Source organism: Cyprinus carpio, chromosome B6 (assembly GCF_018340385.1).
Source record: "Cyprinus carpio isolate SPL01 chromosome B6, ASM1834038v1, whole genome shotgun sequence".
In the NCBI taxonomy this organism is placed as follows: Eukaryota; Metazoa; Chordata; class Actinopteri; order Cypriniformes; family Cyprinidae; genus Cyprinus; species Cyprinus carpio.
Genome location: NC_056602.1, coordinates 3,043,810 through 3,115,898, shown reverse-complemented (window position 1 = coordinate 3,115,898; position 72,089 = coordinate 3,043,810). Strand labels below are relative to the sequence as shown.

The 72,089-nt window shown below is 35.8% G+C and overlaps 1 protein-coding gene and 1 pseudogene across 1 annotated transcript; both read right to left on the bottom strand.

Moving 5' to 3' along the window:
- Positions 1-2,950: 2,950 nt before the first annotated feature.
- LOC122137572 lies at positions 2,951-17,542 on the bottom strand (annotated as a pseudogene).
- A 1,571-nt stretch (positions 17,543-19,113) lies between these two features.
- LOC109053419 lies at positions 19,114-53,072 on the bottom strand. The gene is given in 26 exon segments (XM_042725209.1): positions 19,114-19,302; positions 19,469-19,674; positions 20,016-20,153; positions 20,156-20,221; positions 20,296-20,412; positions 22,153-22,330; positions 22,408-22,578; positions 25,546-25,776; positions 26,701-26,799; positions 26,802-26,834; positions 27,678-27,927; positions 29,017-30,071; positions 31,175-31,369; positions 31,465-31,487; positions 31,634-31,755; positions 33,816-33,956; positions 34,326-34,474; positions 35,047-35,142; positions 36,042-36,158; positions 36,923-37,009; positions 37,198-37,291; positions 38,054-38,177; positions 39,219-39,389; positions 40,220-42,107; positions 42,998-43,195; positions 52,651-53,072. Coding segments are annotated over 26 exon segments (5,994 nt in total). The 5' UTR covers positions 52,654-53,072; the 3' UTR covers positions 19,114-19,260.
- Between the last annotated feature and the right edge of the window lie 19,017 nt (positions 53,073-72,089).

The following is a 72,089-nucleotide window of genomic DNA, read 5'->3' as shown; positions in this document are numbered from 1 at the left end:
AGTGTGTGTGATGATAATAGAGTGATAGTGAATTACTTCTGAGGCAAAGATTTTTTGATGCACATCTATAAATTTATGTGTTACATGGGTTTTGAATTACAGTTTAACCTCATTTACTCATACTCATTTAATGGGTTTTATGGATTATTGAATGGATATAAGCCTAAAATAAATTTTTACAAATGCTAATAATTCTGTACAGTGCTGTTCTACATGTACATACACTGTACAACGCTACATTATTTTTGAAAACAATTGGAGTGTTTTAGGCAAGAAGTAAATCACATTTAATTAAATGCGTTATTTGCCGCTTGTAATTATTTGTTTTGAGAAAACTGATAAGTTGAAAATTGTTTTTCTAAACCTTTTTAGTGTACATACAATTATTATTGCAATAACTAGATAATTAGTAGTATTAACCCTAATCCTAACCTCAACCTTATCCTTAATGTAGTTACTTTATATTACTGTGTATCATTATCAGTATGTTTCACGTTGTTTTAAAATTAGTTTAAAATAGTTTATATCACCATAAGTATAATATAATGCAAGTTATTATATATTAAAAAAATATATAAGTAATACATACTGTAATGTTATATAAATATAGGTATTAACTCTGGACCTAAACCCTAATAACCTTAAGCCATGTAGTTAACTTATATGTGACCCTGGAGCACAAAACCAGTAATAAGGCTCAGTTTTTTCTAAATTGAGATGTGGTATACCATTATCTGAAAGCTGAATAAATAAGCTTTCCATTGATGTATGGTTTGTTATGATAGGACAATATTTGTTCGAGATACAACTATTTGAAAATCATGGAAACTGGGGTGCGAAAAAATCGAAATATTGAGAAAATCGCCTTTAAAGTTGTCCAAATGAATTCTTAGCAATGCATATTACTGAATGATGATACAGTTTTGATATATTTCAGGTAGGAAATTCTACAAAATATCTTCATGGGAACATGATCTTTACTTAATATCCTAATGATTTTTGGCATAAAAGAAAAATCTATAATTTTGACCCATACAGTGTATTGTTGTCTATTGCTACAAATATACCTGTGCTACTTATGACTGCTCTTGTGCTCCAGGGTCATATATTACTCAGTATTTCCTTGGGTTAGTACACTGTAAGCACACATAATGTACTGCAGAATCAAGTGCAAACCAGTTATAGTGTGCATTTTGTGAACTGTATTTGCATCTTGGTGTTTCGAGATATAGCATTTTTTCATGGTGATATCTCAGAAAGTGCACGCAGCATGTTTGTACTTGTCTCGTTCTAACAGTTGTTGAGTTCTTACTTCTCGGTGATGCTGCTGCCGCCGGCCTGGGTTGGCGCCCCTCGATGGTGAAGCAGCAGCCTTGTCAGGGTTCTGGCAGCGGGTTCTGTAGAGTGAGCTCCGCCGCCAGCGTACGCTTCTCTTTGGGTTCTCCAGGATCGGAATGACACACATAACATCAGCATGCCTCCTGTGACAGTGCGTATGTGATAGGGTTGTGATGTCCACGTGTGATCACTAGTGAAAGTGGTTATGTGGTCGTACCCTGATTTTGATCTCTCAGTGGGGTCGCCCAGCACGATGTCAACGCAATGGCCATGACGCATCAGGCTTCCGACTTGGTGCTCACATGGAGTTCAGATCAATAGCAGAGCACAACAAAAGACGGATTAGATGTGTCAACCTCCATTAGATTATTACAGTATTTTACTGTAGTTCAGCCCCTCAGAGGAACCTTCCTCTCTAAAACAAACACCAATGCCTATGAGGGCTCACGCATTGTAGTATAACATAACACAAAGCACTCTACACAATCTTATAAATCATCATAATAAAATTAAATGTAAAATGCAGTATTGAGGATTTTCTATGGTCTTAGTAGATGATTAAAATATATAAAAAGGTAATTATTAATAATACTAATAATAAAATAATAAATGAAAAGCAATACCACCTTATTATTATTTAATACTACTAATGATGAATAACATATATAGATTCTATAATGATCTTATATATATATCCTATCTATATCATCATATATATATCTCTATATATATATACTTTTGGGTCTAATAATATAATACATATAATATCACTGTAAGGAAAAGGATTAGTTATTGTTATGCCAAAATCATATTACAAGCATGTAAACATTTATATCTGAGACTTCAGATGCAAAAACCATCCGTCCCCGTCTGAGATTATTTTCTTTTTAAATTTTTTACATTACATTTAAATTTGATGCATTTAGCAGATGCTTTCATTCAAAAGCGGGGGGACTTACGGTGACATTTAGGCTACTAACAGGTCTTTTTTTTTGTTACAGTCAAAAATAGTAATACACGATATAAATGAGCACATTAAAAAAAATCCCAGATGGACTGGAGTTTTTTTTTTTTTGTTTTTGCATTGCTGAAGTTCTTTCATATATAACTTGTGTACATGCTTTGACTACAACATTATATATTCGTAATATATCTAACCACTACTGGGTACATAATAAATCTATTTGCTAATTTTCCTTTGTAAAAATAACCTTTATTAAAAATAGGCAGTGCCACTCTAGGTCCATGCATTACAGTGCTTCTGTCTAACAAGACTACAAAACATACTCCATTGCCCCATGAGTGCAAAATACATTCGTATATGTGCATGCTTGGCCAAAAAGCATTGCTCCGCATGCAGTCCATTGTTTTTTATCATAACATTAGTTTGAAGTAACTGAAGTAATGCAACCAAGCCATGTACTTCTGGATGCCGCTGAAAGAGTTTTTTCAAATATCGGTGCACAAAATGTAGTTCTGGCCGCTCACCTCCTCCAGGTGCCAGTTCCACATTCAGCAGGTCTTTAAAACCGTGCACTACCTCGTCGGCCCGTACTGCTCTCCGGTATATGACCCTTCTACGGTGCACGTGAGCCAACACCACGCAGACCGATCATCCTTCCTTATTCCTCCTCTGTGTTGTTTGGCTGACTATTGCACAAGCACGGTCAGCACAGTGCTCACCCAGTGCCCTACATCCTGACGTCCCCATCGACAGCTTGAGTGTGATATGCAGCCCAGGGTTGCCTTTCTGCTGAAGCATCTTGTTCTGGTGGTTGCTTTCTCGAAAACCTGCCTCCGGTCTCCTCCGCAGAACCTGCAAGACGGTCATCGCAAACTCACCTTTTGGTCAACCTCGTCTTCACCACGTGCATGGCTATAGGAAGGGAAGTGCACTTTTTCGTTCGAGTGTTCCCGACCTTCAGGATAGTTGCCCTGCGTACAAGGTGTGTGAGTTGTCTTCCTCTCTCGCATCTCGAGGCCTACCGCTCTTGGTGCTGATCTTCTGCCCACACTTTTTGGTCATGTGACACAATTTTGCTTGTGGCTCCCATCGTTTATCTTTTCAGGGTGTAAACTAAGTCTGCGTTCACCTCCCGCGAAACACAAACGGAGCATCGTATTTAAGGGTGAGCTCGCCCTCTTTTATAAAAAAATCGTCGCACAGGAAACTGGCCCACAGCAGAACACGCCTGAGAGACAGAACCACACATCTCAGCTTATTTTAGCCTAAGTTATATCGTTCATATAAGCAATTTGTATCTTTTCACACAGACTTTAATCTAGAAGTTCATCTGATTTATATTTTGCCTTCATTGCAGATTATTTTTAGATCTTGTACGTATTGGTGTTTGTACCTGGAATTTCAATGGAGGGGACAGAAAAACCTCTAGGTTTTGTTCAAAAGATTAAACCACAAATTTGGGGTTTGACATTGAGGGTGATTAAATGATGACACACTTCTAAAAATGATTTTTTTTTTTTTTTTGCAGTATCTAAACATTCTTAACTCAAGATACATGTAACTTGATGAAGCAATAAATTACAGAATTTAACTTTTTGTTTTCTGAATCTTTTTTTAGATCAAATTAAAAGTGAGTTTTTGGTTCGAACAAGAGTATCTTGAAGAAAAAAATAACTGCCCAATAGTGTAAGAAGAAATTAAGTTTTCCCTTGTGGACTGATACGGTATATTGACTACTCATAGTTTTCTTGTTTCCGTAAGCAGTAAACTCACTTGAATTTTGATCGTTTCAGAACAAATGAGACGTAAATAAGATGCCTTGTAAGTCTTCGTCAGTCTCAGTACGTTTCAGAAAGTCATAGAGGTTTCAATAAAAAATAAAGTATATGTTGTACTCCCGGGAAAAACAAAAGAACAAAAACTACGTAATAAACAGTGAACTAAAAACGTGCAGAGAACACCTCCAAACACAAGAAAACCCATTGGAAGAATACGAAAAAAGGTAGTGTTTATTGACTTGAAATAAAACTAAAAAGGTAAACTGGAAATAAAATCCAAAAAAAAATGATATACCATTTTGATATTTGTACTCGAAAACAAGCCAAAAATACTGACAAAACAGTGAACTAAACTGTAACCTAAAACGACAAAGAAACCATGAAATATAATTATTGTATGACTTGAAATAAAATAAAAGGTAGGGAATGACATAAAATCCAAAAAAATATCTAACGCATTTTGATCTTTTGTACGGCGAACAACAAGACAAAAAATACTAATAAACAGTGAACTAAAACGACAAACTAAACACAAACCCATTCAAATTATTTTTCTGACTTGAAATAAAAAAGGGTAACTGAAATAAAATCCAAAAAAAAACATCTGCTATTATTTCTTAATTTTAATTGGGTTTTAACTTGCTGCACTAAAGCAATAAACCTAAAAATTAAATACAAGTTTAATAAAAGCTATATCGTATGCACAAAAAACTACTAAAATAACACACACGAAAAAAATTCTAAAAAGTTACAATGTAATCTGTAAATATACCGTACATCAACCATTTCTAAATAAATAACCATGATTTAAAATAGTAAATCTTCATACATACTTATATTAATGAAAACATATATATAATATATCTAATCTATTATATATAACTATATATAAACTATTTCAGTGAAACTAAAATATCACTGGTAAGAAAATTCATGAAAATTCATGAAAATTCATGAATTTTCTTTTTCAGGTGAACTATCCCTTTAAGTTTAGGATGTTTGATTTTCTGTATGTCAGAAAGAAAAGAGGGCTCTGCACACCTTCACTTTTCTCCTGCGGCGTCGGGTCACTCGCCTGCCAGCCATCAAAACCCGGAGGAGATCGGGTCGCGTCATCCAAGCTCTCGACCCGAGCAGTGGTAGTTCCTTACAGCAGAAACGCTGTTGAATGTCCCAATATAATGCCATTTCCAGACTTGTGAAGTGTCGAAATACGTGTGTTTTTTGTTTTTTTCCTGTAGTTTTATTTATATTGATTGACTGAACAAATTCTACGTTGTATGTATTTGTTTTTATAGAAGGGTTTTAAAACACGGTTTGGATGACAGATTGTGGTTTCTTCTAGACATATCATATCTCTGGTGCTGCTCTCTATTTCTCCTTTCTCGTTGAGATAGCGCTCCCCCGATAAACAAGGTTGCTGTTGGTATCATGGGCAGAATAGTAGATTTGTTACCACCCTGCATGGGCTTCCCAGAGCGCGAGACCACTGAGGACAACACAAGAACCTGCTTCATTCAATCTGTCTGCATTTAGACACAGCACAGAAACCCATAATTGTAACTAAGTTTCTAATCAATTACCTTACAACAATTTTAAAGAACAAATAACTGAAAAGGAGCAAAGGTACCCAGACACTATTTGAATAACTTCTTAGAGATTTTAACACAAATCAAATCTCTCATCCTCAATCTCTCCCGTGAACTGGCCAAAATACAGCAGCCCACATTACGTGTCCACCCGAGACAGCACTATCTTGGATCACTGTTCCCCAGCAATACAATGATGCCATATCACTCTGTCCCCCAGCAAGCTTTAGGGCTCTCTAATCACTGTTTGGTTCATCTAATACTGACCTACAGGCGGAGACAGCCACACTGACGGCCTGTTAAAAAGATGGGCTAATGATAGCCGAGAGTGATTTTACACTTGTTATTGACCTCACTGATGGAGTGTGTTTTGAAGGCAAGCCACAGATCTTGGACGCGCTCACAGAGACTGTACCTTCATATATCAGTGTCTGTGAGGATATGTTGCATTCCTACCCGGCACTTCTTATCATTTAATAATGATAAACCATGGTTTACTGGGAAACTCAACCAGCGTTGTCCACACCAAAGAGGATGCCGTACAGTCAGTGGGGATAAATTCTTGTATAACCAGGGGGCCAGAAACAGGACTAACAAAGGAGATCAGAGTGGCTAAAACACTTACCCATCTGAGAAAAGCGCTGTCAGCTACGATCCAGTGTCAGTTCTGGCCTGGTCGGCGGACACATCCCCATGTACAATACAAACCCCCCACAGTCTGTGGAGAATCAAAAACTTGTTGACCGATCTGAACGTGTGATTCTTGCAGATTTGCAAACGATAGTCTTCCACCCCCCTCCCGCTATGCTATGCACATCACACATTTCACCTTACCACGCCACTGCACAACCACCACCCCCCCCCCCCCCCCCACACACCATTCAGCTGTGCTTGAAACTCTAGAAAAGCTTCAGGCCCAGATGGTGTGTCACCTGCTGTTTAACCGTCTGTGCTGGGACCACACTGGCCCCCATCTTCACACACGCTCTTCCAAACGGATCATTGGAGCTTCTCACCCTCCACCATCATGTCGAGCCCTTAAAAAGCCCAAATCCACCTGGCATTCACACGCACTACAGATCTGTCCGTTTCTCGTCTGTGGCACAGAAGGGAAGACACTTGAGAGACTGGTCCTGGCCTCCCTGAAGGCCACATCACTGGCCCCTTGGCTGGCTCCTCTCTATTTTGCCCTCCAGAGCACCCCGGTCTGTGGATGATGCAGTCAACATGGTATTGCATTACATCCGTCCCAACACCTCGGCCAGACCTGGGAATTCCGAAGAGGCTCCTATTTGTGGCTTTCAGGTGTGGCCTTTCATCCCTTCTTGCCTGACCTATCTCTCCTAGAACCTCCCCCAGCTCTCCGCCGCCCCCCCATAAAACCCCTCCTCTGTCAGTGGATCGTCAGCTTCCTGCCAACAGGGCAGCGCTATTTGGCTGGGCAAACTCAGCATCAGCACTGGCGCCCCCCAAGGATGTGTTCTCTCCCCCATGGTTTTCCCTCTCTCTACACGTAATGACTGCACTTCAAGGACCCTCTGTCAGGCTCCTGAAGTTCGCAGACAACACTACATTCTCGGCCTCATTAGGCTGAGATGAGTCTGCTTTTACCAGACAGTAGGTTAAAGAGCGGGCTTTCTGGTGCGTCTTAACACCTTGAGCTGACCTCTCAAACGTGGAGATGATAGTGGACTTCGGAGAACCCCCCTGCACTCCCCCCACATCACTCATCATGAAACAGCACTATGGACTGCAGTGGAGTCATTCAGGTTCCTTGGACCATCTCTCAGGACCTGAAGTGGGACACTCACATAGACTCCATTGTGAAAAAGGCCCAGCAGAGGTTGTACTTCCTTCGCCAGCTGAGGAAATTCAATCTGCCACAGGAGCTGCTGAAACAGTTCTACTCTGCCATCATTGAGTCTGTGCTGTGTTCATTCATAACTATCTGATTTGGTTCAGCTACCAAATCAGACATCAAGAGACTGCAACGGACAGTCAGGACTGCTGAAAGGATCATTGGTGCCCCTCTGCCCAGCCTCCAAGATCCTTACATCCTCCAGACTGAGGAAAAGGGCTAAAAAGCAATCACCTTGAACCCCTCACACCCAGCCCACTCTCTCTTCGAACTGTTGGTCTTCTGGTCGGCGCTACAGAGCACTGACCACCAGAACAGCCAGGCACATTTTTTTTTTTCCCGCAGCCCTTATTCAACCTGAACAGTTAATCTTCATATTTATACAATGTCCATCACAACTAACATAGTTATCTGACATATTTATATTAAACTGCACACTTTGTAAATAACATATCTGCACACTAATAACATACCTGTACATTTATCTAAACAATTACATTTTTCCTATTTCTGTATATATATAATACATTATTTAATGTTTTGTTTTTCTTTTTTTATATTAGTGTTATATTACATCCCTTCTGTGTTATTCCTATGTATGTCTGCACTATGTTGTACTTTCTTCTACCCTGGAAGCTCCTGTCGTCAAGTCAATTCTTGTGTCGTCATACTTTGGTAATAAAGCTCTTCTGATTCTGATTCTGAAATGCACCAAACATAAAAAAAATATACTAAAAAAAAAAAAAAATAATAACTTATACCATGAAATACATAAAAACAAAAAAATAAAAATAAAAAAATCATACTCATTACAGAAATTCTCATGACCTTTAATGGTTTTAGCTTCTTTTAAAGCATGTTTTGTGTTTTTATAATACCTGTACAGGCGACGGCTGCAAACACCCAGCACTGGCCGTAGCGCACCGGCAGACAGGAAGTGCTGCTCCATGTCCTCAGGATCTGAACACTTCCTCTCCAGGACATGGGGCTCACGCCGCCTTCAAACGTGTCCTTCCAGCAGCCCTCCAGCACGCCGTAGTCCCCGGTCATTGCTGGTTGATCTGCGTAGGGAATGAGAAAACATCATCCTAATGTCTGCTAACTAACAAACATTTACTATCCTCAGTGCTGAAAACACCTGTGCTGCTTCATGTTTTTGTGGAAACTGGGATACATTTTATTTTTCATGTTTCAAATGAGCAGCATCTTTTGTGACATTATAAATGTCTTTACTGTCACTTTGGATCAAGTTAATGCATCCTTGTTAATTAATTAAGCAATGTTACTTATTTCTTTCCAGAATTAGAGTACAGACCATAGCACTCAGCACTCTTGTGACATAAATGACGTTTCTGCGTCCAGAACAGTCTTCCCAGGGTTCCTTCTGTGTTTAGGATTCATGTCCAGGATTCTAAAGCAAGTGTCCAGTATGCCCTCCTCGAACTACAAACATGACAGAGATACAGTCGACATGCAAATAATGCACATTACAATCACATCTGCACACACGTAATGCATATTTACAATCTGTAAAACCATTTTCAAAAGGTATTTTTCCTCAAAAATGCCTTTAGCAATGGAAAATCTGAGATCCAGCAAGCAATTAGATTAAATGGGGAGAACACATGATAACTTTCTGAAACTCCTGGCATCTAGGATGTTTTGCATCAGTAATCTCACATGTTTCTTCACTAAAGTTTCAGGAGAGATCTCAACAATGTCTCAAACTGTGCTGTAAAGTCTGCAATCAAAAACCAGAGATCACAACATGAACTCATATTTACAATGCCAAAAAATCTTAATGATACCAAAAACAGACTTTTCTTCAAGATTTTTGATGTGGTGGGTGATTTGATTCAGTGTGGTCATTGTTAACTAAAAACTAAAACATCAAAACATAAAAAAAAACATTTATGTTAATTGAAATGAAATAAATATCAAACAGAAACCAAATAAAATATAGAAAATAAATATGTATATAATTTTTAAATTATATTTAAAATAAATATTTAATATTTTAAAATATAATATAATGTATATTAAAAAATATTTTTTCTTATATGTCATTTAAATTTCAATTAAAAAAAAAAAAAAAAAAAAAAAATTCATTATATATTTTATAAAACATATATTATTCCAGTTAGTTGCCAAGGCAATTTTTTTTTCATTTTTATTTCATATAATAAAACATATAAATAAATTCAGACATATTAAAAAAAAATGCAAAACAGAATTTTTAAGACAAAAATTACTTAAATTAAAATTAATGCAATATAAGCAGAAAAAAAAAAAAAAAAAAATAAAAAAAAAAACAAAAACAAAAAATATAAAAAAAAAAACTAAAAAAAAAACTAATAATAAATACTTTGATAGCAAGAAATAACACACTAAAATAACACTGATTTGGATGTTTTGAGATGTGAAATGTTCCTCACCAGCTTATTTACCTTCATTCGTGTCTCTGCTGTCTTACTCGTTTATGTTTTTTAGGAGATGAGCTCAGTGTATCGAGCACAGCTAGATCATGAACATGTGTAATTGTGTTTGTTGGTACCTGTCCAAAATACCAGGCCAAAGGGACTGGGTATTCAGCATCGCCCCTGAAGATGATCCCATCCTGGGCCAGAACGTACTCGGCCAGTTTCTCCTCGCTGTCCATGTAGACCACATCTCCTGTAAATCAGATCATGGGTTGAGTACGCAGAGATCTTACTCATCTGTCTTTGTCATCAGTTCATATAAAGAACAGGATATCCGTGTCTATAACCTTAAGGCGTGTGCGAGAGGAACACCCAAACGCATCTGTTCTCACTCACTTGGGCACCAGGGATTGAAGAGGAGTATGAAGTCGAACTGGATGCGCTCATCTAGAGTCAGGACGTACCGGCCGATGGGAGCGTCTGGAGCGGTGCAGACAGAAAAGACATACGGTGTCCTCCGGGCGGACTGCTCACAGCCGCACTCCAGCATGTGTCGTTGATCTCATTACTGAGACCAAACACGGCCCTGGTGCCATACTGCTCCTCCGGCTGAGGGCCTGTCAAACCATCAGAACTAAATCAGCAAAAAACAATCAAAACCAAACTGAGCTTCATTACTGAGCACTGAGCAATCCATGCTCTTTCCGGATGTAAGTTTATGGAAGATGTGTGTATGTGTGGTTTGCATAGTTTTTTAAATGCAATTTTATGGAAATTACCCAAAATATGATTAAATGTTGTGTATGGGTCACTTAGAAAGTGATCAGGAAAGTTCTATACATATTTTTAATTTTCCCAAATTTTTTCCAATTTTTAAATAACTGTTTTAGAAGAGTAAAGCTGTGTATAAGCTTTATATTGGAAATGAATGCTGTTTCTTTTGAACTTTTTATTTTATCATAGCATCAAGAAAAAAAAAAAAACACACTGATAATAAGCAAGCAATCAGTATATTAGAATGATTTTTGAAGAATCATTTGACACTAGAGACTGGAGTAATGATGCTGAAAATTTTGCTTTGCATCACGGGAATTATATTACACTTTACTATATGTTTACATAGAAAACCCTTATTTTAAATTGTAAAAATGTATTTTTGATCAAATAAATGAAGCCTTGGTAAAAGCTCTCATTTTTATTCACAAAAGAACATCAGTAAGAACAACTACATTTGCTTTAAAGTAAATGTTTTTCATACATGTTAATTTAGTCAGCATTACATGTAATATATAAGGAATAATTGACGACTGGCCGTTCAATTATTAGGAAAATAATGCACACCCGAGGTGGTGATGCACCTCGGGTGTGCATTATTTTTCTAATAATTCAACGGCCCGGAGTCAATTATTCCGCTTATACTACGGTTACCACACCTCAAGACATCGATCAGATGATATATTTAAGGGATTTGTCTGGTTTTTGTACTTAAATCGCTATCTTGTGAGTAGGGATTATTTTCTCTGATCTCTTTCCAACGCCTCTTTTGCTGGTTCCAAATGTCATTTTAAAGCTGGTAATGGAGGCTTGAGCCATTGAACACTCAACAGTGTTCTGCGGCAGCGTGTCTAAACAGCGCTGTTAGTACCTTGCTAGTGAGAAATGTCATGTGTATTTATTTTGTTTCCATGTTGTTGTTTTTGTTAGTCCTGTAATTTCCGTTATTACAGTTAAATAGGCAAAGTGATTATGGAACGGTATGTTTGTCAAGAGAGCTGCCTGGAACTACGTTCGCTGTGCGTTTTTCCCGAAAATAATTGCACACCTTAGAAAGTTTATCAGCTAATCAGATTCAGCATTCATGGCCCTGTTAGTATAATCATGGATATGCAACCCAGAATGCATTGACTCACAAGCTCAGTAGAAAACATAAATAATTCAGCCCAGTTTATGCTGAATCTTTAGAAAAACAGCCACGATAATGTTGCTGTTTTAAAAAAAAATGCTTTGGTTGCAGGACAGATCTTCTGCTTTGGGTATGAAGGGTTTCTTTAGGGCATGCCTTGTTTCGTCTGAGGCTTATGTAATTTGGCCCCTCATGTGTCACCAAGTTCACATTGTTTCTGGACTTAAAGACCTTCACAGATACATCAGCAGTTTGAACGAGAATATTTCTCCATAATGCACACTAAAATCCCCTCTCCCTTTAGTCCGAAACGACGGCCATGGAATGTTCTCCAGCTGTGTCTCTGGAAATGTTATCTCGTCACTGGGACCCTCGGGTTTACAGGGCCCACGTACACATACACATGCTTGCGATTCCATGTGCTCAGACGTTGACATTTTCCAGAAAAAGCACTCCTTTGAACTCCGATCCAGATAGCACTCGGTGTGAACTATCCCGTCAGTACTATAAAAATCAACAAAACTTCTGATCTGGGTGAGTTTTAGTTTGTCTTGGTCTAAGAAAATACAAGTTAATGACTTTTCTAGATGTTTTCCTAACCATGACACTTGTTTCTGAAGTGTCATGATGAGTGGCCACGCCCACTACAAAATCACCCATTATAAAATACAAAAAAGCACAGTCCACCCAAAAAAAAGAAATAAAATTCAGTCATAATTTACTCACCCTTGTGTCATTCCAAATCTTCTTCTGCCATATTCTGCTTTATAATGGGTGTCACTGTCTTCCGTTTCCTTTGAGAACCAAAATAAAAAAAATAAATATATATGTATATATATATATATATATGTGTGTGTGTGTGTGTGTGTGTGTGTGTGTGTGTGTATATGTGTCTAATCTTCTTTTGGTTCAGCAGAGAACACAAACCTGTTTTCAGTTTTGAAACAACATTGAAGTGGAGTAAATGATGACAGTTTTTTTTTTCATTTTTGATGATCCCACTTAAACATCAGTTATCTTTTGACTGATGAGTTTTTTATGTGCATTTTAATATGTTATGCTCCTCTTAAAGTTTTGCATCTAGTTTTTTTTTTTTTTTTTTTTATGTAGACATCCCAAAAATGTGGATGGAAAAAGTGCATCAGTTTCTATTTCAGTGAGATAAATTGCTTGTCACTGACGTTCATGGAAGGTTTGGAGGTCTGCATGCTTCTGACTTTCTGCAAAACAGTTTGGTGCTTATTATTAAACTTAAACTTAGTATTTCCTAAATATCTTATTTCTAGTAGTCGTATTATTCTCTTTCTAAAGAAGTTTGTGTGGTTTCTTGGCTCATGCCACTACGAAAGACAAAAGGCACTTTTTAAACATGCACCCAAACCAATAGTTTTTGTACTTGACTCTTTGATAACTTCTAAAGGAGTTGTGTGATATCTCAATCACAGATTCCGGTTAAACACGCCAGATCGTCTTGTTTTCTTGACATTAAGAGTTATCTGAGTCTGAGCCAGAGTCTTTCCTGTCTGAACGCCAGCGTTTACACACTGCTGCCTCCCTTTGTGTTCACTAATCTCTTTCATGTTATCTCTTGCTCCAGCTCCAAAACATGACAGAATCTGTAATACCAGAAAGTCCAACAGAGCCCTGACATTCCCTCTGTAGTGTTAACCTTCTTCCTCAACTGCTCGTGTTGACTATTTATGTTTCATTTCTTTATAGTACTTATAAAGAATGAACTTGATCCCTTTTGAAATGCAGGAACTATAGATAGCTTCTTCTGGAATTGTTTGCATAGATATCTGTAAGGGGAATTCCCTGCCATTTGAGTGTTTCCAAAACAGAACTGATCATTCTGATTATTAACAAACAGTTTTATATTGCTGTCACAGCTATTTTTAAAATCAAGTGTTTTTTAGACTTCTTCTGAACGATGAATATGCTGTAGAATGTTTTGATAACATTCCTGTTTTAGTAGTGATGCATAATTTCTGAATGTTGCCATAACCTTCAAAATATCCAGTTTTTAAAATGTAAAAACGTTTTTGCCTCCTTGGTTGTGTGAACGTTTAGGGAACATTCTATTTTTTGCACACATTATGGTACTGTTCCATTTGAAATGTTCTCTGAACATCCTGAACAAGTTGTAACATAAAAAAAAAAAAATTAACAGTTGAACTTCCAAACTAAAAACATTCCAGGAGAAACATTCCATCATAACTTTGAATGAATGTTTCTATAAATGAAAGAATATTTGTTCATAATTTTGAAAGAAACATTTTAAAAAAAATGTTCCCTGTTAGCTGGGGTATTAAAATAATAGGTTATAATCTCTGGGCATACCTGTCTCTGCAGTGATGTGCAGCTGGCTGTATCCGGGCTGGTAAGAGCCGGAGTTCAGGTACAGGTTGATGGTGAAGGCCTGTCCCTCATCCGTACGATCAGCCGGTCAGTGCCGTTCGCTCTGTGTGGTGATCCGTGTTATTGAACTGAACACGCCAGATCCCAGGGCCAATGTCCAGAGCTGAGTGAGAACAGGATAAATGATCTTTACTGCTCTGTCTGCATAAACATCACCTGAAGCTTAACAAAAACCATGACTTTTGATCTGACTGGTCAAACTGCTGTTTGTATCATTGCACTTGTGTTACAAACTGTGTGCGTGGTGAGGATTTTTAAGTAATTATTTCTGTAGGTTACTTTGGTGTTTACAGTAGGTGGCGACAAGTGACTGTCTTAATAAGTCTCTCATTGAATTATTTATTTAACAAAGTTCATTCATAAACACTGATTCATTCAGGAATTAAACAAATGACTTTATGAATGAGTACATGTTTACATGTTTACAATGTTTACAATGTTTGTTGTTGTTGTTGTTAACAACTGTTTTATTGAATTTTCTTCTGGAAATAGGTAATATAATACAAATAGCAACTGTGCAAATTTAGAACGCACCTCAACCCAATGTTTTAGGCTTTGTAACTATATATGACACACATCACCATCTAATCAATGAATTAAAGTAAGACTCGTCCTACATACATATACATGTACATATATATATATATATATATATATATATATATATATATATACTGTATATATGTCACTGCAATTATGCAACTGCACTTGGTTCTTCTAAAAGGTTTCTTCTAAAATTTAGACAAAGTGTGACCTCCCTGTTGACCATCATTTATGAGCATGCCTTTCATAGCATAAGAGCATTCCCCATATGCTCTGTTTACTTTCAGGATATTTCCTTGAGGTGAGGTTTGAATACATTCACTCTTAATGCTTTAAGTAGACATCGCCCTGGAAGAAAGGAATTTCACTTATATTCCCTGCTGTGTTTTGAATAAAAGTCACAATAAGTGTTTGGTTACAGTGGGTTTATAAGTACACAATAATAATAAAAAACAACAACAAAAAGCCATGATTCAGTAAATCTGGAAAGCTAAGAAACCTGCAGTCTTAAAGCAATTTTAAGTTAACAATATACCGATCAAGGAACCCACTATTGTATTACAATGACACAAAGTGTGTTTCAGGTCTGTTGATATTGAGATGCTTTGAATGTTTCTAGGAGAGTCTGGAAGGAGATACAATTGTAAAGAATGCATTGCACATGGAAGCATGTGGTTTATGTTTAACAGATGCCATCTTCAAGGACACTTCATTGAGACATGTCTGTGATTGACCGCCGACACTCAGTAATTCAGTTCTAAATCATCTCAACATATAAAGTTTCTCTTATTTAATCCTTCCCATATGCTTTTTAAGTTGTTTTAAATTGGTATTGTCCTTTTATTATTAATAAAATAAATACATATTTATGAAATTAATAACACTATAAAAAATGAAAATGAAATAATATTTTATTATTATGTGAGACTTACATAAAAAATTCAGAGTGTCTCATTGTCTGTCCTTCTCAAGATTTCAATAATCTCTTGATAATACCCTAAAAATGTGGGTCTTGTTTAAATAAACTAACACTTTAGTAAAATTAGCAAAAGATTATAGGCTGTCATTAAATAGTGTTTCATTTATGTCCTGAATTGTTTTGGAGGGCAAAATGTTGTAATGAGATGGAATATCTTAGCAAAAATTCTGAAATGACAGCATTTTATACAATATTGTGATGGTCTTTGTCAAACATCTGGACTATGTGATATTAATGGAAAGTTTGGGGATTCTTAGTCAATCCATTTATCTTGAATAGAGAGAAAGGTAGAGAGATGGATGGACTTTCAAATTACTAGAGACTCATGGGAATGCAGGTGTGTGTGTGTGTGTGTTAGTGTGTCGTAAACTAACAACCCTGTGGTCAGAAAATTAGTTTCAGACCAAACAGAGAGTGTGTGTGTGTGTGTGTGTGTGTGTGTGTGTGTGTGTGTGTGTGTGTGTGTGTGTTTAATGAGGAATGTGCCCAGTGGGGTGTTCTCTGTTTTCTATCAGTAAACCCGTGTCGTAATCTTTACCAGCTTTATTTGTCTGGTCTAAAGAGAAGTCTGTGTCGGGGGGGTCTCATTGCTGGCTTACACACCTCTGTTTAGCTTTCAGACTGACTGATGCTGTTGATATGAATGCATATGTAGAGCAGACGCTCTGTCAGGATAAACCTGCACAGTATTCTCCAGCCACAAACAATCTGCTCACACATTTCAACGAGCAAAGCATGAATAAAACAATATCAAACCAGTGAGAGCAGCTTTTATAAGGAGGTGAGTGAAATAATGAGTCTTTGATTCTCCTCCCTCATGAAATTCCTTGCTGTAATTTTCCCTTTATGGTACGGTCACTATTTTTGGTGTACTATTTAAATCATTATGACCCTTGGTAAATATTTGCATGGTAAACAGCTGTCTGTAGCTCTATAGACATAATGTTTGCATGCCATATAAACTCATTCACTGAGACTCTTCAAAGAACGTTCACATGCAGCCGTGGAAAGTACAGTACATAGTGAGTTTATGACACACTACATAAACCTGACACACACCCAGCACTCATTACATGCCATATAATAACACCATACTGTATAACTGACCACAGTGTACTATTCATTTAAGCCAATCCAACAGAGATGCTTCAGTGAATGTAACAGTGTCTCAGGTGGAGATGAAGAACTGCAGTAAATAAAACTGCTGAATTTAATATTTTGTGCTCAATAAAGGCTGTAAATAATTACAGTAGTTGATGTTAAGAAATTAAAAGCAAGTGCATTTCATCGTAGATGATGCGTTTGACCCATCATGGACAAAACCAATGCACACACAATAAATGAATGAATAAAGTTTAGCATAATAAATGCATTTAAAATCTATCAATATCTAGGTGTAAAGTGTTGAAAAACAGGTAACCTAAAATATTCTTAATGTAGTAAAATCAATGGCCACCTGGCTTTATTCAAAACTGTATTATTTAATATGACGGATTTATTATGCATTACCTTTATGGTTACACATTCACAAGTTTTTTAAAAAGTCAGAACAAATAGAGAGAGCGAGAGAGAGGAGAGAGATGAGAGAGAGAGAGAGAGAGAGCAACTACAACACCATCAAACTTTTTGTAGCGTGATGCAAAAACAGACAATATGGATGGAGATACAAGTGATAAATAGTAAACAATCATAACTCTAGCATCTCCAGGTTGAAAACAATTGCAAATACAGTGTTGAAATGCACATACCCATGTTGATGCTGTGCTTTAGTGTTGCGGAGATCCAGTGACAGCCAAAGTGTGCGCGATCTCTCACATTCACGCGCTCTCCTTTATTGTCTGGAGCGGTGCGTTTCGGAGCGTTGCGTCAGAGCGTCACGCCCACGAGCGCGTACAGACCTCAGGGACACACAGTACATATTACTCACTCCTTCTTTGCATTTGCTTGATAGTGTAATATTGACTTATTACACTGAATAAGACCTCGCGTTTTTAATAATGTTATTTTGTATATATAATCACAAAATTTTATGCTAATTTGAGTGGATTTGTTTTGTCATGTCTCTGGGTGCTGCTAAAAGAAAAAAAAAATTATCTTTTAGGTGTGTCTTCAGTTTTTCCTGTCTGTAATTGGAATGTTTTCTTGAGAATGTTATTAATTGGTAATAATTTTATAGGCCTTTATATAATTTGTCCTCACTTTCCATCCTGTTATTTGTTGCTGTTAGCTAGATAAAATCCCTTTAACTAACAAAATCCAGTCCTGTAATGACATCATTCTGTAGAAAGTGACATCATTCTGGTAAGTCGAACACCACCACAAACATCAGTAAATATTAAGAACTATGAAATCTTGAGATGAATCCAATGTCTAGACAGACAGACAGACAGGAAAATACGAAACACGTCAGTCCTAAAGCATTTCTATTGTGGTTTTTACAGGATGTTTCGCAATGGAGTTATTCGGTTTTGCAATGTATAGCCCAACTTTACTAGCATCCCTTTTCCAAAAATGACCTTAATTTTTATCTACACTCTAAAAATGGTGCTAAATAGCTCTAAAGGTGGTTCATTGGCTCATACGCACAGGGAAAAACACTTTATGTGCTATAAAGCACCTTTGTCAAATGCTGCTATGTAGAACCATAAGAGGAAGCTCATTCTCCTCCTTAGATTTTTGATTTGTTATTCCACTCTCATATCTCATATGTCAAAAAGTCTTGTGTGGGGGCCCTGGAATATGTCCCTTATGGGGGCCCTTGGAGGCAAAAGGTGAGAACCACATTATCTTCAGGAAATACACTGTATTTTAAAGTTTTAAATTTTTAAATCCTTTCCTTAACTAAACCTAAGAGACTAAGAAAGAGTAACAGAACATTTAAAGAAATATACAGGGGCTTAATATATATATATATATATATATATATATATATTTTTTTTTTTGTATGGCAGTGGTGCTACAGCACCTAAAGAAGCGCTGAAGAGCCAAGTTTTGTGTGTGTGTGTGTGTGTGTGTGTGTGTGTGTGTGTGTGTGTGTGTGTGTGTGTAAATAACATTTCCACATTCATTCAAAGTTTACAGAATAAGTTTGATTCTTTTTATAAATCAGTGCATTGAAAATAATCCCACGGAGAATTAAATAATTTCTTGCAGACCAGAGACTTTATGACAACTCTTCAGTTGTTTATTTTATCAAAGCAATTTTATTAAAAGATTACACCACTGTTTGTGTTTCATCACCTGTGAAATAAGGCTAAGCAGAAACAGAAATAAAAAACAAACAAAAGTTTTTGAACGTTTTTAAACATTTAAAAGTTAGTCCACAGACTCACACTGAAAATAAATAAATAAAATAAACTTTATTTTAGAGTTTTCACAGGATCGATAGGTATAAAAGGTAAAAAGGTGAAAAGGATGGGCCTGATAACATAAAAGCATGATGTTATTACGGTATAAACATACACGATGGGCTATACTTCAGTTGAATTTCCAATGATGCTCGTCCCTTGAACCTGTAAAGAACAAAGAGAGTAAATGAAAAAATAAATATGCAGAATATTCCAAATCTCAACACAACTGAAAAATAGCTATAAAATAGCTTAAATGTCTCAGAAATGGTAATGCACAATGTAGAAATTCCATAAGCACTATCAAAACAGATAAATCTGTATGCCGTACTGTAGTGCACGAGTGGTCCCTGGTTTGACCTGGTGGGTTAGTGGGTTTCATGCTGCATTCGTGGTTGTGGGCACACACTTTTTTCACACCAATGACAGGCGCCTCAGATTGGGCGTGGTCACAGTCTCCACCAATCACAGACGAGCAGCTGTGACCAGAACTGCTAAAGCAACTAACACTTTCTCCTGAGGACACGGAACTCTCCACTGAAACACAGCACATTAAAACATCCTATTAGTAACATATATTGCATATACTGTATATATATATATACCTCAATATATGCACATGGGTGTTGAACTGCAGTGCATGTGGATAGGCTAAATAACAAGATGGTTTTAAAAAAGCAAATTATCAGAACTAATTATTAGATATAGAAAAACATGACCTGATGAAGCATTCAAAATAAGACCAGAAATATGTATTAAGAAATAAGGTACATTTTAAATGGCACTTTAATTGATCACAAATTTCCAATTAGTCATTGCATGTGTTATTTTGTGTAGACAACGTCCAAAATAGGATGTCATTGTGAAAAAGGACATACCCAGTGTACTCTGGTTTCCGCTCTCCTGGTCTAAATCATCTTCCTCCTCGATCCCTGATCCGTGGATGTACCGGACCACATCTCCTCCACTCAGATGACCCACAGGGGATGTGGATCCCCACCCAGAGGAGGAGGAGAATGGCTTCCAGAGGATGACGTACAGCTGGCCGAGCCGACAGAATTCAACCGGAGGACAGGAATCCCACCTACGATATCATATAGAGTTAAATAAGATCAATATCTCAGGCTACCCAACGTTTAACCATGACAGGTGCTTCACCTCGTCCTGTGGGAGAGCAGTTGATGGCTCGGTCATTGATGGCCATCTCACTGGGCTGGATATCCATGAAGGGTTTATGACCGATTCCCATGAACCACCTCTCCTGGATACGGATCTCTGCGTGGAGATCAGAGAAACAAACAAGCTGGGGCTATTAATAATATATGTGACCCTGGACCACAAAAACAGTGATAAGGTACATTTTTTGAAAAGCTGAATAAATAAGCTAGTTAGGATAGGACAACATTGGCTGAGATACAACTATTTGAAAATCTGGAATCTGAGGGTGCAAAAAAATCTAAATACTGAGAAAATCGCCTTTAAAGTTCTTCCAAATGAAGGTTCTTAGCAATCTGTTATTTACTAATCAAAAATTAAGTTTTTGATATATTTACTGTAGGAAATTTACAAAATATCTTCATGGAACATGATCTTTACATAATATCCTAATGATTTTTTCCATAAAAGAAAATCATTTTGACCCATACAATGTATTGTTGGCTATTGCTACAAATATACCTGTGCTACTTATGACTAATTTTGTACTCCAGGGTCACATATGCTCCTTAAAAACGAACAAGAAAGTGGCTAGCCGCACACTGAATCCAATACAGACCGAAAAAGTCTACTAAAAACATTTTTATTTTTATTTTATAAATTGCATCATGCAAAAAAGTGCAGCATGCATGTGAGTTAAAAGCAAATGGACACAAGCAATGTTTGATGCACATATCTACAACAGTGCGACCAATTCTAAGGAAAAGCAGAGCTGTTAAACATCTATGGAATGCATCGAATGGGAGGACTATTATCGGGAAATCTGATGAAAGTGAGAGTGATGAATAATGCATGCAGCTGCATATGGGAGGTGAGCTTCTGTCGTTCATATTTCAATCCTTATCACATTCCTCAACATACAAGATCACGTTTCACAAGTTCACCAGTGCTTCATTAACTTAAGCACATTCACATTCACATGAGATGCTGATGTTTCAAGGTTTTCATTTTATAATCAAACAAAGAACGAAAGATAAAGATTGGATTGCAGCAAGAACTGCATTAAATCACGGCTTTACAGTAAACCTACCGTAGATTAACTTCAAACCTTTTTTACGATTTAAATCTCAGTTAGGGATTTAATTTTAACTTGCACCTGAAGAGGATTGAATTTCCAAAAAGCCAGCAATTTTTCAATGGATTCCCAGAGAATGAGAGATCAAATCTAATCACAGGTTAGATTTTTAATCACTAATTTGCTTTTAAAATGTTTTTTTTTTTTTTTTTTTTTTTTTTTACATATTTTGAAGTATATTGGCAACCAAACAATGGCTGGTCCTCACTGACTTCCATAATATGGGGGGGGGGATGGGGGATGGGCTGGTCAATGGAGACTTCAAAAATGATTCTTCAAAATATTCACTATTAACTAAGCGTTTTCCCTAAATAAACTCCAAATTACTGCTTATTGATACCAAAGTAGTTGTTGTAGTTGTTAAAAATAATATAATACTAATAAAAATAGTTGTTGTCAAGTACAGTAGTTGTAGGTATAGGGTAGAGTTAAGGGATCTAAATTATGGTCATGCAGAATAAGGCATTAATATGTGCTTTATAAGTACTGATATGCTATTAAAATGCATGCAACATAGTGTTTCCATATTCTAAAGTGTTACAACTTGAGGGTGAGTACAGATTGACAGATTTTCATTTTTGGGTGAACTATCCCTTTAAGAAATACAATAACCTGAATCGAAATAAAACCTAGAGCAAGAAACTAGATTAGCTCTAAATGCTCCTGAATTTAATTCCCACCATAATCATAATTCGTGTTTATCAAGACAAAAGCGAACTGAATACCTCGGTTGAGGACGGCTTGTTCCCACAGGATCCTCTCCCGGTCTCTGGTCCAGTTCTCCTTCACTTCTCGACTTGGTGCTTGAACGACATACGTGTCCTGAGACTTCCTCCTTCGAAACCAGATCTCAAAACACAGCCCGCTGTCACCGGAATTATGGGTCATGCCGATGTCTGAAGTCTGCGAGAGCACAGAAAGCAAAAGTGAAAGCCGTCTCTATTTTGATCTGTTCACTGATGCATCATGTAGTGGTTTACCTTGAAGGATTGTTTGTAGATGTATGTATCATTCCCAATGTCTGTTCTGCGCGTCTTGCTGAAGAGTATGAGATCTTGGAAGAGAAAGATGTGACGGTAGCATTTCTTCTTCCTGAAGGTCAACAGGAACTCGTCCTGACGGATCAGCTGGCCCTGTTCCTTCAGATTCACCTGCACACACATGAACAAAATAACATGAATGCATTTGGCAGATGCTTTTATATTAATCAACTGCTTTTTGCATTCAAATTCTTTTTCCAGTGTCTTTTAACAACAATCAAAACGTTCATAAAGTTAGTAAAGAGAGACTTGCATTCACCTTAAAACCTTTTATATCTACTGTATACTACTGGTCAAAAGTTTCGAATAATTACTTTTTTTTTTTTTTACGTTTTTTAAGGAAAAGGCTGCATTTATTTGATCAAAACTATAATGAAAACAGTAATACTGTGAAATATTATAAAAGTTTAAAATAACTATTTTCTATGTGAATAAATATTAACATGTACTTTATTCCTTTGATCAAAGCTGGATTTTCAGCATCATTACTCAGAAATCATTCTAATATGCTGATTTGCTGCTTAAGAAACATTTCAGATTATTATCAATGTTGTTGTCAGTTGTGCTGTCGAATATTTTGTGGGAATTGGTGACACACTACAATTCATAAGTTTGGGGTATAAGTTAGAAAAAAAAATTCTTTATTAATTACTGAATCATTAAATTGATCAAAAGTGACAGTAAAAGACATTTATAATGAAGATTTTTATTTCAAACAAATGCTTTTCTTTTGAACTTTCTATTTATCAAAAAAAATGAAAAAATAAAACATGTCTCAATTTCTACAAAAATATTGTGCAACACAACTGTTTTCAACATTGATAATAATCAGAAATGTTTCTAGAGCAGCAAATCAGCATATTAGAATGATTTCTGAAGATCATGTGACACTGAAGACTGGAGTAAATTCACCTTTGATCACAGAAATAAACAAACAGTTTATTTTAAACTGTAATGATATTTTAAAACAATATTGCTTTCACTATTTTTTTTTTTTTTTTTTTTTTTTGTTCAAATAAATGCAGCCTTGTTGAGCAGAAGAGACTTCATTCAAGAACGTAAAAAAAAACTGAACTATTCCAGACTTTTGACTGGTAGAGTATAACATTTCTTAATATGCACAGTTCTTTTAAAGACACATCCATCATCAGCTCTCATGTTGGGTTTTCAGGCGGAGATTGATGTGCAGACAGACAGTGGGACGCGGAGGGAAGCTGAGACACAAATCATTTTCACCGAGAGGAGAGGACAGAACTAAGAGTGATCCTGAAGAACCGCAGTCAATGTGTCACAGATGATCAAGAGCAAGGTTTCAGAGTAACTGTTACATAACAGTACAGTAACTCGACTGTCTCAGCACACAGGTGGAGGGAGTGAGCGAGTTAGTTCACTGTTCTTTTTAAAAGCTTGCTGTCTCAAAATAAATGCATGAAATATGATGGTATTTATCTTTTTTAATTACAGATGGTGTGTGAAGTGGGCAAAGCTCACCTACATCTCACGCCTGACCATCCTGTTCTATAAAAATCTTTATTTCAGTCGCCATTTAGTTTGCAGATAACTATGTTTTGCCTTATTATGCAAAACAACACATATCATAGATTTATAAGCAAGCAGGTAAGCAGTACTGTTATGAACCCCTCTTTAGAACTGGTAGAGAAAAAGGTTGCATAACATAAAGAAGGACACGTGAGACCTAAATGAAATGCTAGAACATTTATTTAAATAAACAAAACTAGGAAACACGTATCATAACGGAATAAAAACAAAAATACTTCTACAATAATTACCAAACTATGATAGACATAAACGAACAACGAGACACTTCAAAATATAAAGGCAACGAAAATCAACCAAAAGTGTGAGTCCCCACCCACCCCACCCCCATCATGCTCTGCTTTAGCGTCCTTAATAGCGTCGTTCACCAATGCAAAACAAGTACAAACTTAAGTAAACACAACATTGTCTGAAGAAATAATGGTGATTCTCTTTAGTGGATTTTTACTGTTGCTATGCAGTTGCTAGGATGTTTTTGTTTTACTGCCAAAATAATTAACCCTTAAATCTGTGCTACTTTCTGTTTTCTAGATATGTATCTCATGATCATTCACCAGGTGAAAATCATGCTCCTCTTTGCAGCACTTTACATTCTGAAGTTAAATGCATCATCTCAAATCACTGACCCCTCAGTATGTGCAATAATGACGCTTGCCATGACACGCTTTTCTAAATAAACAGGGTTGAAGAAGAAATTTGCCTAGTTCTGTAAACTAAAATGGAATTGGGGTTTCTGAGATGTTGCAATCTCTCATCTCTATCACTCCAGTGTCATTTTAATATTATGAATATTCTGTTATAGTATTTTATTAATATTTGATTTAAATTTTAGCTTGTTTTAATAATCCTTTTTAACTATTATTTTTAATTATCTCTATTTAATAAAGCTCAGTTTATTTTATTAATAAATTAGTTAATTAATTAATATTTTATAATTGGTAATTTTAGTACTTCAACATATTTATTTTAGTTGGTTGCCAAGGCAACATTTCTAGTATTTGAGTTTAATTATTGTTTTATCCAATATTTATATTTTAATTTATTTCGGCTTAAATTTAACTACAGACAATTATGTAGTTTCATAGATTATATTACTAGAATTACCAAAAACAATAGTTGGATATACTAAAAATAGTCATTTAGATTATTTAACTAGAGTTATTAAACTCATTTAAAGGAAAAGCATCAGAAGTATTACACTCAAGAAAACTATAAACTGATTCTTCAGGAATGTAAAGAATAATAGTCTCATGTATAATAATCCAAAGAGAATATTTTATGTAAGATCTTGTTTGTTTCTTAAATGCATGAGTCAGATTAAAAAACAAATTGTTAAATGTTTTTTTTTTTTTTAAATTAGTTTAGTATTTTAAAAATTAGCAATTTTAGAACTTTTAAATTTTTTTAACTGCTTAGTTGCCAAAGAAATGTTTAAGAACTAATATTTATATTTTCCTTTATTTCAGATTTATTTTTAAGCACCCAAAAATGTTAATAGTTTCGTTTAGCGCTGACACTCACATCACAGTCCTGAATGTCGTCCATGGTGAGCAGGTCGTTGCCGTGGCGGAGCTGGAACTGGATGATGTTCAGCGCGGTCTGTATCTCGAGCCGCTCGTGTCCTGCATGCGCTCCAGTCTCACACTCACGCAGCATGTCCTGCAGCAGCAGCCCGTATTTACTGATGCGCTGCACGGGCTTCAGCAGATACGAGGACAGATCCATCTTATCACCCAGCAGCTGCTGCTTCTCCTGCAATCACGTGATAGAACTAAAATTAATAAACAAGCACAGCATCAGAAGTAAAACACTCTAAACTGATTCATTAGATGCTGAATGCAAAGACTGTCAACTCGTCAATAATTGTCTAAAGAGGAAATTTTATGTATCATCTTGTTTGTTTTGTTTATTAATAACATCTGTCCCGTCTGGAAAAGTGCTCTCGGTGTATGACAGAGCTGATTTATTCTGACAGGTATTTAGAGGCAAATCATCATGCCACTCATTTCAAGAAGAATCAAACTTCTGCCGAATAAAAGATTTATCCTGAGGGCACGGATTTCCAAGAGAATGACCTCAACATTTCCCAACGCGTCCTGTTCCAGTGTGTGTTTGCCCAATACTTTACTTTTTGTCAGATGTGTGAAATATTGCATTACCATATAACCTATTTCATAATCTCCTTTTCTGAGGAGAATTTTTTTGTTTCCCTATTATTTTGCAAGCTTTAAACAGAAAGGAGATCATTTATGTATGTAATACTTTCCATACAAATGTACAAATGCTTTTGTTGAGGATCAAAGAACATTGAATTCATAGATTGATTTCACTGTATTTGTAAAAAAATTAGATGTTATGAATGGGATTTCATACATTTGTCATTAAAAAAATGGCTTTCTCTCTCTGGCAAAGTTTTTGTAATTTTTGTTGATTTAAAAATATTTCTGTTTGGCTTTAATTTATGAAGCTAAATTAATTTTAGCTTAAGTGTGATTTTAGTACTTTAAGGCAACATTATTATTTTTTTGTTTATCTAATATTTATTTGTATATGTTTGCATATATAATTTTTAATTTAATTAGTTTACCCTTTATTTGTGTTGTTTTTATATATCTAAACTTGTGCATCGTACATCTGTTTATACATTCAAATTTTACTGAATATTAATGAAATTACCTTAAAATATGACATTTGGATGACTGATGGAGGAAGATCTCACCTTAAAGACTCTCTCCCGTGATCGATGAGCAGTCTTTCAGAGCGAGGCTTGTTTTTTTGCTGTATAATGCGTACAGGCAAAAGTTTTCTTTCTGAATTTAAGACACACAATGTTAGAATCACTGGTTCAGACAAGTGGGCCTTTTTTATTTATTTATTTATTTATTTTGCATATGCATTTGTATCTTTCTGTGAAGGTATTTAAAGTATATCTTACTACATGAGTGTGACACAGTCATCAAAACAAGATATATATATTTTCTCCTCACATTTTTACATTTATATGTTTGTTCGTAAGCAATATTCATTATTCCAAATGCTGGATGCAGTTTTTTTTTTTTTTTAGTATTACAAATATAAAAAAAATCTAAAATTATGTGTAAATACATAGCAATTTAAATTATATATATATATATATATATATATATATATATTCTCTCTCTAATACGCATTATATTAGATACTGTTGTTTTTTTATTCATAGCAGCACACATATAAAACACTACAATCTCATATAAGTACCTTGCAATTTAAATAATAAATATATATTTTTTGCATTACAGTTATGAGAATTAGATTTTTGGCATTCAATTCGCTTAAATGTCATGAAAATAATGCAAACAGTGCAGTACAAACAAATAACAATGTTTCTACAATTATGATATCCTAAAAATGACAAATATCTAGGCTTAATTTTCTTAATGCAAAATATAATCGTCTTATAATTGTGGGGTGAAATGCTGCTTTTGCTTTTGAGTTGCATGGCTCTTTCATTATAAGTGTATTAATCTTCTAAGTTCTGTAAAGCTGCATTAATGTGTTCCTATAAAATAAAATAAAATTGTGGCGCTTTAAGAGGTTCTCTGGTATCAGGCTGTAAAACGCTTCTCGGTTTTAACTGGAAACTGCGAGTGTGTCCTGCTCGGAGCGCTCACGTGTTTCAGGAAGCAGCGTCCGACGCAGAAGGGCTCCTTCAGACACAGCTCCAGCTCCTGAAGGAAGTGATGCTGGTGAAAGTCTCGCAGCTTCTCCAGGTTCCCAAAGATGCTTCCTCTCTGTCCCCGCAGGTCCTGAGGCACATCGGGACGCTCCAGCTCCGGCATGTAGTTCTCCACCACGTACCCCAGCGCTCTCACATACTCTCTCTCCGTCTGAAGCAGCTCCTCCATGATGCGCTGGAGTTTACTGTCAGGAGACCAACAGAGACATTGCTGCTGTCTGACATGATGCCTGTTCTCTTCTACAACACTGACATTATGAACAATTACTAAATTCTATGGTAAACATTTCAGTTATCTGAAAACACACACTGTATAATTCAGTTTAAGACCTTTCCTGCCCTGAAATATGACTTAACATGAAGGAATCATCTCATTTACTCAGAAGCATATGTCAAATATACTAAAATGTGGTTTCTAGTGAAAAACGTTACTGATGTAATAAAGCATGTAAATGTTTTTATGCAATAAACGAGGTGGGCAAGTATGATTTTGTCATTATGTATGTCATTACGGTAATGGTATACAGTACATCACATATATAGTTTTGTGATGGAAATAATATTATAATAAAACGATTTTAATAAATATTGTTTTATCGTAATATTTAAACTGAATTCATAATGGAAACTATATTTTAAATAATATCATATTAAAATGGCATTAAATATATATTTTATTATAATATTACAATTATAATGCAACATTACAATTATTTCATTTGATTAAATATCATGTAGTAATGATTATTTTATTTTGAATTTGCAATGGAAATATGTTACTGGATAATATATTATGAAAGCAATTTTATTAAAGATTGTTTTAATGTAACATTATATTTTTACATAACTACATTTTTGGATAATTTTTTAATTGCAAATATTTAATAAAATATTATTTTATCATAATTTATTGTAACAAATTTTAAACTACATTAAATAATCATGTGATAATGTTTTTTTTTTCATTTACAATGGAGAACAAATTATGGATAGGCTATTTAATATTTTATTATAATACATTTTTTTATTTTAATAATAGTAATACTACATAAAATAATTATTTGCTATTATTGCTATATTTTGAAATGGAAACCTACATTTTGGATAAAAATTAAAGGTGCTTCATCTGCTTTTCCTTTCATTTAGAACGTAATGTGTGCAAACCAAAAGATCAGATTATTAATAGTTGGACATGTCTCTGTACTGTATCTTCACTTCACGATTCTTCATCACTCTCACGAAAACCCTGTCACATGACACGTGCTTTGACTTACAGTACAGTGCTGCTGTGATCCAGCATGTGGTCAGGCGTGCAGACAGACTCGTCCTGTGTTTGGACTGGAAGATCTGGTGAAATCAAGCTCTGCTCGTCAGATTTGGTGTCACTGCTGAACTTCTCATTGACGTCGCTTTGGCTCAGTCCAGAAGTGCTAGAACAGAAGCTGTCCTGGTGAGACAGTTTAGAGCTCTGTCCATCCCATGATGCTCTGCTTGACTCGCTCTCTTGACCGGAAGCTGCACATATCTGGACTTTGTGCTTGACTGCAGTTTTGCAAACAGAAACATGATAGTTGGCGACTGGCAGACAAGAGCCTTCGCTTCGAGAGCGGACCAGGGCTGTATAATGTGGCGAGTGGTTGACCTCAGTGACCCGTCCTGACTTTCTCAGATCACTGTCGCTGTGAGAGTATATGCGAAGACACTTCCTTAATTGTGTCGTCGGTCCATTGTGTGATGTGGAAACTTTGCTTCTGCTTTGGTGGAAATGCTGACCTCCTCCTTCCTCTTTTGGTTTGAATGACTGTTGAAGATGCAGTTCTTTGTGCGTGCTTTGGGTCATTACTGGGTCAGAGTTTGAAGACAGTGATGTTTCTCTCGTCACAGGCTCACAGTGAAGGTGAAAATGCGTCACTGTCTCATTAACAAGACCATTTGGAGTCTCAGTACGACCGCCAGCAGGGTTTATTTGGGGGTCGCCTTCATTTTCTCCAAGGCTTGTTGTGATTCCGCTCAGGGTTGGCCCTTTCAAGCAGGCCACGCTGTCCTTTTTTGGTGATCCCAGAGGTGTTTGATTTCTATATGAGGCCTGCAGTATCTCGGTGAGCCGCTGTCTGATGTCTCGGCACTGAGCCCAGACCGCATTCCACATCCATATCCCATCCGGGTGCCTCTCCAGCAGCGCCGAGCTCTTGTCCTGAAAGTGCTGGGGCGAGAAGTCTTTGAAACGCTCCTCAAAAGCCTTCAGTGTGCTCAAGCTGACACACACGGGAGAGTTTGTGCTCTGGATGTGTTCTAAATACTCCATACACTCTTTGACAAGAGATGAGGCCTGGAAAACAGAGAAGATCATTTCAGGCCATTTAATAGTGTCTGTGTGTTATGCATTAAAAATAATATTATTATATTAGTTTCTTATGATTTTTTATGTTTTTAAAAGAAGCCTCTTTTGCTCATTAAAGCTGCATTTATTTGATTAAAAATACAGTAAAATCAGTAATATTGTGAAAAATTATTACAATGTTTAAAATAAGGGTTTTCTATTTGAATATATTAGAAAATTTTATTTATTCTTGTGATCAGAGCTGAATTTTCAGTTGCCATTAATTCCGCTTTGCATCACAGGAATTAATTACATTTATAATATATTCAAATAGAAAACAGTTATTTTAAATGGAAAGACTATTTAACAAATTTATTGTTATTGTTCCAAACTTTTTGCAATAGTGTATATTAACTTATTTGTAATGGAATTTATTTTGACTATATTCAATAATTATGTGGTAATGATTATTTTATTTAAACTTAAATATATAATAAATATTACATTTTTGATTTTGGGTTTGATTCTGTTTGTCTTAAATCTAGTGGATGCAAAACAAAGGATTAGATTATTGATAACAGATGAGAAGTTGGTATGATGTCATGTCAGCTCTGTATCTTCAGATTATGATTTTGTCATTCACAAATGTAAATAATGTAAGCTGTGATGGCATTGTTTTTTTTTTTTTTTTTGATTGATTAAAGTATTACTTTCACTATATAAAGTCAACATGAAAATAAAATTGATCCAATGTACTTTCTTAATACACTTTTTTTTTGTCCCAGGGTTCCCACATCATAATTGTTGACTAATAATTTGTAATGACCTTTCCAATTGGCTTTCCAGTTGTTTGTGATAATTACGTGATAATTATGACTGATTCATTGAAAATACTTAATATGCGAATCAAAAATCAGCAAGTTTTATTTTACCCAAGAGCAATATTATACCAACTACATATTATTGCTCTGCACATTTTAAAATGTGTTCATTAACTACAAATTCCATTAATTTTAAGATTTTTCATATTTTTAAAGGCCTAGAGAGAACGTAGCAAATGTTTCACGATGACTTGATTAGGGCAGTTAATTGTCCGTGGTTTGTTGACGAACCTCTTCACAGAAGCGATAGAGATCGACAGATGTCTCCAGCTCAGATTTACGCTCCTCAGCTTTCAAGAGAAACCCGGTCATGTTGGTTTTGAAAGTGGTGGCATTACAAGCAAAAGCGTCAGTTTCAGGGTAATGTGTTCCTTTGCTTTTCCTCTCCACTTCCTTTATCAACAACATTGCTTTTTCTTTTTTCTCCTAGACAAAAATGACATGCACACATTATGCAATACCTCAAAGACGTCTGAAATTTCATAAATCTTCAACACACAACAATATAAAACACCACACACTCTCACACCATTTTCATCATCTTCTGTTATTTTTAATTCATTCAAACACAACATCACACAAAAATATAATACACAAACTAACTATAACTATAATATTAAGACTCAGACATTCATCTTATGGCCCACTCATCTAGTCTGTATTTGAGTAAATGTCTGAAGGATTTGTTACCTTTGCTCCGTATAAGAACAGACTGAACATCTTTTAGTCCCTGCTCTATTTTCAGCAGAGTTTTCTCTGTGTCATCTTTGTCTTTCTGCCATGACTGCTCCTCTGCATCACACCACTTTTTGGATCTGTGAACAATATAAACAATAATCATTATACACAAGAATCAAAAGAGCTGTGATTTATGGTATATTTATGTTTCCAGAAGACTCCAATCTACTGCTGACTCCACCAGACCTCTTTTATAAAGACAGCTGTGCTTCAATGATGATAAGCACAGAAAACTGGTTTCACTCATCCCCTAGTTTACAAAAAATGATAACACTTTAAAGTAAAGCTCCATTTGTTAACATTATCGACAGTTCACAGTTCAATAATGCAGCGATTCCTCCAGTGAAAAGTTCAATCTCCTGTTGTCTCATATCTCAAAATCCACATATTTTTTAGAACTGTTTTTGGCTTGTAAACGGTGCTTGAAACTGTGCATATTTTCTCTCCTGATTCAGACCAGATGACTTTTCTACTGAATAGAGCAATATCCAATCAATTATTATGAATTATGGACTCATATTTTAGACAGAAGCAATGGTTTGGAGTTAAAATGGATTTGTTTCCTACAAACACACAGCTTTTCACTTCGCAGGATGTTAACTGATGAACTGGAGTGGTGTGGATTATTGTGATGTTTGTAAACAAACTCATCTACATCTCAGATGGCCTGAAGGTGAACATTTTCATTACTGTGTAAACTATTCCTTTAAACTTATCTTTTTGTGTTTGACAAAAATTATATGTGCTGAAAACATTCAAAAGTGTAGTAGCTAATCTTCAGGTGATCTATTCCTTTAAGGTATGAACTAATGTTAACAAATGAGACCCTATTATAAAGTATTACAAATAAATGACAAATTCATGGTTACTGAATGGGACTATGCACTTTGGGAGTTTAAAAGCACAAATGTGGAGCTAAAGCACTAACATGAATTAATCATCATTTTTGGATCTAGTTAATACACAGTATCTAGTTAAAGTGATAGGTCACCCAAAAATGAAAACTTGATGTTAATCTGCTTACCCCCAGGGCATCCAAGATGTAGGTGACTTTGTTTCTTCAGTAGAACACAAATTATGATTTTTAGCTTCAGGCATTGCAGTCTCTCAGCAGTACAGTGCTATTTCTCCTATCTCTCAGATGGACCATTAACACTCCATCTACAATCTCAATCAGGAGTGTTAATGGTCCACTTGAGAGATAGGTGGTGGTAATGCACTTATAAGTCTGCGATCCACCATAAAGCCACAAGAAGAAGATGATGGATGCTGCTGTGAAGCGCATTCACAAGAGTTTTAACAGTTCGGACATTGCGTGAATCAGAGGTAAAAAATCAATATAAATACTGTTCAGTTTCTTGCACAGACCAATCGTTTTGTGTCTTTACACATCAATGTATCGTCATGAGCCGCAGGGTTTAATTTGGATTTTTCTGTGCATGTTTTTTTTTTCTCTCATAGATTCTGTGACCATTGCCAAGCATTGTACGACTAGGAGACTGCAACGCCTGAAGCTAAAAATCATAATTTGTGTTCTACTGAAGAAACAAAGTCACCTACATCTTGGGTGCCCTGGGGGTAAGCAGATAAACATCAAATTTTCATTTTTGGGTGAACTATCCCTTTAAGCATAGTAGTCCATGCCACAGTTACCATATTTCCCATCTTTACATGGTCATGGTTGGATATACAACATAATTTTAAGTTCTACTGATACATGTTTAAATGGTGCAATTTAACATTTAGTGCCTATTTTCATTATATGTGCCTTACCACTAAGTTTTGTAACTTAGAGCCAAAGTTATTTTCTGTGGTAATTTGTGCTACAAATGCGGTCGCACCACAACATTTCTTCATAACCTGCTTACAACAGCATGTCTATCTAGCAGCCTGAATTTTTAGTGTTAGTCAAAGCCGGTCTTTTCTCAAAACATTCTCTTCCAACAGCTGAGAAATTACGATCACTTTATTTAGCGCAGTGATGTTATGTTTCACTATGAAGGTTGAGACTGTCTGCCCTTCTAACGCTGGATGATTATTCCCTGCGGCACAATGTTTGCCTTGTGTTATTTTCAGCTCTGAAGCACTTTCTGTGGGCTGCGCTTATTATCTGTCATGACGGGATGTAATGCATACTGTGCTGAGCGAGTCTTCTGCTTCTCTCAGCAGAAGAACATGTTCGAGATGTTGCAGTGACCGGTTGGATTTCATCACTAGCGTGTGAACGGCTTCTTCCACCTGGTTATACAGACACGTCACAGACTCCAGAGAGTCCCTGCAGGAGACAGAAAAGACACACAGAAGTGTTGTTTGCTCTCAGCACCTGCACAAAATATGCAAATATACCATAAATGTAATATGTTTTGTAGTTTTTAATTCATTTATTGTAAATATTGAGTACTACAGGCTAGTGAAATTCTAATATTTCTCTACATACTGGTCATACTTTTCCAGTTTGTGTTTCTTATTATATATGGGTTCTCCAGTGGAGCTCACTGTGTGTCTAAAGGCTCTTGCTGTTGGGAAAACAGGATTAACTGGGACCCAGCAGCTGTCCAAACATCATGGGCACAGCTGAGCTCTAATCATGATCAAATGTGAGTAAACCGAGCCTGCTGAGATTCAAACACACTGAGGGAAATACCTGCAGTCTTCAGACTGAGCAAATCGCGACTCTTCCTTCCTCATCCTGGCGAGAATAGACCCGCCTTCTCTTTGGAGGGCGACCAATCGTGTGTCTTCAAGCACCATCTTCATGGAACTCCTCTGCTGCTGGATGCAGGACTGGACATCCTGAACAATTGCCAATTGATTTTGTTAGTTTGGGAGCAGAATTGCTCGGCAGGACAAATTAAATAAATTAGCTTTTTTGTTATTTTGCATTTGTTTGTTTTCAATTTGTGCAATTTCTGAATAAATTAATAAATAATAATAATAAATATTATTATTATGAGCAGAAATGGAGTGAAAATGTGAGAAATCTACCTGCATTTATGTTCATTTTATGTAGATACAGTCACCTAACACTCACTTAAAGGTCATTTAAAAAAAAAACACTAATAACTTTACACTGTTAAACATAATATTACAATAAATGTTCCTTTTTCATGCTGTGCATTATTACATTTGCTTCTTATATTCATTTGTAGCAATTAAAATGATTGATTGCAGTGTTTGATTTAGACAAACTTGCATTGAATTTGAATATTTCTCAGTTTTCTGACATAATATGAGGATAATTACTGGCTTATTGTATTGGTTCAAATTTAAATATCAGTGCATCTCTAGCTGTTATTTAAAAAAATGTGATACAGATGTGTATTCCTGGAAATTTTCAGAAATTAGCATGCAGAATCCAAAGTTACTTTTGCGGTATCTGTTTTTTTAACATCAAGTCTCCTGATTGCTGTCTGCAGTAATGAAGATGCTGCTTGTAGGTCGAGTTGAAAGAGAGAAAGTTTCTGAAAGACACATATGCAAAACACACGTTAGATAATCATTTACATACTGTGAAAGAAGCGTCTGCTGATTATTCAGCTATTTGCTCAACAACACATTTACAAGCACAAACTTGACAGACAGCTGAAGGTAGCTGCTAGTCATCAAGATGAAATGTTGTTTATAATCAATTCACATAAGATTAGGAAAAGTCAGGTTGTTACATATGTAAGTTAAAGAGCCGTTGGGCTCTCAGACCTCAAATAGACAAAACACAGAAAAAATATATAGAGCCATTTGCTGTTGTCAGAAATGTTGTGATTCACTTCACTAGTTGGTGCAAGTTGACTTGCGTCCGTTCACAAGTGTTTTAAAAGTTGCTGACCGAACTGATTACACAATAACATGTTCATACTACAGAAACAAATAAAAATGTTAAGTGAGTAAGTGGTATGACATCATCACTGACTGCAAATGTGCTGTTATTTGTTGCATCATTTATATTGCGGGCCTTTGCCAATACTTACATTAGAGAGAGAGAGAGAGAGAGAGAGAGAGAGAGAGAGAGAGAGAGAGAGAGAGAGAGAGAGAGAGAGAGAGAGAGAGAGAGAGAGAGAGAGAGAGGACAGGAAACAATGAATGACGCAAGTTGGACTCAAAGCATCAGTGCATGCACATTAAACACAGCACTGATGCAAAAAAATTTATGTTAGTCATTGAAATGTCCAGCTACACTTCCACTGGAGCACCTCGAAGTTGCAAGAAGTGCAAATACTGATGAAACAAAACATGATGGCCAAAATTCTAAATTTTATATTTTATACAAATTTTACATTAAGACTGTCAGTATTCACTGAAAAGGTAAAGATATCAGTCAAAAGGCAGCATTACTGTGTGTTTTTGTGATTGCTCTTCTCCTAACCTGGTGAAATTGTAGCCAGTCTTCATGACTGTAAGGGAAGGATCCGCCAAGGTCAGAGGTCAACTGCTGTCCATCAACCGTCTTATGGAGAGCTTTTAGTGACGTCACTACATCTATCTGAAAGAAAAGATCATGTACTTTAGTTTAACATACTGTACTCAAGCATGAGTAAAACATTTTTCATGTTTTTGAGAAAAGTCTCTTCTGCTCAACAAGGCTGCATTCATTTGAACAAAAATACAGTGAAAACAGTAATATTGTGAAATATTATTACAATTTAAAATATTAGAATTATTAGAATATTAGAATTTTAAATTTGAATATATTTAAAAATGTAATGTATTCCCTGCTGAATTTTCAGCATCATTACTCCAGTCTTCAATGTCACATGTTCCTTCAGAAATCATTCTAATAGAACAGAGACATTTCTGATTATTATCAATATTGATAACAATCATGCTGATTAATATTTTTGTGGAAACCGTGATACATTTTATGTTTTAGGATTCTTTGATGAAAAGAACGAACAAAAGAACAGCATTTATTTGAAACAGAAACTGTTTGTAACATTTTAAATGTTTTTACTGTCAATTTTGATTAATTTAATGCATCCTTGCTGAATTAAAAAAAAAAAAAAAAACACTGCTTTAACAAAAAAAAAATATGAAAGCAGTTATAAAATGCCAAAGGAGTTCAAACATCTTCATAATAGTAACAGGTACTGTATATAAGCCTACAAACCCCAGATCAACACCCAGAGCTGAAGGCATGTATATCTGAACTCAGAAAGAGCAGACATTCTAGGTGTTAATTAAAGGTTGTAGGTTTCCTTGAAGGCGTAATTGCAGGGCACAACGAGTGTGTTTGGGGGTGTTAATTACCTGTAGACCAGGATGTTTTTCCAGTCGAGGATTTGTTTCTTTATCAACAAGCATCAAGATAGTGTGCACTGCATGAAGGGCCTGCTCCTGTGTAACACACACATTCATCAGACACATAGGCTGGTGTGTGAAACATGCAGAAAGAGTAACTGCAGTTGCACTCTTGACTGCCTCCTACTGGACAACTTCATTTCTAGATTGTGTGCATGAAGGATGTGTTCAGATGCTGATGCTGGAAGTTGGTGATGATGATTGTTTTCTAGACAGATCCTCACCTGAACCATGAGCAGTGATTTGTAGAACACAGAGGGCAGAGGGCACTTCCTGCTGTCAATCACTACGGTCAGTCCCAGCTCTCTGACCTCCATCCTGTCAAAACATACATCTTCTTTTACAACCGTAAGTAAAGCCATACTTGGTATAGCATATTAAATTTGTGCAGCTTCCAGGAGAATTAAAAAAACCATTAATATTGTCAAAATAACAGCCATCAAAACAAATTTTAATTACTGACAAACAGTAAATTCAAAGTGTGCAGCACTTTTTTTTCATGTATACATTATAATAATATAATAAAATAAACTGGCATCACCATTTGAATCTATTCTTAAAGCATGTGGATTTATCAGTGCTTGTAAATAGGAGAGCAATTCTAGATAGAATGTCAACTCAGTGACAGCGAGGAAACATAAATAGCTATATACAATGTAGCTTTATAAAATATAATGAATAATCGTCCCGAACAAACTTTTGGGGTTTATTTTGGGCTGATTGAAATCGCGAGAGAAAGTAGTGACGGTTTCTTTTACCTGGATGAGCGGACTAATATACAGCGTTGTTATGGACATCGGCGAAACTACTTAAACATTACATGATAATGTCATTTTATTTTTTCCCGTTAGCTCCGTCATCTTGGTTCAAGAATAAAATGTAATAAATATATAGCTTATGATATATATTTCTTAATTCAGATTCTACTCAGATTTTGAATTAAGAAATACATTTTTAGGCACAAACATGCCTGATAGGGTAATGAGGCCCTTTCACATGATCGCTCTGTATTTGGATTGCTTCTCCATGTCTTTTACTGCCCTCTTGTGTTGATTGAGCAGACTGGTCTCGGTTTGGTACCTGGGAATGGAGTGCAGGTACAGTAACAGTCTGCAGAACTCATGAGGAGAAAGTTGAGAGGACGCCCAGCCTTTCCTGCCCCCGTAGACCTCAACTACAGCCCGGCCAGCTCTGTCACGACTGCCTGGTATTGGTAAGAGAACATACAGTATTGAGTTAAAACAACACGATTTAACAGAATGACCATATTTTCTCAGCATGTGTGCCCGAGTGTGCAATAGCTTTGTCATTTTATCAATGAACATGACACCATTTAGGAGCAAAAGCAAATAAATCACCATTGTCTGAAGAACACACTAAGAAAAAGTTGTGTATTTTCTGAATTTGGATTGCACACGGCTGCATGCTAACCGCTTCATTATAGAGGCTTGTCAAAACTGTCAGGCTGGTCAGAACTTTTCTTGTTTACTGCCATCAGAATTTACATTTGATGCATTTAGCTTAATCTAGAGTGGAATGTGCAACATGTGCATGCAGAAAGTTAGAAGCAAGTAGTCATTTAGAGGGTAATTTTGGCAAAAGTAACTTAGATCTTAAACAATCTGGGTTTTACTCAAATTATAATGAAATATAATTATTTTTGTCTTTTTGTGATCATGATGTAATTTTCTTGTCACCTTAACATAACATTAGTTGATTTTCTAATTTTCTTGTAATGTATGAAAAAAATTAACAAACTGCATATTTGCTTACCATTAATTATATATATATAGAATATATATATATATATATATATATATATATATATATATACATAATTATATTATACAATTATATTTACAGTTTTGTGTTACTGTATATTACAAGTCTTCTGAAGTCATAAAATATATTTCTTTTGTGAAATCTTATGTGAGAGCTGACTGAAATTCAGTTATTAGTCACTGATGACTCTCCTTGTATTGAATTAATCAATGGATCTACTACTTTTGGTTCTTTTGTATCTGTTTTTCAAACAAATGTACTGTATCATGTCATCAGAAGATGTATGGACTGTTGTTTTTTTTTTTTTTAGTTGATTAAACAGAGTAAATGTGACAATTTGATTTTTTGAGTGAACAATTCTCAATCAAACAAACATTTATATATAAATCAGTCTTTGCATGGATGAACTTTAAACACATCACAACACATAAATTCACACTTAAAAACTGATTAGGAAGCATACCCGGTAGACAGATGATGCCTAGCTGGAGAAGGCTCTTGATTGTGGGGTCCTGGGAAAATAAAGTTGCCTGAACTCCATTCTCAGGCTGGCCAGTCAAGAGCTGATCAGCGTCTGATTTCTGGAGCTCTACTCCATTAACACCTGGAGTTCCAGCCTTTCCAGATGAGTAGACTCTCAAAAGGTGGGAAATTACATTTACTTTCAACACTGGTAAAAATGCCAACACAAAAGATGGTGATTAAAAAAACAATTCTATTTTTTTCTGAACGTATTGCTTGAGTGAAAAGATGTGTGCCACAGCTAGATGGAGCTGTTGATCTCTCCTTAATTTTTTTTTTTTTATTTTTTTTGAAAAAATGTCTTCTAAACTAAATCCATCACCCTCCTCTTCCTATTTACAAAGACATCTAACAGCTTCCACATAAAACGGGGGGTGTAGTTATTTCTGTTCCCTGCTCTTTGCTCTTCTCGTTCCTCATGAATGCTTTCATTCTGTTCTGCTAAAGAAAGAAATCAGATGAAGGACTGCAGAAATTCCCCTGTGGAACGCTGTGCACGGTCCTGACCTTTGGCCAGTGTCACATTGCACTCTTTTAAGATGACCTTTCAGAAGGGTATATTTTCTCCTCAGCAACTGACCAAGGTCAAGATTGTCTGTAAATCAGTTGATATGTCATGGCGGGCAGCATCTAGACGCGGCCTCATAGTAGTTTCATTTTTGTACAAGCAACTGTTCATATCAGTCGTGTTTGAACATGCTTTTCATTTAAGGATAAAGATCTAAAAAACAGCATGTTGGCCAGATGTCATGTTGCTTCAGATGTTCATTTGACATCAAACTGAGATGTGGGGCAAAATCTGTATGCAATTAGTTGACACACACAGCAAGGAACCACAGAAAAGAATTGTTAGAATATTTCTTTGTATTTGCTTCTTCTAAATGCCTGTAGCAAATCAGAAGCACAAGCCTCTTTTACATGTAGAGGTCAAACTCAACTTACCCTTTCTTGCTTCTTGTCGTCTGTTTAATTTTGGGGACACCAAATTAGCTGTGTGTTTTATTCCCTGGATAGCAGGCAACATGGGAATGATCTCTGGATAGACATCACTGCGGCTTCTGTTGGTCGGCTTGTGCGATTGCAGACACTCTTTGGTTGTTTCCGAGACTGAAGAGGATGAGCGGGATTTAGACCTGCTTTTACCTTTGATCACCTGTACAGGTGAACCTGGGCCTCTTCCACTGTGTCTGTCATCACAGAATACTTTGTAATCCAAAGGCTTGTATTCATTTTGGAACAGGATCTGACTGAACTGGGGCTGAAATGGAGGAGGCGTTTGTTTGGAGGCCTGTGTTAGCTGAATTGGATTGAAACCCTGCAAACGTAGATTAGCATCTTGTCTGTGACCACTGTGGTCAGGGAAAGCCCTTAGTCCCATTTTGGGTAAGTGTTGGGTTTTGGCATGTTTCTGGCCGCTAATCCGCATTTGAAATGAATCATGTCTAAAAGAGTTGTTTAGACAGTGCTGCCTTTTGTCGGGTAGTGCCTTAGTTCCTAGTGCAGTCTGATGGAGATCCTGTTGCCCAGTGAGGAATGACTTGTGTTGTTGTCTTGCTTGGACCATGCTAAGGATCTGTTGGGTCATATGTTGGTCAGAAGACTCCGCATTCTCCCTTGAACTACAGTCATGAGGTATGCTCTGACTTGAGTTCTTTGGGATTTGCTTTTGTTGGACTGAGTTCTCAAAGGATTGCATCGGGTTTCTGTCTGCTTGGTTTGGTGTCTGGCCAAATGTACAACTCGAAGGTTTAAGTCTAAGGCCAACTCCGTATCCCTCACAGCTTGGCTCAGCCTCCCCTACATCTGTCCTTGTTTCATCTAGGGAAGGCAGCATACTTGCTCTCTCAAAATTCACAGGGTTTCGGAGAGCTGCCATGTAAGATTGCCGATACCTGCATTTGGATTCTGGATCGTTTTGCATGCTCTCAGGTGGTTTGTTTTGCATACAAGGATTGCAGTTCTCTTCACACAGGTTAACATTACTTGTTGGGGCAGGCTGAGTGGTCCTGACTAACTTGAAGGCCAGTGGTTTTGTGGGCATTGCTACTTTCTCCTTGTTGAACTCTAAAAGATCCACATATTCTCCTTCAAGCTCTCGGTTGTGCCTGCTGTCCCAGGTATTAGGAGATACCCAGCCAACAGGTTTTCCAGCAAAACTGCTTATTGGATGTCCTGCTGGAAGTATTGGATGTCCTTGGTCAACCTTCATCAATCTGCTGCCACCGTCCACTAGCTGAACAGAAACCGCCATCCCATCATTTGCTGGAAGGATCCTAGTTTCCATCTCAAGAGGTAAAAGGCCTATAGGTACCTGTGACTCGTTGTTCGAAATCTCAGTTTTAAGATCTGTCACACGGAGAGTTGGAGTTGAGCATGGCCTTGTTTCAGGCCAGATGTTAGATTTGGGCCTGTCAAGGAATTCTGGGTTGGCAACTTCGGTCCAAGGTACCTTCACAACCCCCTGGTCAGAGGAAAGCACACACTGACATAGAGGATTTCCATGACGTCCCTCATTTATTTCCCTTAGCCAAGACTCTGTGAATATGCATGGATAAGATGTCTCTGGAATGGGAGTCCCCTCAATTGCAGTACCCTCCAACAACCTGGAACTAGCTTGCAGCACCAGATTCTCTTGCCCCAGGAGGTCTTCCTGCACAAGAAGACTTTTGAGGACGATCCGGGCTGACTGTTCTCCAAAAGGTTCCACCTGCAAGTAGAAATCTCCAGGTCGGAGAAGTAAAGGGTTGATGGGGGCGAGTTGGATCACCACACGATCTCTCAGGCACAATGGCCAACCCTCACACCGGAAAAGCACATCGGAGTATGCAGCCTAGTGGGAGAAAGAAAGGGCAAAGCTAGTTTGTTGACTTGCAGATCATTTTGGATTGACAGATTTTATGAGCACAAGATTCCTAATGGCTTGGGTCTGGATGCCGTTTATTGGCTTGCACGCAAACATTCTTGAATCCCCTTCAGAAGAAGCTGCCTTGGAAGGCCTTTGTTCTTTCTGAAGATAAAACAAAACAATCTTGTGCTGAGTGGACAAGGATAAGTAGTTTGTGGGATCTGTGCCATAAAAATCCACATGGAAGAAATATCTGCACAGGAAACTGCTTTCATCTTGCCCAGTATGCTAACATACTTTACCCTTTAAGGCTTAGTTTACCTAAACATAAAAATACATAATTGACTCACTCTTATGTCATTCTCACTGTCCCTTTCCATACACTGAAAGCATACACTGAGCATGGCCTGTCATGAATCATAAAAGTAGTCCTTGCAAACCAAGTCTACCATTTTCCAAGTCTACTGAACCTTTATGCTAAAGTTGAAGTGTGGAATATGTTATTCTGAGCAAGAATAGCTGTTTGCTCAAACAATATAAGATGAAATGGTAGTTTTGCAATTGTGAAATTCATCTTAAAGACATTATTCATTAAAACACTTTCCCCTCGCTTCAGTTCTCAAATCTTATTGTATAGCTTCAGATGACTTGGAATAGCATGCAAGCCTCTGGACTATGGACAACCTTCTGTCATATGGGTTAGGGATGACATGAGGGTGAGTGAATATATATATTTTTTTTATATATATTTTTTCTTTCAGTTATTAAATTAAATCAAGTCACTTGGTAGGTAGGCTATTGGCTATTTTAGATGGTTGGCTTTTACTGTGGAACTGTCGAGTTTTACATCCGAAGGCCTTTTTTGTTGTACTCACACAGGCTGCTTGTTGCACACTCTCTAGGATATGTTTGGCTGGGATAAGGAAGTTCAGCAGGCACTGCAGTGCATCTCCATGGTAACGTTCCTCAATGGTGCGAAAGAGTTGGCTGAGAACAGTAGGAGCGGTAGCCTCAAATGGAGGGAAAAGAGACGACAGGGCGCTCTGAATGGACCAGTCCAGAGAGGAAGGGTTCTGATATGGAGAGAGAGAGGTTTATTTGTGAGGTTTAATAACTGTATTCTTTGTATGAAAAATATCCAGGGTTACATTACATGATATATGATACTGCAGTTATTGTGCATTATCCCTAAATGCTTTGTTTACAGATGTCAAATGAGGTTGTTGTCAAATGCCTGTGGCAAAACCTTTTCATAATTTCAACCCCTCCTAAATCTCACTTGTTACGGGGCCAAGCAAAGAGACAATGAAGCTTGTGTCATGTCAAGGTTTCACCGTTTTGGCCTAAATAAATCCACATTTTCCATTCTGCTGTGTCTCTTTCTTACCTATAAGCCATTTTAAGTGGAAGAGACCGGCAATGCTATCAAATATGCATGGAAGAAATTACCTTGCAGCTAAAAAGCCACATTTGTTTACCTTGTTATTGTGTGTTGAACAAAGGTGATTTCGATAGAAAGGTTTCTTTACAGAAGCCATATTGAGAGTTACAATGTTTACTATTCATTTTACCTTAAGTGACCATCTCCTTCTGCTTAGAATGTCTCTGGGACTTGAAAGTGTGAGTTTGTCCAAGATACACCTCATTTGAGATGGTTTACCTCATGCAGAGGAGATTTGTGTCATTAGCATAAGTAAAACATGGTAGAACAAAGAAAACACATGCTCTGAACATTGCTGAGAGTGTTTATGTACCAAGCATGTGTGTGTAATATAGAAACATCCACATTCATGCACATCTGAAGGATTACAGAGTGTCTGTCTCATATTTGCCCTCCCAAATATTTATCATACATGTTTCTCAGCCAGTACTCTGTAATGAGGATGTTGGGTTCACGTTTCATGTGTCCGACTTGGAATAATGTACAAAGCAGATGTGGGAAGAGCACAGGGAATGCTGTCTGGAAAACTAATGAAATCTGTTCTCTTCCAGTCTGGATGACCTTGGTTTAAACCTTAAACAGACAAAACCTGTTATAGAATGGATAACCATCTACTGCCAGTTAGAGGTTGAAACTCTTAAACCGCATGTTTAAAACTATTTTTATGAAGCCTAGTGCAATGATTAACCACAGAAAGAAATGCATGCTTTAGCTGTGTTAAGATAGCTGTGTGTTTAGTCTATAAATCTCTTATTTCAATAGCCTTAGTGGCTTCCTGGTTAAGATGATTACAGGACCTGAGTGTGATCTTGTACAGGAAGTTTATGTCTGCTTAGAAAGTACAAGCATAAACAAAACCCATCCTTTTTAGGGAAAAAAATGTGTAATGTCTCAGCGATAAGAGTATTATATAATGGTGTACACTGACCAGGATTCGTATAGTTCTAATTTGTTTTTTGGTTTTATTATTATTTATTTATTTTCAGTTTAGTTTTGTCAAGTTTTCAATTGTTTTTACTCTCAATTTTAGTTGTAGTTTTTTTATTTTAAATTACGACTTTTTTTTTTTTTTTTTCGATTGTTTATATTTGGTTTATTATATTTACAATTGTTTACATTTTCAGTAGGTTACAGTCTTTTTTTTTTAGTTTTAGAATAGTGAAAAAATATTTCAGTTCGGTTTTCATGTTTAAATTAAAAATTGTTTATATTTGGTTTATTATTGTTTTCATTAACAATGATTACGTTGACATGGCCTGACAGTATTTACAGTAAGTAGTGTTTGCTAAGACAACATCACTGTTATTATTGCACATACTTAAGCTTAGTGTTTTGAACAAATACCTTACCATAAGTCTTCAGCTTCTTGAAGTTGTATCTCATTTTATACTATTTGTGCTACAGACATGAATGATTCCTCCAAGTCTACAGTTTGTTGAATCTCCAGAGAATCCTCAGTTTGAGTCATTGAACGATACAGACATCAGATGTCTGCTTTGTCATGTGCTCATGAAGTATGAACACACTGATGTTTATCTGTCCTAGACTTTCTCACGGTTTCCTGCTTGATATTCCACGTGATTTGAAGCATTTCGAATTGTAAGCTTATCCTCAGTCTGTATGTATTAACCATAACAAAAATAAAAATAAACCTACCACAAAAAATATAATGATTAATAATTTTTATAAAATATTGTAGAAAGACACAATAGCTTTTGTGTAATCATTAACCAAAGTAGTTTGTCTGGCCCATGCTTGTGTCTCATTCCGGGTGGTCCGTCCCGGGTGCATGTGGATCCTCTTCGGTCCTCTGGCTGACTTTCCCATCCTCTCCCTTTCTTCTTCTTCAGTGAAAACATCTGCATGGTGCAGATCACAGTCTCGCCATGGCTCTGAGCCCATCGTTCTGTTTAACCCCCCGTTACTTCTCCTGTTACATGTCCACACCTCGGTTTTCCAAACACATCCAAGTCAAACTTAATTTAACAAATCCTTAGTATCCCAAAGGAAGGATATCTGGAGCCTGGCACTGTTCCTGTAGTCTGGTATTTGCATTCAGTAGACTGTCAATTGCATTTCTCAGTTTTTAAATAAAAAACACACACAAACCACTCCCCTGAACTAACTAAAGAAAGTGATTTTGAAGGCTCATTTGATATCTGGAGATGAGGGTCTTTTTTCACACTTTAAAGCACTTAAAGAAATAATGTCTGTCTGTCTTCTCACCTGCAAGAGCCTTCATTTTAGCAGTACAGTTTTGGTGTGACGACTCTCAATTAAATCTACACATAAATATCAGTTGCAAAAACATCTTTTCATTTGGCAGTGCACAAGTCTCTCTATAATTACATGATCTCAACAGGTAATTGTACGCTTCTGTCTAATGTTTGAAACACACCAAAACTCAACTATCATTAATTCTGAAGCTTTTTGCAGATGATTTCATAAATGCACAGTAAACAACCAGTTTTTGAACAGCCTTGTATTTAGTGGTGTTTGCTAAGGCAAGCATTACTAATAGGTTACTCACTTACTTAAGTCACAACAGTATCAGTGAAGGTTTTGTTTTCTAATCAATTCTATTAATTAATTATTAGTTATTCAAAAATTTTGAAAATATTTAATTGTGTGCATTTAGGATACAAGAATGCAAGCCATGAAATTTCTTTCGGCAAGCCTATTTAGCAATTTTATATGTAATTTTAATCACTGGTTTCTCATTTTTGTGCAAGTACTGTACATGTCAAGTAGGTTTCATGCATACATGGCATGGGTAGGCAAAATCCAAAGGCTGTTTTTGATCCAATTAGCCATTAATCATATTGATCACTTAAGATGTCAGATTTAGACATAGAATCCAACTGCAAATGCACAGACGAGTTTAAACCTGATTTAGAAATTAGATTTGAAAAACTTCATTTATGTGGGCTGGCTCCATATACACCCACAGATGCCCAGTTGCTTGTTAAAATGGCAGAGAAATTGTATTATACTATTAGTTTGATTTAATGCTTTCACGACAGTTGTATAATTGTTTGTATGTGGGCATATCTAACACAGGTGTGAAAATCCGGCCTTTGGTGGAAATAACACGGTGGTGAAATTTTGCATAAAAATTTATGACAGAATACTATTAGTTGCCAAATTAAACTAGAGAGGGTGTTAAAAGTGTGTCTTAAGGAAGCTGTGTACGGAAGTTCAAATCCAGAGGCCCAAAATGTCCACAGTTAAATAAGCACATGCTAAAACAAAATGCAATAGCAGAATAGTACCAGTAATGTGTTTGAAAACATTAGTCCTGTGCTCAAAGAATAAGTCTTGACTTGTGCATTTGGCACGGGACAAAAGAGGCACTCAGAGCCTTTAAAACCCTCAGGCTCTTTATTCAGTTCTGGGTTGCACAAAGAACACAAAAATGTTAAAAGTACAAGTGCTTGAAGTTAGAAAGTCCATGTGCACCTTTGAGATGAACACTAATCTAACCTGAACGGGATTCTTCATCATCTGTAAGCTTTGGAAAGTCTCTCATTTCAGCTGTCAGATTCCAGTAATTGTGATCTGTCTCTACCAGCAGCTCTCCTCTGTCTTCTCCCTCTCCTCCCTCTTCAGGACAGTGTTGTCTTTGTCTCTGTGCCACTGTGCTTTAACTCCTTACAGAGTTTGGCACAATGGAGCTTTCTCACACCACTGGCCACTCTCATCAGACAGACATCTACAACATCTGACAAGCTACTCCTCGATTAACTTACTTGTCTGAATGTGGTTTTTAAACAACTTTAGCTCTTTTTTTATATATATATTTTTCTCTATATAGCTGAATTCTGTCATTTTCCTCTGTGTTTTTAGCATGATTTTTCTAGAACTTAATGAAGTTCTCATGTATGTATTTATTTTATTATTATTATTATATTTTATTATTATTATTAATTATTATTATTATTATTATTAATTATTATTATTATTTATCATTTTTCAGAATAAAATGCCTTCTGCCGTTTTTCAAAGTAACACTTTTGGTGCAATGTATAATTTGTGTATGCGTTTTCTTGGTCATACTTATTATTTTAGTGCATTTCTTAGACCATAATGCATTTCTCATTGGATCAGAATAAATTGCCTTCATGCATTTCTTGCATTCTTTGCATCTTTTGCAAACCATGTGCTACAGACAAACAAAAGTGCTTTTCTCTCCATGTAAGTGTGCATTTGAAGGGACAAATACTTCAAAAACACAGAGAAACAAATGTTTTCTCCTGTGTCATTTATCTAACTACAATAAAAAACCTCTTTCACCAATGAAAGTGCTAAATAAAAAGAGACATGAAGGAATCAGCATTCAAAATCAGTTTAAAAGACGCAAACAATGTCTGCAAGCAAAAAATTAAAACAGTCAGTCTACACTGTGATATCACAGAAAATAATATCCTACTTTGGTAAAAAAAATAAAAATAAAGAAAGAAAAAAGAAAGAATACTTTGCATGCATTGTTTTACATGCAAATATTCTGGATGTTAGAATTGCTACATCTGTGCATGCATATAACGAGAAACTAAAGATTTAAATGAAAATTACAGGGCCAGAGACAAAATGTAAATTAATTTGCATTTACAAATTTGGTGGATGCTTTTATCCACAGCAACTTACATTGCATTCAAGGTGCACATTTTATCATTTTTCGTTAGCTCAGAATAAGTTGATTTTGTACTTGCCTTTTTTACATCTTTTGCAATCCATGCACTGCATGAATGCAGATATTAGTCAATAAAATGATTCAGTAATAATAATGAGATTAATACAAATGCATAAGGATGTTCCAGTGTAGGTAGCTTCGCTGATTATAATAAGAGTGGTTTAGTTTTGGCAAGATGTGACACGACATTCAAATTTGGTGTTTAGATTTTCTGTCTTTGTGCTTTGTCTTTGCTTCTTTTGTCTTCCCTGTTTTCCTCCCCATTCCAATATCTCTTCTATATCCATTTATCCATGAACGAATCTCTCACAGACACTCTAGCAGCACTTGAGCATTTATTTCCAGAACATATTAAACCTTAAACAGCCATATATCACCTCTGACATCTGCAGGTCTCGCGAACACGTCTGTCTCTGCACGCTGCCAACTTATTTTTACAGCTCGTATATTTTATTGACTTTCTCCCCAGTATGCCCTGCTGATGAAGCAACGCTCTATGGTTTCTCGCTGAGATCCAAGACCGCAAGACTGACTCCAAATGATCCTGGATATCATATTTCATTGGATTTTGATTGAGGGTCCTGGGACATGTTTCCAAAATAAATATTGGCAACCCAAAACACACGAAAGACCATAAAGGTATCACGGCTCTATAGCACTTACGGTTCCCTGAACTTCAGAATGATTGGAGCATTGCGTCAGGTGGAAAAGTGAAAGGAAGAATTGAGAACGTTACCACAGTTTTGGCAGATACACCCTTAAAATCTGGATTTAAAATCACAAGCCTAGGATCTGGCAAGCCAGTGTATGGGTTCTTTAGAAAATCCCTTTATTTCCAGGATGTTTTGTAGGGCACTGGGACAACATGTGACTGAACATCTGGATGATGAACAACATGCTAATAGAAAACAGATGTAAATCATCAGATTTCTCTTTGTGCGCTTGACAGGAACTCTGCGAGGTCAAAAGATCAAAAAAAATAAAAAATTGAGGAGAAAATGCACAAAACATCATAGTCCAGTTAGCCGATGATTATAAAAAGCCCTTAAAATATATTTTACAACATGTCAGACACGGGGTGGTAACTCTCTGTAAAATGCTGTGTTAACTTTGTGGAGTTACAAGAAAAAACTTTTCCATCTCCTTATTGTTTTATTTCCTATCCGTAAGGCATCACACCGGCAGTGTTTCAACAGCTGTAACCAACTAACTTATTTACCTCCGGTTTCATAGACAAGGCTTAAGCCTAGTCCCACAATAATAAAACACATCTCTGCTCTTTTAAAACAAAAAAAAACTTACACACACATATCAAAAAATTACATAATAATCATTGTTTTGTCTCAAGATGCACACCAGTAATTTGTTTTTTGTTTTTTTTTTATCTAAGGCATATGTCTATTCAAATGTCCTAATTGAACTATGACCTAATCCTGGCTTAACCTAAGCCCTGTCTGTGAAACCGGGCTTTAGGGTGCCAAAATATATCTGTAAAACCACACTGGGGCTTTGATCCAAATCTTAGTGAGTTCCCTACATAGTCAGTATTTAAGGGCATCATAGGCACGTTCTTCATTTAGCCAAATCTTAATGCAGCATCATTAGCACTGTACAGCAATCACACTGCCGTGAACTCAAAGAAGTGATAGAAATGTTGATTTGTATATATGCACTTTTAGAGTATCACTTTAGTGTGACATGCTAAGGCTCAACTAGGGCTGGAGGATAAAAGTATTATCACAAGATTTCTTTCTATCCATATCATTCAGTATCGATATTTTTCATGATATTAATTTTATACCATTAATGGGAAGGAAATGCATTCCACGTGTGAAGACCTTGAGAATTAATAACACACTGTAACTTGTTTGTTAACAATTAAACTCCACAGAAGTTTAATTAAATCTTTTATTTTTCCCTAGATTTTCCTCCTTTCATGATTCTGTGTTTTTGAATGAATTTAAATGTATCCTAAAAATGCTGTGTAATGAAATGAACTCACAAACATTAATTTACCATTTTAATATTGTTTTAAAGTGTAAATTAGAACACCAAAAAAATTACACACACACACACACACACACACACACACACACACACACACACATATATATAGTTTATATAAGGTGCTGCACAACAGAACTACCAAAACATGGATGAAAAATATATTGGTTGTATGACATTAATATCAGTTGTGTATTGAGACTCAACAGAAGCACTTTTTCAGTCTTTTGATTTATGTAAAGTGTTACACAATCAGCACTTTATTACGGTAAAGTATATTATAGTTTCAGTTAAGGGTTTTGTCTTAAAGGGCAGCTGCCTCTGTAGAGAGCAAGGCAGTTGATTAAGTTTTTTTTTAACCGCCTCTGTGTCACAGACAAACATCGCTGTCTGTGTTGAACACTAATCCTGTGACAGGTAGAGTGTGTTTCTATGGTAGAGTGTGTGTTTGGTGTTGTCAGGGTTTGTGAGAGCTGCAAAAAGGCCTGAGCACAGTGTGACTGTTGTTTATGTGTATGAATGAGAGAGTTTACTCTAATGGTGTTTTTCTCCAGTGAGCACAGCTGTCACACGGTCAGTTTAACCACTGCACAAGAAAACAAGTGTGCAGGTGAGCGGCCCGCTCCAAACATCTCCTGCAGGACGTCCCAACACCTCTGTGTGCTTATTGTATCTTACATCAAGATGTTCATATTTAGTGTCAAACACATGTGTTTCTGTAACGTTTAAAAATGCAGTCGATTTAGCAATCTGTCATACACAGAAAGGTGTGTAGATGAAAAATTATAGTAAGAATGTTTTATTTTAGCACTTTCACACTTAAATTACGGCAAAGTTTTATTGATGTTTCTACAAAATAAACATTTAGTGTTTGTTTTTTGAAAAAAAAAAAATTCTATTAAATTCTAAGCTTTGAACAAAACCAAGTGAGTTGAATCAAAGTAATGCAATATGATGATAAATGTATTTGAACATCAACAAAAAAGACAAAGGTACAAGATTTAAGTAGTGTACTTTAAGTTTTCTCTCTGACATTTTGGCAAATAAACAATTTTTAATAAACACTGTAGCCTACTACTGTTCAAAAGTTTGGGGAGCACTGAAAATATTTTTTCATGTTTATGAAAAAAGTCTCTTCTGCTCACCAAGGCTGCAATTATTTGATCAAAAATACAGAAAAAAGAATGTAATATTGTGAAATATTACAATTTAAAATAACTTTTTTTCTCTGTGAATATATTGTCATATGTAATTTATTGCTGTGATCAAAGCTGAATTTTCAGCATCATTACTCCAGTCTTCAGTAGCTATGTTTCCATCCAAAGTTACGAATTAAATTTATGTGCAAAACATTTGTGAATAAAGCACCGTTTCCATCCAGGTGAACAAAATCATCACTTCCTGATTAACTTCTGCTATATCTCACAAAGAAAATCTAAATTTGCTGCAGTAGGAGAAAGCACTGTATAATAATTTGTGTATAGCGCACAGAGCGCGCAGAAGATACGCAGTCATGCCATCTTATTTTCTGAGTCTGCTGTTTGGGAACGCAGTTCTTGGAGTTAAATATAACAAAGCACTTTGGTAAGACTTTGCTCAAGCATATTAGAATGACAAGTGTAGACTGGTTTCTGCTCTGCAGGTTCACACTGCAGTTGCCACGAACTCCAAAGGTCTGAAACATGCATTAAACACACCTCGATCTGCTCTCCTGTACCTGTCAGTGTGTTATCACAGACGAAACACACCTGCCTAACTCAAATAAAACACAACGTAAAGCTTCAGCTCTCAGCCAAACACCATCAGTCATTCAGAGAGGCATAACAAACCATCAATATAGAGACAAAGCTCAACGTGTGCTGGAAAGTGGGTCAGGCTGAGGATCTCAAGAAAAATCTGAGACCACACTGAAAATCTAGGAGGTTTTTCCATTTATAAACAACTGCGAAAGATGAATCCTTTTTATTCTTACTGCAAGATCGCGACACACAGGGCTAGAATCAAATAAAAAAAGAAAACCAAAGCTGATTTTTAGTCCGTTTTGCTTATTACATGCAGGTTTTTTAAAGTCCATAATAAAGTGTTTTAACCTTAAACACTGATTGTTGAAACTTCTGATGTTCATTTTTACAAGTAACAAGCTGAGACAAACTTTAGAACTTTGATGCAAACTAAAGAAACTTTTGCAGCAACAAAGTGTAAAAAGTGAAAACTTTTTTTTTCTTTTTTTTTTTACTATAGCCATGTTAAGTGAACATTAATGCATGATAAGGACTAAATCATGGTCACCTACAACAGCAGTCAGCTATCACTAGTTATCATTGGTTCAGTAGGTCAGTGGCACAACAACACCGACAGTGTGTGTAAAACTGAAATGAACGAGTCTTATTTACCATCTTGACGACTGAATCACAGCTACTGAGTTGTCATCCAAAAATCTGTGCCTCCAGCAGAGAAAAATTCCCAGTTTAGTTCTTCACTGGTAACTGCAGCATACCCATGATAGTCTCACATCCAGAGGTGCTTCCATGGTGTCCGGTTTTGAGACGGCTGGTAGATCTGGACTATAGTGGATCAGATCCATTGTTTAGCAAGTTATTGCAAGTTTGTACAAGAGTACGACGTCTGCTGAGAAATGTAAAGTGTCAAGCGGTCTGTCGTCAGCTCACTGCGCCGTTTTGTCTCGACTGTAAAGAGAGAGAGACACAGAGACCGAGAGAGAGAGAGAGACAGAGAGAGCAAGTAAAGGGTCTGAGAAGAGAAGGAGGAGGTCTTTCTTTCGGAGGAAATCCCCCTGAAGGCTTTTCATACTTTTCTCAGTGGCAAATCAGGACCTCCCTTTCACACACACACACACACTCGGTCAACACAAAAGAGACCCCCTAAAGCCTCCCTAAATTTTTTCATTTCCTTTGTACAGTTCAGTTTCTTCTTGTTTAAACACTTCAGAGAGTGCGAGAGACTCTTGGAATGTGTAGTTACACAAACACCTGAAATTATTTTACAGATTACTCTCAGGAGGAGACTGATGGATGAAAAACACTGATGATTTCTTAGAAGGAATGTCCATTAGTTAAAAACACACACACACAGTCTCACAAAGCTAGACTTTTAACCATATGTATGAAAGTCTGGTCGACTTTGCAGCTTAATTTGGACAAGACCCGCCCACTTAGACAGGAAGAGAGCATCTGACTGACATGTACAGTGACCTTCCACAGTTTGTTTTTATGTCCTGTTTAGAAGTGGGTTTCTTTGTCTCTGTATGACTTTCTTTCTTTCCATCTTTTTTCCCGAAAATAAAGTTAGTTTTTTTTTTCAATTCCAGTCATTTTACTTCAGTAAAAAAGTGTTATTTTAGTATTATTTATATACTATTATTTATATTTTGAATATAGGTTTTCATAGTTTGTAACTTTATTTAACTTTTAGTAATTTTGTGATGTAATTTTTCTATTTTTTTCTTCAGTAATATGAATGTCTAAGTGAAAACAGTGTTTTTTTTAGTATTATTTATAATCTATTATATTATGTATTAATGTTTTGAATGTTCAGTTTTATATTTTATGTTCAAATTGTGATGTGTGTTTGTCATTTTTATTAGTTTTTATTAGATTTTGAGATATACACAGTATATGTATATGTGTATGTATGTATGTGTGTGTATATATATATATATATATATATATATATATATATATATAATATATAATATATATATATTATAATTTTTATATATATATTTATTTATTTATATAAAATAGTACTTTTGATTTTAACTAAGTAATGCTTAATTTTAGTTTTTGTCATTTTACTACTTAAACTTGTATTTCAGTTAATTGTCAATGCAACATTTCAAGTTTCCTTTGAATTTTTTCATCTGTTTTATTTCAGCTACATTTGAAATAGCAAACTATTTTTAATTGTTTTGGTACTATAACTGTGCCAAATGAAAGGATATTTATAAGACTATGTAGTGCCGTACTTCTTTTTTGCCATATAAATTTGATTGAATGATGTTCAGTGGAAAAGTGTATCAAGTAGTTAAAAAAAATTTGAGCGACTGAAAGTTTTTCAGAGGCAGAGCAAGTTTGTGATGAAACATTTTGATAAAGTATTATAAAAACAGGTCTTTAAATCATGCATAATAAAAACATGTATTAAGAGTATTTAACAGTCTCCATTTTGATTTCATGTTGACTTTAACAAGCCGCCGCATAACTGAACATGTACAACAGAATATGAGAGATGATTCTGGCCAGACATTAAACACGATGATGAAAGAATTATGGTTTTACCAGTTAGTCCGGAGTGTTACATTGATAACATCAAGGACACTGAGAATATGAATGTGGATAATAGACTCCTTGTGTCTCTCAGCGATAACTGAATAAAGATAAAGTACTGTGTGAAAATTAGACTGATGGACAGATGAGTTGAGAAGAAAGAGAAAGGGAGATTTGGTGGGAAAAAAGCAGATAGAAAGATCTCTGTCTTGTTTTAACATTTATCTGATGCTCAAATGAAAGGGTCTGATCAAAGCCTGTCTAAAACACTGAAGCAGAGATGTCTGGAGATAGAAAGGGCCACTTTTTTACACTGTCTCCAGAAAATGTGCAGATATAGAATAAGTTACATACCCAATGTTAATACTTGGAGGTAGGTTCAGATCTGTGAGCAATAATTGCAATGGCTGACTAAGCAAACACCACAAAAGAGGAGTTATTACTGAAAAATCATGTTTAGAAGAGGAAAAAACAGCATAACTGAGCTCAATGCTAAGCATTTTTAGTTATAAATAAATAAAGTAGGTTTTGTTTTCATTGTTTTTTATCCATGTAACCTTTTATCCCAATAAATATGTTTTTTATGACACTAAAATATTAATGAAATTTTATATTTATATTTGACACTAAAATATTAATGGGTGAATAAACAAATAATTCTCTATTCCAGGTACAATACCACAGTAAAAACTACTTAACTATTATAAAGTTCAAACATTACTAAAGATAAGTAAACAATATTAAACTATTACACAAATTATAAGAAATAAAACAAATAATTATAATAGAACAATTATGCATTTTTTTTAAGTAGGTCTAACTCAGTAGGTCGGGTACAAAAACTGAATAATCAAATCACTGCATGGTCTTAACTCTGTGAACTAAATACAGATTAAACATCATTAAAAAAAAGTGACTTGTTTAAGAGCAGTGAGTAATTTTTTTTGTTGTTTAATTCACATTTAATGACAGACAGCGGAAGGCATTTTAGGCTGCTGTCACTTTAAGACCTACTGCACGAAAACCAATATAATGACACACATCTGATTTCTTTTCCAACTGTTTAAGCTCTTTTAAGATGTAACATCTGTGTTTACAAGGATTCTTGCCAAGATGAGCATTTTGACCATTTTTTGTGTATGTGTGCATTCAAGCAAAAGAAAACTCAATCCGCTATTTCCGCACGGACACGAAACAGATTAAAATTGCTTGAATGTTTAAATTGGCAAGACTTTCGATAAACCGACGCAGTTCTGGCCTGATTGTCTTTCACATTGTTCGCGGGCCATCAGGCAGATCATAATGATGCTGAGAGAAACAGGAAGAACTCAGAGAGTAAGGATTGATGGTTCTTGTTAAATCGCAGCGAGCGAGAGACACCTGTGGTTTCTGTGGGCTGCATATTCATCTGGACTGTTGCACTGAACACAAGACCCTCAATCCAGCAAACACCCTGAAGCTGTCGGACCTGCAGGGGTCCAACCCTCCATTAAAAGGTCATTCACCCCCCACACACTAATATTCTCCCTTGCTCTCCAAAGCATCTTGTCTCATGTCTGCTCTTCACAAACAAAAGCAGTAATCCCGCCGTCATAGTACATGCACATAGTAAATTGTGTTTACAGTCTCAGTATAATTTGAGTGAATCCATGTGAGATCAGCTTTAATCCAAAGATGATATGTGTTATTTTGAATATTGTCTTATCATTTACTCATTCTCATGTTGCTCCGAACCTGTTTGGCTTTTTTCCCCGTTAGAGATATTTGCCAGGTTGTTCACGCTGCTGTTTTTCAAACAAAGGCAGTAAATGGTGTGCAGATGCCATCAAGCTGCACAGTTGACCAAATGGTATCATATATCAAGAATTTTTTTTTTTTTGTAAATGTTTCCATTTTTATTGTCTTCATCTATTTTAATTATACAGAACTTTGGTGTACTAGGCCTATATAGTTTTAAAGTGCTTTAGAATGGAAAAATGTAAGAAGAAGAGTGTGTTAGATATCAGTTCTAGCCTGAAGAACACATCTGGAGTAGAGACAGATGTAGATGATTTGAGTGTGTGTGTGTGTGTGTGTGTGTGTGTGTGTGTGTGTGTGTGTGTGTGTGTGTGTGTGTGTGTGTGTGTGTGTGTGTGTGTGTGTGTTAGATCAACCTCAAATGTTAACGAGTTTAAGCTGGTTTACAAGCTAATTTTCTGTATTGAGTTCATTGTCTCAAACACATTTCTTTGTTTCCCCCTCTCTTTTTAAATACCTAAACTGCAGAGCTGAACACTTTTGTAACCTGATCACCATCATCTGTTTCTGCTTTGTCCTGCAGTATTTCGTTATCAAAGAGACTCTAGGAATGAGGCTTTTCACCTGTGATGTGCAAAGAGCATCAAAATCACAGCCTATGGATCAGAATTCACTTTCTTATGAAAGATGAAATGAAAAAAAAAAAAAAAAAAAGTTTGTTTGATTGTAGAAATCATTGTCTATTGTTTTAAAGCTTGTAGACAGATGTGCAGTTTGTGCATGAGTCCTTATATACAAGACCTTATATTTAATGTTTAATACTTACTTCTACAACCAAATGCTGTGAGCTGCTGTGTGGGCTGCAAGACTGAAAAACAGGCCTGTCAGTGTTGTTCTCTTTGGCACAAGTGGCTGACGGCTGTGAATAGAGATCAATTGACTTCAGGGCTCGTTAAAATACTTTCCAAGGAAACAATGACCTTTCTATTGACCAATCCTGATATTTCTATTAGGGGAATAAAATTAATGAAAATAAACAAAACGCTGTAACAGGAACTGCTGCATTTGTCTGGAGATCCATCAGCATTTGTCAAGGAGACTGAATGACCACTGTACCACATGTTCTTCATGATTTCCAACCATCCCTCTTCTTTTGTTTTGATGAATGTTTAATTACTCGGAAGGACACATTAAGTCTTCCGGAATGAAAACAAATCTAGCAGAAGCACAGTCTAGTTAAATCAGGCCAAAATCCAAACCCATATATACAGTGATGTCTCAAATTTTACTGTTGCCTAACATGTTTGAGCACATTGTTAGCATATCATTACCATGTTGCTAGAATGTTTTTAACATTCTGCTTGTATGATTTAACACATTGCTAGCATGTTGCTAACAAGACTTAGCATGATGCTGCTTTAACACATTGTTAGCATAGTTTTGCACATTACTAACATGATTTACCATGTTTTACATTTAGTCATTTAGCAGATGTTTTATGTTTTAGCATGTAGCTTATTGTTAGCATGGTCTAACATGTTGATAGCATGTTTTAACATGTTGTTAGCATGGCATTGCTAGCATAAATTAGCATGGTGTTAACATGATTTAGCACACAATTGCTAATATTTAACATGTTGCTAATATAATTTAGCACATTGCTAGCATGCTTTAACATGTTGCTATTGTCCTGGGATAGTCATTAAGCTTTGTTGGTGATAGCCAACCCTTACCAAAAAGTAGTATACTTCAAGTTTATTTTATTAAGTATACTTAAGTAAAGTTCAAGTATATTTTGAGTTTTTGTAAGTATAAGTCAAGTATACTTAATTGTCATTATAAGTATATCTTAGAAGTACATAAAGCCCATTTCTGAGAAGTACATAAAAAGTAAACTAAAAGTATACTTTCCTATTTTTTAGTTTAAAATAAGTATACTAATAGCACACTTGAATAAACTTCTTTTTCGTAAGGGAAAGTATTACTCTACAAAGGATTTGACCCCCTCTATGAATTTATTATTATTATTATTTATTTTTTTTTGCTATTTTGGCTTCATCAAAGCAACATAATCATAATACCAGGGGCAGACTTAGTGATTTGTGGGCCCTAAGCAAATTTCAGGTATTCAATTAAATTTAAGTTTATTTGTATAGTGCTTTTCACGATATATCGTTGCAAAGCAGCTGTACAATATATGTTTCTATAATATATTTAGTAGTAAGCATAGTGACTATGTCAGTAAATGTACATATGACAGAAATGCACGGAAAAAATCAATTAAAGACATAATCAAACAGACTTTGAACACTATTAACAGCAATTATTATACATTGCTATCAAACTTATAGCAAATTTTGGTAGTTCTGTATGTTGTTTCAAGGCTGATTGTTTAGGTATGGGGCCCCAACACAATAACTATATGCTCTTTTATGCCTAAACCTTACTTTGCTTGCTTGCTCTCATAGTTTAAAGGCCACATGTCTGTTAAAACAGATTATGCTTTAGTTAAAAGGTTTGTGTGAGGGTTCGTTTTAGGTAAAAGAGATAGAAGTCGATGGAAAGTCCCCATCATGATAGAAAAACAAATGTGTGTGTGTGTGTGTGTGTTTGTGTGTGTTAGGGTGGGGTTGGCTGTAGGTGAATGGAGATCTCTTCTCAATTTCAATAACGAGACAATAGAAGTGTGAATGTGTGAATCGGGTCTCTTTCAGTCGCAGACAATGATTCACTTCATCTGTCAAATCCATTTACATCCTTCTGTGTGTGTGTGTACTAAAAACTGAGAATAAAAGTCATTTAAGTCTGAATTATATTTCAGCATGATTGCTGTAAGTTTGCATTTCTTTGTATCTGTCCTATAGCTGCAATTACGAGTACCTTTCAAAAGTTACCACAGTATGCCAATATGTTAATGTATACCATGTCCCTGTTTATATTTACATACTGTAGTATTTACTCTACATGCACTGAACATGACTTTGAAATTCGTATTGCTAGCTAATTTAATAAATCATTACAAAGAACAATATTTAAAACTGCATTTTCTTTTAAAACATACTCCAAAGTGTATTTAAAACTTTCAAAACTTAAATTTTTTTGATCGCATAGCACTGTAAGATTCTTAAGAGAATGCAGTGGTATTAATATCATAATAATGTCCAAAAGTTGTAGTTATAGTGATTATTTATTTATTTATTACGTTTCTCTGCTTTTTGTTTGTTTGCTAATCTGCTAAAATTCACACACATAATATACACTCTCTCAGCTGATGTTTGCAGGAGTTTGTGTGCACTGGACATGGGTGGGGAAGTCAAACAGAGCACCTGAATAATGTCTGTGTGTCTGTGTGTGTGTGAGAGACACACCCCATTTAAATATAGTATGAGCCAGACGGCCTAATCATGGCAAACACACCTAAACACGCTGTGCATTTCCGCAGCGCTGCCGACGGTAATGTGGGCGGAAATAAAATGGACTATTACAATAACTTTTTTTTTCTCTCTTCTTCTAGTGAATTTAGGAGAAACAGAATTCCCTTGAGTTATGGTGAAGGTATGCATGCATTCATTATTCAGGACAAATATAAATGGCTGGACCGTTCAACACACACACACACACAGAGGATGGAGAGCGGCTCTAATTCAATTTGACAATTTAAATCGTTGCAGATGTGGCTCAGACTGTTCAGATGGGGTGTGTGTGTGTGTGTGTGTGTGTGTGTGTGTGTGTGTGTGTGTGTGTGTGTGTGTGTGTGTGTGTGTGTGTGTGTGTGTGTGTGTGTGTGTGTGTGTGTGTGTGTTTAATGTGAATGCTTGTATAGAAACTGGACATACACTATCAGTCATACACTATCAGCCGAAAGTAATGCATATAAAGCACAGATGTACTGAGGCTCCAACAAACTTACCTTAGACACTCTACAGTAGCTTTTTACCCTTTGATTTTTTTTGAATACTTATATATGAATACTGCTTTACTGTTTGAAAGCACATTTCATTCATAATTATCTTTGACGCATTTTACTGAGGGGTTCTTCTTAGTAAACATTCAGCCTCTGTATATGATCAAATGTAGCTATCAAAATCATTGCATGCATATTTATGAGGAAGCCTATCATGGCTGGCTTTGGGACTGTTTAAAGAAGAGAGTTGACAGTTAATATGAAAGATGACATTAGTGTAGATGACAAATAAACGTCTGTTTTTCAACATCCTTATTTTAGGTTATAATTTTATATACCTCTGTTTATGAAGCGCGTCTGGGTCATGGCTCTCACCAAAAAAATAAATAAATAAATAAAATAAAAAAAAAAATAAAATAAAATTTATATATAGATATATATATATAGTACATTTTAAATATAGTATATAGAGTACATATTTAAATATATATATATATATATATATATATATATATATATATATATATAGATATATATATATATATATATATATATAAACATGGTGGCAGCATTATTGTACTAACTTTTTATTTAAAGATATTCAATTAATAATAATAATAATAATAATAATAATAATAGTTTGATAAGTTGATAAACATGATTAAAAAGATGTTGCCAGAAAGCATGTTTTTCATTACTGTATAAAAATGGTTTAGAGTCCAATTTTTGCATTAAGAGTAATGACAATGGCTAAATGTATCTTAATTAAAAAAAAAAAAAAAAAAAGTATTTAAAATATTCCCAAAATGTATATATATATATATATATATATATATATATATATATGTGTTTTTTTGTTGTTGTTGTTGTTGTTGTTGTTTGTTGTTGTGTTGTTGTTTTGCATTTTGGGAATGAATTTTTGAATTTTTAAAATTAAGATACATGTAGCCATTCTCATACTCTTAATTCATAAATTGGACTCATTTAAATATGTTTATCAACTTGTCAAGTTATTATTATTATTAATTAAATAACTTAATAAATAAATAAAAAGTTAGTACAACAAGTGCTGCCACCATGAAAAGTGCTGCCACTAAATAAAAAGTTAGTACAAGTGCTGCCACCATGCTAATACATGTTTTTTATGTACTCTACAATTAAAACATTATGTAATTATTAAAAATAAATTATTTAAAAAAATAGAACAATGCAAGTTTTATCATTAATAGTCAAAAAAAAAAGTTTCAATTTATGAATATAATTTATGTATTTCCTTGAGATTTTAAAATAAAATGACTCTTGACAGGTTTCATATGATTCACTCTTTTATCTTTGTTTTGCAGTTCACTTAAATAGTCATGCGATGTGGCAAATGCATGTACTGTAGCTACTCAGTTTATCTGACTCAAAAATTAGAAAAAATACTGTAGATGGCATGTCACGCTGCTGGATGTAGCGTGTGAACTGCTTAAGAGCACACTGACCTGATCAGACAGCAGAAATGAGTGACACTGTCATACTGGGATACTCTGCTTCATTCTCCTCCTCTCCTCTGCTTTAATGAATCTCAGATGCAGAGCAGAGCGGCTGAAACTCATTATGACTGTACTAAGATTCGGGAAACTGTATCAGAGACGAGGGGCTTATAGTCACGAGATGTACAGGAGGAACATCCGGTCCACATGCAGACACATGATGAGAGAGCTTACATGCATTTTCACAGTGTTATCAACAACAATGTACTTTATATTAATATATGGAAATGCATGCATGCCTGAATGAGTGCTGTGATTTTACTGAAGGAAAGTGTAAAACAGCGCCCTCTACTGGCTGGTTGTTTTGACAATAATAATTCTCCCAAAAATGAAAATTTCATTTTTGAGTGAACTGAAACTACCACTTTAGTGACCATGAAAGAAACACAAGTGAGTGTGTGGCGAATGTGTTTGTGAGATTGAGGAGGTCAGTCACTCCTGTCATATCTGTTCTGACTGTTTGCTTTAAGCTCAGCAGATACGTGAATGTGTGTGTAAGTGTGTGAGTGTGTGAATGTCTGGACATTTCAGGCAAACACACTTATTCTGCAGAGTCTCCATGTTTGTGAGGAGATTAGCTGTGTTTACACGGAGTGTGTTATCAGTCATTAGTCTGAGAGCCACACACACACACACACACACACACCTCTGTTTAACTTTTTTTCTATTTGTTCTAATGCTGAGCCATCACACCCAGACCTGAGTGCAAAATGAACCTTTCATATACACATTATCAGCTTGTCAAACTCATCTGACCAACAGTTTTACACATTTATAAAAAACATGATATTAAAATCCTCTAAAAGCATTTACAACATCACACAACAAAAAAAAAAAAAACATACTAACTACTTTTCACAACTGTGCATTATTCATGATGCACAATATACAGTATTGCTACTAAATTGGTTATCAGCTGGTATTAGAGATTTTTCTTGAATTAGTAACAGTTGATATTGGATATATTGGCTGATTTTTAATTGCTCCCATTTATCTTTTCCATCAACATGCTCAAAGTTTAAAAACTCTTATAATTTAATTAATCTGTCAAATGAATATTCCCTTTTCATAATTTGAATTAGAATGTTATGCCCAATTTTAAAATTATGTATTGTAGTTTTTAGTATTTTATTTATTTAGATAAAATAGGAAAGAATTTTAATAGCAGCCATAACATTAAGGCAATCATTGCATCAGCCAGAATTTGAATATTATTCATCCCTAATCAAAATGTAATAACTCGCTCTGCTTCCAAAACAACTTTTCTATTAATCTGATGTCATCAATCTCTCTTATATCTTTTGGACCTCCGTTAAAAGAAATTAAAAGTGATTCAATAAAGGAAAAATAAATCACATAATAATTCCAAACAAACTCTTTCATTTGTTGAATGTTGAATTCTTGTTCATTTGTTGAATGTTTCATTCATCCAAATAAAAAAAAAAAAACTATATTAATTATTAACAAAGCATTAACCTAAAATTTTACGTTTTTTTTTTTTTTTTTTCATTGGCTCAAGTTAAAAAATATAGATGTGAAACATTACCCTAATTTTTTACCCTAATAATTCATGGAACTTTTTTTTTTTCCTGAAACATTTTAGTTGATACCAAGAACATTCAAAAGTAATGTTGGCATAATGTTGCAAGATGGAATATTCACATAACCAAGAAATACTTTTTTTTTTTGTTTTTTTATTGGAAGAATGAAACACTGAATTTCAGTGTAAAGTTGATATACTGATGTATAGTTGATAAACATGCTCTAAGAATCATTTGCTAACATTCCCCTTAAATTATAAAACGTTATTTCTAAATGTTCTCTGAACACTCCATTTTTATAAAAAATTCCATTCCATTCCATCTTGCAACATTATGCCAACATTACTTTTGAATGTTCTTGGTATCAACTAAAATGTTTCAGAAAAAAAAAAAGTTCCATGAATTATTTATAAACAATAATTTTGTGCTAATGTTTTAATAACATTATTAAATGAACATTCTATCAACACTACTGGAATGTTCACGACTCTAAACTTTATTCAGAACTTTGAGAAAACCTTGTCAGAATGTTCTGACAACATTCCCTGTTACATTTACTTTAATAAAATTCAGAATTCATCAGTACATGCTGGATTCTCACAATTCCTTTTTCATCTAACCTCAATAATCCTTATTAATTTTCAACTGCCAGTCAAACAGATTCCACCATTCCTAGTTGACAAAATCAAGTTATCCTTATTGATTATTCTGTTTCTCTATGAAATATGTCAGAATGTGGAAGTGAAGTGGGTTTTGAGCAGCATTTGACATTAATATTCTTCAGTGTCGTGGTGTTAAGTCTGGGTCCCGAACAGCAGTCCTGTAACAAATGACTCATAAAGGATTCACAGCAACATCACACTGCACTCCAGGAGCTTTTTCTTCCACCAGACATGAATTCTACACTAAAAATGTCTGTATGTTGTCTAGGATTTATTGTAACATCCACAGAGGCAGGATAACACTCATTATTGCTCTGTTCTCTGAAGACAAAACTTCCTGTACAAACACACGCTGCAGACGTGACATGAGCGTGAGCTGATAACAGTGACTTCATGTCTGGCTCTCTGACCGCCAGAGACAAGAGAGATTAAACTTGACCTCGCCTTCCTGAAACAAGCAGAAATTTAAACCATATTCATTTTGTTAGTGCCGCATGGCTTCAGTCTTTACAGCAATTACAGACAGCAAGTCATAGTTTGCTCTGCCGGGATATACAGTGTATTACACATGCTGGTGGTTTTCAATGCTAAGGCTCTGTGCCAAAACCTAGTGAGCTGCCTTATATAGGCAGTTGCCTTCTAAGGGCGCATCCCGACTGAAATAGAAACTTATAAGTGAGCAATTTGTAGTGTTCTACATAGGCAGCAGCTTCTACAAATAGCGCTCACATTTTGGACTGTACTGTTCTTTAATACTGCTTTTCAATAGCATTTCTTTTTTCTGTAACACTTTACAGTAAAGCCTCAATGCATTATTATTTTACAACATTTGTTATTCTGTTATTTATTTGTTAATGTTAGTTAAGCAAGAATCATTATTTACAGTCCACAACTAATGTTAACATATGCAACTTCTGATTTCAAAACAATATATTAGTAAACATTATTAAATACACTTCTGCTGAAACTTTTAGGTTCATTAAGAGTTTTGTTTTTGAAAGAAATTAATACTTTTATTCATCAAAAACGCATTAAATTGACCAAAAGTGACATTTAAGGTTACAACAGATTTCTATTTCAAATAGATGCTGTTCAATTCTATTCATCAAAAAATAAAATGTATGAAAACAAAATGTATAAAACAAAATCAGCATATTAGAATGATTTCTGAAGAATAATGTTACACTGAAGACTGGAGTAATGATGCTGAAAATTCAGCTTTTTTATACACTTTAACATATATTCACACAGAAAACATTTCATTTAAATTGAAATAATATTTATCAATATTACTGTATTTTTTAAATTAAATAAATGCAGCCTTGGTGCGGGGAAAAACCTGGCAATGTCAACAAATGCGTCTCATTTCTCTCACATCCACTATTTTGGACTACTTGTCGCACTGCATTCTGGGATTGGTTAAATTTGTAACCGGTGTCTGCTCTGCTCATAACTGATGTAATATTCTCTCGCACAATAAATACACCCATCCATATGAATCATTTGAATAGCTCTTTCTCAAAAGGTTATTTGTCTCTCTGTTCCACCCGGTTATGTATTATGTGTCTTCTCTTAATGTCAGAGAAGAAAAGACCTCAATCAGAGAGTAAATCAAGCTACTGATGTGGAACAAAATCACTGACATGAACTGAATGGATCAGATCCAAAATCAACAGTCTCCCAGTGGAATGAATTGATATCACAGGGTTTATTGTGAAGCTGCAGCTGCGTTACATAAACCTGCGCGTTCCCTTTCAAAAGACTACTGAGCTCTCGTTATGCTCTCGGCAAGAAAGACTTGACTTTTCTCTGAGCAAAAGAATAAAAAACTGATATTTGTTTACCTTTTTATATGTGATGATGCTGATATCCTGTTTTACTGAACCAAAAACTGTATTTTCTGGTATATTTACGTGTTAAGAATAACAGCAATAGATGGTGAGCAGGGTCTGTCAAGTGCCAAAAGGAGTAAAAATCACTGTAAAAGTGGTCCTTTTGTATTTGTTTTGTGCTTTTGGGGGGCTGACAGACACTAAATATTTCCTAATGTGTTCCACGCATTACAAATGTATTAAATGCATTACAAATACATCTACACCAGTAAACTGTACAGATAAATTACACTTAATAGAATGATTTATTAGATTCTGTGCAGCGCCCCCTGCTGTGTGTCACATGAATTTAACAGGATTCTGTATAAACACAATTTCTGCTGGAAATACAGTAATAATTCACTGTCAAACCAAAATTGACATCAGTTTAAGGCCACCGCTTACAACTTATGAGTATGTTTGAAGCACAAATAGGTTGTTTATTTTATTACAGGTTTAGAATTGAATGTATTTGCAGTTTGGTAAATATTATGGACACTTTTGAGTGATTAAGGATCACACTTCAATTTCTTAATCATCACTCTCCAGTTTTGACCCATTTCACCAGACAAAACTAAGAGACACGCACGCATTCATTTGACTGCAGTGGAGCAGATACCACAGATTTCTGGTGTTCTTATATAAATACGCTTCAGTGCTGCTTGTAAGTTTTCAATGATAGAGAAAGTAAAAGATAAAAACGCTCTCACTCACTCTGAGCAGTTTTCTGGACTCCAGTGTTGTTCTCTGTAGCTCCACATGTACTGTGATCTGCAGTGTTGGACTCTGTGTGTGTGAACGTGAGAGACAGGTGACACAACAACGGCAGGTGCTGCTGCAGCCAACAGGTGTGTGTGTGTGTGTGTGTGAGAGAGAGAGAGAGAGAGAGAGAGAGAGAGAGAGAGAGAGAGAGAGAGAGTTCAAAGTGACTAGAGGATTACTTTAGGAAAAAGAAAAGGAAAATGTGTTCCATGTTACACATAAGTACTATATCAATTCTATTTAAAATGAACATTCACTGCTGTAACCAATGTTTCTACCCAAATACCGTAGTACTTACAATTATTATTACTATTCTAAAATCATATTATGGAATATCTTACTTTCTGGAAGTTTAAGAATGTGAACAATCCTGCAGTAACACAGAAAGGAACTGAAAATGAAAGCTTGTTTCTCCCATAGAATACAAAACAGAAAAAAAAGAAAATTTAATTGCAACTTTTCATCTCACAAATCTGACATTTTTCTCACAGATTTTTCTCCACTCACATTTCTGACATCTTTTTCAGTCAATTGAAAGTTTATATCTCACAACTCTGACATTATATATTATATAATATATATATATATATATATATATATATATATATATATATATATATTAAACAAATAAAAATCACAATTCTGACATCTTTTTCAGTCAATTGAAAGTTTATATCTCACAACTCTGACTTCTCAGAAAACTCACAATTATTAGTTAGTTTCTCGCAATTCTGCATTTATATGCAATTTTGAGTTAATTCAGAAGTGCAAGATATATAAATGCAGAATTGTGAGAAAAAAGTCTGAGATAGTGAGATTGCAATTACATTTATTTATTTATTTAGAAACTGCCTTCCATAACTGAATATCAGTTCAAATTATTGCCAAAAGTATAATGTTGTATGATTCTAATTGTAGGATGCAGTTAGCCAAAATAACCAATTTAACCAATTTATTATTTTTAATGTGTTTAAAATTAGCTGTACTTTTTATGGCATGTTAATTTGATGTTAGATAATAATTTATCAAGTACAATCTAATAATTCTCACAACAAAAACATGGAATTTGTCCCTTTTATGCTTTTAATGCAGCCAGTAGAGAAGTGTACTTTTTTGTCTCTCTTTTATTTTATTATCCATCTATCTGCAATTGTAGTTCCATTGTTGTACACTGGATGGAGCCATATAACCTATTACACTACTGTACAGTACAGTCACCAGCTCTCATAATTATGTAGCATGACCCAAAACTGCTATACATTTATATAAGTAAAGGTTCAGTCAGACAGGAGTGTGTGGAATGAACGTGCAGTGTGTGAATACAGCGGTGTTGAATTTATAATGTGTGTGACTCAAGATGAGGCCTTGTTCTGTAGAAGAAGAGCTCTGAAGAAAACATTTGATCATATATTGAGTGAGAAAAAAAAAAGTAGAAAATTAGAACATTGTGTTTTTGTCTCAGAACTCAAGAGTTCACGCGAGCGTGTTGTGCGTGTGACTCAGCCTAATTCAGACTCCCTGATGGTTTCTGTGGCCCGTTTAGCCCGGCGTCAACTTATCAGAAGTTCCGGGAGGAAAAGCAGCACAGTGTCCTCCTTAGAATAAATATAGCTGCTTTAAGACGGCATGCGGAACACTGCGGCACAGTCCTAGCGTGGCCAATCTCCACCTGTCTGCTGGATGGAGAGGAGCTGAATTTGGGTCAGAGAGCCGTCGGAGAGCTCAAACACACACACGAGCCCTGGGTGATTCTTTAAAGCCGCACTGCAGATAGATAGAAAGAGAGGTGACCTGTTTGCATCCTTCAGCGTGCAGGAGCCGTGTAGTGATGCTTATCGTGATGAATGATACAGTCATCAGAGAACCAGACGGGTCATTGTTATGGCAAACGAGCCTGATAATGGAAATGATTAACGAAGCGTTGAGCTGTTACACTGTTTCCATTTTGCGCTGCTGTGTTCATAATATTCTCAAACATACATTTACACCAGTCGGGTCCTTTAAAGGTGCTGTATGTAGGATTGACACTGAGTGGTTGAACTAGGTATTGCAGTCCAAATTCAAAATATTGGATCATCCTCAGACTTGACGCACACGCAGGTTGCCAGATTGACGACACCAACAGGAACGAGCACACTTGACGATGAATGAAATGAAATACGATGTGTTTTCCTCCAACTGGCAACCCGGCGTGCCGAAATACAATTGGGTAAACTGGCAGTGGGCGGGTTTCACAAACCAAAACAGAGACAGACATTAAGACACAGAAAGCACATTTTCAAAGGAGAATAACTGACTGTAGCATTGTTTTTCAGATAAACAAGTATGTTAACTCAGCATGTTTCTTAAATATCTGCAAACTTATTATGGAATTTTTATGCTTTAGTAGAGTCAAAAACTTTAAATGAGTGTTGTTTTCTCATGCACAATGTTACAATGTTACTCAGTTGCTATGTGGTTGCTAGTGTGTTAGTGGTGGTTGATTTCCGGGGTGTTACTATGCAGTTGCTAGGGTTGTTGCCAGGGTGTTGCTATAGGGTGTTAACAGTGTTTGATTTCCAGGGTGTTACTATGCAATTTCTAGGGTGGTTGACAGGGGTTGCTAAGTGATTTCTAGGGTGTTAGTGGTGGTTGGTTTCCGGGGTGTTACTATGCAGTTGCTATGGTTGTTGCCAGGGTGTTGCTAGGGTGCTAACAGTGTTTGATTTCCAGGGTGTTACTATGCAATTTCTAGGGTGGTTGACAGGGGTTGCTAAGTGATTTCTAGGGTGTTAGTGGTGGTTGGTTTCCAGGATGTTACTATGCAGTTGCTAGGGTGTTGCTAGGTGCTTGTTAAGATGTTCTGTATGTTACTGTGTGTTTGCTATGGTGTTGTAGGTTGTTGGTGGAGCGTTGCTGAGTGTTTTAGGTGCTATCAAAGCATTGAGCTATGATTCATCATCATTTATCATCCTATTTTTCAACCAGACATTTACATCGGTCAGGTATGTATTTAAATGTCATGTGAGAGTTTTTTTTTCTTCTTCTTCTTCTTTTTTTTTCCCCATGCACAACTCAATACCACAGTGTTATGCTGTTGGGGTGGTTGCTAGGATGTTGCTGTGTGGTTGCTTGGGTGTTAGTGGTGGTTGGTTTCCAGGGTGTTGCTAGGGTGATGGATTGAGCACTGCTATATGCCTACTAAGGTGTTCCAAAGGGTTTTTAACATGTCACTATATGGTTACTAGGATATTGTGGGTGTGGTTTTGCCAGGGTGTTTACTAAGTGCTTGTTAAGTTGTTCTGAGGAATTTCATCTCAATTTTATTGCTATGTGGTTGCATGGGTATTAATGGTGGTTGTTAGGGCATTATGTTTGCTATAGTGTTGTATAGTGCATCATTATGCAGTTGCTAGGGTGTTGTGAGAGGTTTCTGGGGTGTTGCTATGGTGATGGATAGGGCATGGTCTGTTGTTCATTCAGGTTTTTACCCAATTACTATGTGGATGGATAGCAGGGTGTTGCTAGGTGCTTGTTAAGGTGTTCTGGGGTGTTTTATAGGTGTTGCTATGGTATTGGAGGTGGTTGGTAAGGTGTTGCTATGTGTTTTAGGTGCTAGGGTTTTTTGCTAGGGTGTTGGGGTGGTTGTCAGTGTGTTTATGTGTTTACTAAGGTGTTCTGATAGTTGTATAGCACATCACTTTGCAGTTAGTGGTGTATTGTGTGCTGTTTGCAGAATGTGGTGATTGTTATGGTGTTCTGAGGGATTTGTTGTGTGTTTTCGGTGTTGTTTCTAGAGGGTTGAGGGTGGTTAACAAGGCATTGCTGTTCACTTTAGGTGTTCTGAGGGTTGTATAATTGACCGTATAATTGACCGGGAAATGTATAATTATTCACGTTATTTAGAAGTGCCCATGATAACAATATCGTGCATATTCATTACCGTGATATATCGCAATATAACCTGCTCTGTCTTGTCTGTACGGATGTTGTCAGTTTCCTCTTTGCTACGCAATGTATTCTTTACTACGTCGGACATAGCAACAGTAACTAAGGAGGGGGGGTTTTTGCGAAGGATCGATTCATTATGCAGTTGCTTGGGTGTAGTGGGTGGTTTTACACCTACTAAAATGTTAAAAACTGTGTTTTCACATCACTATGTGGTTACTAGGGTATTATGGGTGGTTGTCAGGGTGTTTGCTACGTGTTTTAGGTGTTCTAAATTATTTTAACATGTTGCCATGGTATCCAGTTTGCTAGAATAATGACTGGGGCTTTGTTTTACGCCTACTAAGGTGTTCAAATGGGGTTTTTAACAATTGCTATGGTATCAGTGGTGGATGGTTGACATTGTGTTACTGCACATTCTAAAATTTTATAGTGTTTTTATAGCACATCTATACACATTCTATAGTTATAAAACTGGCACAGTATTATGCCAACTAAAGTGTTCAAATGGTGTGTTCAAAACACATCACTATGAGGTTAACAAGGTATTGTGGGTGGTTTCCAAGGTGTTGATATGCAATTAAGTAGTTGCTAGGTTGTTGTGGTGGTTTCTAGGGTGTTACTATGCAGTTGCTAGGGTGATGGCTGCAGCATTGTTTTAGGCCTTCTAATGTGTTTTAACAATGTTTAAATATTCAGGGCTGTAGTTTGTTCAAATCAATAACCTATTATTGTCCTAGTGAGTACTGCTAATGTTTAACACACAGTCAAGTGTTCTTGGCCTGTTTGCATTTAGCATTGCATTATCATGTTTTCCAGCATATAGGCTTATTTTCAGTTCAGGTCCAGCATGAGGAATTACTCTGAGCCCAAACTCTAAGTAGGTCATCATGTCTGTGTGTACCAGCGCTGCTCAGTGCTGAATTGGGAACTCTCTGATCTTTTGTTGTCTTGTAAAAAAAAAAAAAAAAAAAAAAAAAAAATAGAAAAAACCCGCTGAGGTTGAAATTTCCTCCCTCTGCTGTCTTCAGCTTGCACTTGCTGTAACCATCCTGTAACTGGTGTAGTGTTCTGTGCTTTTAGAGATGTTCAAATCTTTCAAACACTCTGCAAAATGTTCTGCTACACTGTTGCTATGACACCTTGTATTTTTGGAGAAGAGAGGCAGATTATTTATTTTGTTGTTTTTACTTGTTTGCTAACACAAGCACCACTTTTGCTATTGCTCATACTATAAAATGATAAAATATATAAAAAATCATATATTTACACACAAACATATATGTATGTACATATATATGTATGATGTTTTTTAGTACAGTTATTACGATCACCATTACTATTGCTTTTACTGTTTGTTTTAATTATTATTTTATTCAGTAATCAGCTTACTGCAGCAGCTGTGAGTTTGTTTGCCTACTGTACACTTCAGTGTTGCCTGCGGTTTCTCTCTTGTTCACCGGATGGATGTTTTGCTCTGAGTGCGTGAATTTAGTGAACTTATTTGGCTTAAGATGCAAAGCCTGAGGTCATGTGCTAATTGGCCTAATTTAAATATTTATGTAACTTGATGTCTTCAGCTGGACCTGGTAAGAATAAGGAATGAA